The sequence below is a fragment of the Ornithorhynchus anatinus genome, chromosome 3 (genome assembly GCF_004115215.2).
Source record: "Ornithorhynchus anatinus isolate Pmale09 chromosome 3, mOrnAna1.pri.v4, whole genome shotgun sequence".
Lineage (NCBI taxonomy): Eukaryota > Metazoa > Chordata > Mammalia > Monotremata > Ornithorhynchidae > Ornithorhynchus > Ornithorhynchus anatinus.
Window position 1 is genome coordinate 74,295,085 of NC_041730.1, and position 72,089 is coordinate 74,367,173.

The window sequence follows — 72,089 nt, forward strand, 5'->3', positions numbered from 1 at the left end:
GGAGCCTCGTCAAGGGTCACCACTGAGCCCGGGGGACTTGGTCACTGCTCTGGGTTGTGGACTATAAGGATGCAGTCGATTGTGTGTGTATATATATATACACATATACATAGGTGTAGTGGGGGAGTATGCTCTCTCAAGTGCTTCGCCTAGTGCTCAATAAAGACCATGGATTCCTTCCACTTGCCTGAAACAGAACCCAGAGAGCCCTAAACTTAAAGCATAAAACTCACCATCCACCCTGTCCAGTCCTGTCAGCACCAACATGTCCTTGGGGAAGCAGGGTTGGAGCGGGGGCCAGGTTTTCCATGATGCACCTGGGGCTCAGGCTCCTTCCTTGGCCTTAAGGATAAGCCTAGTCAGGTCTCAGGGTAATCTCGCTCTGTGCCCCTGCTCTCGTGAGGGGGTGCTGCAGCCAGGGACCAGCCCCATCAGGGTCCCCATCTTGCAGCTAGACTGTCCCCTGCAGGCTCACTCACACCCAAGAAAGAGGAAGCAAGCAAGAAAGCAAGAGAAAGAGAGCAAAAGAGCAAGAGCGACAGAGCAAGAAAATGAAAGAGCAAGTGAGAGTGCGCGCGAGAGAGAGGGAGAGCAAGAGAGAGAGGGAGAGAACCAGAGATGAGGGAGAGAACCAGAGATGAGGGAGAGAACCAGAGATGAGGGGCGACCCCTCTGAGACATGAGAAAGGCTGCCATTCACACACCCTGCAGAGGAGGCCCTGACTGGCTTTGTCACCCCAGAAAGTCTGGGTTTCCCCAACCGACTCAGCCCCTGCAGATACCCTCCCCGCCACACCCACCCACCCCCCATTCCCCAGAGTCTTACCTGTGAGCAGGATTGTCTGGGAGACTTCTCTAGGGTGCAGAAAGAAGCTGGGCTGATGCCCTCTCTCAAGTAGCTAAGTACCTGAACACTTACCCAGTGCCAAGCTGGTCCTTCACCCCTGGTCCTCTTCCTGTCCACCAACAGTAGACCCGAAAGGGGCAACTGAAACCAAGTTGGGCCTGGAGCGAGACCACACCCTCTTGGACACACTCTTTGATTAACTTGTTGTAGGAGAAACAGTCCCTGCCCACTGGGAGCTTACAATCTAAGTCAGTCCGCCAGTCCATTGCACTGGAGCTCTTTCCATGGGCAGAACACTGTATTAACCCTTTGGCACAGTAAAATAGAACTATGTAACTAACATACCAAAAACAAGCTCACAGCCTATAGAGAGAAGCATTGATTTTGGAACAACATGGTGAGAATGCTTCAAGGAGTTTAGCGTTACATAGCACACATGGTCCCTGTTCTCAAGAAGCTTCCGGTCTACATGATAGACATTAAAATTGAGTTAAACACAGAAGGAATAGCACATACAAGCTCCGTAGATGACGTTGTACACCCTGAACCCACGATAAGCTTGAATCGGCATAAAAAAGCAAGTGCATCAATACATAGAGTGAAGGGTGGCAGTGTTGCATTAAGACAGCAATAATGTTTTTTGAACGCCATTTGACAGAGCACCCTACTAAGAGCACAACGTGGAGGGAAGAGGTCTCAATCGTATTTATCCAGCACTTACTGCAGAGCACAATATAACCATCAACAGATTCCCTGCCCACTATGAGCTTACCATCTAAAGCGAGAGACAGACATTGATATGAATAAATTACATCCGAGTAGAGGCCATGACCAGTGGTTGGAGGAGTCATCTGGAAATATTCTTGTATACTAGATTCTAACTCAACGGGAGATTTGCACTTGGTAACTCCATCTCCCAGGCGCGCATCAACGAATACTTAACGAACACATGCAAACCATGCATGTGTTGGTGGTGCTCTGGGTCAGGCTGGCTTATTTATTAACATTGGTATTTGTTCAGCACTTACTATGTTCCAAGCACTGTTCTAAACGCTGGGGTAGATACAAGCTAATGAGGTTGTCCCACATGGGGCTCACAGTCTTCATACCCATTTTACAGTTGAGGTGACTGAGGCACAGAGAAGTTAAGTGACTTGCTCAAGGTCACACAGCTGACAAGCAGCGGAACCAGGATTAGAACCCATGACCTCTGACTCCCAAGCCTGGGCTCTTGCCACAGAGCACACAGAGTACTGTATTAAGCACAATTTAACAGACATTCCCTGCCCAAAACGAGTTTACAGTTTACTCCACACCGGTGGAACTACTGAACCCCAACTCACTGCTGGGCTTTTATGGGGCTGTTATGGAGTCCCACGGCGGTGGAACGGAAGATTGTATCTCGGGGTACAGGAATTAGGAAGCCCATAAAAAGAGTCCCCTGACATCCAGCTGAGTTCGGCGCAATCCTACCCTCGAGGGGCACGTGACAGTACCGCCACCCCACTCCTTCCCCCTCGCCAGGTCTCACTTCCTGCCCCGGGGGGCTCACGTTCTGATACTTCCATAATGACGGTGCCAGGACCGACCCATGGCGCTCACTTCAATGAGTGGAGAGTGGGGTGGGGGGAAGATTTCCAATGGATGGGGACTGAAGGTGCACCCCCTTTTGGATAATGGGGTGGAGAGGAAGTGTACGAACCTTACAGAAACAACCCGTCACCTTCCAGAACATCCCAGGCATAAAGTATCAGGTTAAGGTTGTGGAAGGTTACAGCTTGGATGATTTTACATTTGAGTGGGCAATACTAGCTAACTTGGCCTTGGCCCAAGCCCAGGAAGAGAGCTCAATGACAGAGACACACAAGACACACAGAGACACACACTGAGACAGTGAGCATGCACGCCCATGCACCCCATAGTTTCTGCCCCATAAAAACCCTCACCTCTAGACCCAGAGCAGCACTCATTCCCTCCCCCCCCACCCAAAACAAGACTTCATCACATCACAACCCCTCAACTTCCTCTGCTCCTGAGAACCAAATCAGAGGCTTGGCTACAAACATTGTTAGCCACACACGTGTCCAATCTGATTATCTACCTACCCCAGCACTTGGAACACATATTAACTGCTTATCACATACCATCATCTCATCAACAGGATCAACAAGTAAATAGTAGCAAACCTTCTCCTACCACCCTCAGGCCTCTTCATTGCATACACATTATTAATCCAATGACACCAACTATCCAGCCCTAGTCTCCTGCCTGCCCCACCTCACACACAACTCCAGCTTCTGTACAGGAAATCTCACTTATCCTAACCCTAGATTATCAACTCCAATCATTGCTATCACTAGGGCTTAACAAATACCAACATTATTATTATTATCCACTCCAGCAGTCAGTGCAGTGCTTGACATATTATAAGCATTTAACAAATACCATTTTTTTTTTACAAATAATACAAAGTCAATCATATTTATGGAGTACTTTCTGAGAGCAGAGCACTGTCATAAGCACTAGAGTAAATACAATCTAACTTCTAACTACGGCCTCTAAAGGGCCACTGTCAATTATCCCAGACTTGGCTTTCCCTTCCCTAGCCCTTTAATTCCAACTCTGAGTCCAGCCCATTCTTCAGTCCCCTCCATCACCATAATCAATAAAATCACTATCCCAAACCTAAAACGTCCAAGTCATTGCTGAGTCATCCATATAAAACCAACTCCCTTCATAAGCCACTCCATCACTATTAGAAACAACATCAATTGGCCTAGCCTTAAGTTGCCCCTTAAAAGTAACAACCAGACTCACTCCTGAACCATCAAAAACCAAACCATTTGCCCTAACCACCTCATCACCACTGGTATAAGAAATAGGTAGAGAAAGCCAACTTTGGGAGGCTTTTAATCCAATATATCAACTACCACAGCTAAACAAAAGATATGCTAACCAAGAGAGCATCACAGACTCAACTCACCAAAACCCCAGAAAAAACACACTCTGCCTTCTCTCCACAACCTACAGCAAGTAAAGCCCATAGCCCTTACCTAAGGTAGAGAAAGGCTCACCAACCTCTGGGGCTTTAAAGGAGAAATGCCACTTGACCCATTGTAGGGCACCTAATGGAGAGACTGGGTTGCTGGGTGGAGTAGGGGAGGAGCTGTAGGAGCAAGGAAGAAAAAGAGGCAGAAGGCTATTAAAGAGAAGGGGATTTGCAGCTGCTCATTGTTAAAAGGATCTGGAAAAACATCCTTAATTATAGACACCTGCAACCCATTCACCTACTCCTCGAGGATGGGGTCTAATTCTCATCCAAGGTTATCCCAGCGCCTAGTACAGTGCTTTGCACCCAGGAGGATCCTCAATAAATAAGAATGAATGAGCAAATGAATGAATCAATCAATCAGTTAATAAACTCAAACTCTTCCCTGAGGTCTCCCCAGTCCCCAGGCCCCACGGTTCCCTCCACTCTCTCCTTTTTGTTTCTTTTTAATAGTATTTGTTAAGCACTTTCTGTGTGCCATGCACTGTGCTGGGCACCACGGTGGATACAAGATAGGTTGGACAGGGTATCTGTCCCACGTGGGGCTTGCCCTCTTGATCCCCCATTTTACAGATGAGGTGACCGAGGCCCAGAGAAGTGAAAGACTTGTCCGGGGTCACACAGCAGATGGATTGTGGAGGCGGGGCTGGAAGCCCAGATCCTCTGACTCCCAGGCCCAGGTCCTTTCCGCTAGGCCGCACTGCTTCTCTCCTCCCTGTTTCTGTTCCTTTTAGCTTCTGGGGAAGGATTTTTGGTGAAAGAAGTAATTAGAGGAAGCCAGGTTTGGGGGGCTCTTAATACAAGAGCCTGGAGAGAGTGGAGGGAAAAGGCAGGGAAGGTGAAGAAGACAGAAAGGAAGGACGGGTCAGCTTTCAGGCTGGACACTTGGGTGGCCCCGATGGCCCTTGCAGATCTTGGACCGTCAGATAATAATAATGGTATTTGTTAATAGCTTACTTTGTAGCAAGCATGGCATTAAACCCTGTTGCCCCAGGTGTCCGGTGTCTCCCAGAACACTTTTTTAATGTTCTTTTTTAAGTGCTTACTATGTGTTCAACACTATTCTAAGCGCTGGGATAGAAACAAGTGAATTAGTTTGGACACAATCCCTGTCCCTTACGGGGCTCACAGTCTAAGTAGGAGGGAGAACGGGAGAACCGAGGCCCAGAGAAGGGGAGTGACGGCCAAGGTCACACAGCAGACAAGCGGCAGATTAGAACCCTTGACCTTCTGATTCCCAGGCCTGTCCATGATTGACTTTTTTGAACCTCACAGTGTTGATCCTTTCCTTTCCACTCATTCTTCAGCATGCCACTTTTTGACTCAAATTCACCCTTCATCTGCGCTCCTCATTTTAGGGAGGTGGAATTTAGGGCAAATGGGGGAATTTTATAGTTAAGCCACGTCTCCTCCGAGAGGTCTTTCCTGATTAAACTCTCATCAAACCTGAGGAAATGGGGGCGTTTTAGGGCTCATTTAAGGCACATCTCCTCCAAGAGGCCTTCCCTGACTGAGGCCTCATTCCCTTTTCTCCCATTCCCTTCTGTGTCCCCCTGACTTGCTCCCTTTATTCACCCCCTCTCTCAGCCCCACAGCACTTTTGTCCATATCCATATTTTCTTTATGCATATTAATGTTGGTCTCCCCCTCTAGACTGCTAGCTCTATTTGGGAAGGAAATGTGTCAGCCATTTCTGTTGTACTGTAGTCTCCCAAGCAGTTAGTATAGTGCTCTGCACACAGAAGACTCTAAATAAATACCATTGATGGATGGATTGGGTCTTAGATTGAAAGCCTGGAGCCTGGACAATGTCCCATGATGCTTTCTTGTGCTGCCAACAAACCCCTCAATGGTGGGGGACAGTTTCTGGGTCCCAAGTGGGTCAGAAACTTTGTCTGAGGTGATTGTCTTCTGATATAAAAACTTCATATATTATAGGCCACTCCAATTATCTCGCCCCTCATCGTGTGCACGAATGTCTGCAATTTGGGGTTAGGTTGCTATCTCTTTGAAGTGGCTTACCTAATTCCATTGGAAGTAATTTTTTCAGCTGGGAGAATTTGGTCATCCAGCTACTCTGAAAAATTGCTAGGGGCTCTTGGCATTAAGCTGAAACCAATCCAGGTATTGTGAAACTGATAATTGACCTTTGGGATATCAGTCCCAGCTCAAATCCATGTATATGCCCTGCTTGTCGCTAATCAGTCAATCAGTCAATGGCATTTACTGAGCCCTTACTATATGCAGAGCACTGCTCTAAACATTTGGGAGAGAACTATAGGATAGAGTTGTAGATACACTCAATCGATCAATCAATGGTATTTATTGAATGCTTCCTGTGGGCAGAGAACTGTACTAATCCCTTGGGAGAGGACAATAGAACAGAGTTGCTAGACACATTCCCTGGCCACAAGGAGTTTATGGTGTAGTGGGGGAGACAGACATTGATCTAAATCGATAAATTCCGGATACGTGCATAAGTGCTGTGGGACTGAGGGAGGGTGAATCAAGGATGCAAATCCAAATTCAAGTGCAGAGCAAAAGGAATTCTTCTATCTTGTCTATCCTAGGTGCAGTTTTTAGGTGCAAAGAAAGTGCTCAATAAATACCGTCAATATCATATACACCTTGCTTCTGCTGCAGACACATGGGACAGTTGTGGGGAGTGGGAATACACACACACAATCACACACACCCTCCCTCCCCTGCTTCTCCCCCATTTCTCTGTAGCTCATCTTTAAACTCCATTTCTTCCCTCTGCTTATGAGGTATTGTAGTGTCCATCTCTCCAACTAGATTTTAAGCTCAGAAGGTGCTGTGTCTTCATGTTTCAGCATCCCTTGCTCCCCACTTGTGCTCTTAGATTGTGAGCCCCCAAGTCTAATTCCCACCTTTGTCTTCTCTCCCCATGCTTAGTACAGTGTTCTGCACCCAGTAAGAACGCAATACCTTTACTACAAGTGTTATTGCTACTATGGCCCAGATCCAAGCTCATCTCCTCCAGGAAGCCTGCCCTGATTGACTCCATACATTTTCCTCCCACCCCAAAACTCTGTGTGACTTGTTCCCTGAGTGTCCCGCTCTCTGAGTCAGTCAGGAGCCGCAGTACGCCGGTGACCATACATGGCCGTGGACGAGTGTGAAGTCCGGATACCCTGAGCCCGGGGGGAGTGATGGCCCAGCTACTATATGAGGCTCTGGGTCCGAGGCCGTGAGTGAGAATGGGCCGCCCATTCTGCCTCAGGCCCTGTGCCCTGAGGAAATGCCCTCGGCCTCGTCCCTCTCTCGGACCCAGACGGCTGCTGGCCTGCAAGCCTGGGCCTGTGCAGACAGATACCCGTGTCTCTGGCAAAATTCTGCCTGTAATCCTCATCTAGAGCTGTGGAACCCCATTTTGAGAGATGAATGGATTACTGATATGAGGATCCAGAGTCTCCCATCCTACCTTCTGTAAAAACCTGAGAACCGTGTTTGTTACCAGACATTTCAGTCTCGGAGCTGGGGCAAAGAAACCAGCAGTATCAGAGTTGGAAAGAGCTGGGTAGCAGATTGTAGACAACTTAGTTTGGGGTAGACACTAATCTCCCCATATACTAAGCAGCGTGGCTCAATGGAAAGAGCCCAGGCTTGGGAGTCAGAGGTCATGGTTTTGAATACCCACTCTGCCATTTGTCAGCTGTGTGACTGTGGGCAAGTCACTTAACTTCTCTGTGCCTCAGTTACCTCATCTGTAAAATGGGGATTAAGACTGTGAGCCTCACGTGGTACAACCTGATTACTCTGTATCTACCCCAGCGCTTAGAACAGTGCTCTGCCCATAGTAAGCGCTTAAATAACAACATTATTAATTCCAAGAAAGGATGTGTACAGAGAGATGTACCTGACTGCTGCTATGTCCTACTGAGACTTGCCCCCTCCCCCTTGCCCCCAGGCCCCCTTTGGGGCACTAATAGGTATTTGGGGAGGCTGTGCCTCTCCGTCCCCCGCCTTGTGACAGCAGCCTTGTACAGGGAGACTGCACCTTTTATCGCTCACTAGTGGTACTAGGCATCGCTGTAGTTATAGTATATATAATATGATGGTAATTATTATATAATATAATATATAGCATAGTATATATAATAAAGTATTATTATATAATAATTATATAATTATTATTAGTGGAACTGCACCTCGCTAACGCCCCCTGGTGCCATCAATCGTTATACTGGGAGACTGCGCCTCTCTATCGCCGCCTGGTGTCACTATGGTATATTATAGTATAATATAGTATTGTATAGTATTGTATAGTGTAGTACAGTTTAGTATAGAATAATAGTAGAAACGCAGCGTGGCTTAGTGGAACGAGCCCGGGCATGAAAGTCAGAGGACGTGGTGTTAATCCCACCTCCTCCATTTGTTTGCTGTGTGACTTTGGGCAAACCAGCGTGGCTCAGTGGAAAGAGCCTGGACTTGGGAGTCAGAGATCATGGGTTCGAATCCGTACTCTAGCACTTGTCAGCTGTGTGACTGTGGGCAAATCACTTAGCTTCTCTGTGCCTCAGTTCCCTCATCTGGAAAATGGGGATGAAGACTGTGAGCCCTAAGTGGGACAACCTCATTACCCTGTATCTACCCCAGCTCTTAGAACAGTGCTCTGCACATAGTAAGCGCTTAACAAATACCAATATTATTTTTAGAGAAGCAGCGTGGCTCAGTGGAAAGAGCCCACGCTTGGGAGTCAGAGGTCATGGGTTCGAATTCCGGCTCTAACACTTGTCAGCTGTGTGACTGTGGGCAAGTCACTTAACTTCTCTGTGCCTTAGTTACTTCATCTGTAAAATAGGGATTAAGACTGTGAGCCTCATGTGGGACAACCTGATTACCTTGTATCTACCCCGGCGCTTAGAACAGTGCTCTGCACATAGTAAACGCTTAACAAATACCAACGTCAATATTATTACTAACTTCTCTGTGCCTCAGTTACCTCATCTGTAAAAGGAGGATTAAGACTGTGAGTCCCATGTGGGACAACCTGGTTACCTTATATCTCCCCCAGAGCTTAGAACGTAGTAAGCTTGGCACATAGTAAGCGCTTAACAAATGCCATCCTTATTAGTAGTAGTTCATTCAATAATATTTATTGAGTGCGTACTATGTGCAGAACAGTGAACTAAGCGCTTAGAATTGTAATAGTATGGTATGGCACTAGGTTTGTTTTGGGAGGCTGATTTTCTCTACCGTGCCATGGTGGTACTAGGCGTTGCTCTGTAATGCTGTGCCTCTCTATCTCTCTACCCGCCCCAGGTGGCACTGATGCTTCTGGTTTTTTTTCAAGGTGTTTCTGAAACATGTACTAGGTGCCAGGCACTGAACTAAGCACTGGAATAATAGAGAAGCTCATCAGGTCAGACACAGTCTACGTTCCACATGGGGTGTCACAAGTCTTGGCCCCCATTTTAGAGATGAGGTAAATGAGGCTCAGAGAAGTGAAGTGACTTATCCAAAGTCACCCAACAGAGAAGCGGAGGGGTCTGGATTAGGAGCCAGGTTCTTCTGACGCGCAGGCCCGGCCTGTAGCCACCAGGCGGCGCTGCTTCTCCGCCACAGGGTGATTCTAGGCGGCCTCGCCTCTCTATCGCCGTCTGGTGGCACTTTGCTCCTACTGCGCCGACTTCTTCCCTGGGCCTTCGGCTCCTCTAGGTCGCTTTCGACTCCTTTCCCACGGCCTCCCCCGACCTGTAACTCCCTCCCTCTCCACATAAGCCAGACCACCACTCGACCCTTCTTCAAAGCGTTATTAAGGTCGCAACTCCGCTAAGAGGCCTTCTCCAATTAAGCCCTCTTCCCCCTGCCGCCCCCGCCCCTGCTCCTTCTTATAATAATAATAATGTTGGTATTTGTTAAACGCTTACTATGTGCCAAGCACTATTCTAAGTGCTGAGATAGATACAAAGTAATCAGGTGGTCCCATGTAGGGCTCACAGTCTTCATCCCCATTTTACAGATGAAGTAACTGAGTCACAGAGAAGTTAAGTGACTTGCCCAAGGTCACACAGCTGACAAGCAGTAGAGCTGGGATTAGAACCCATGACCTCTGACTCCCAAGGCCGGGCTCTTTCCACTGAGCCACCTTCTGCATCGCCTACACCCTTTGGACATTCGCTATTTTCCCTACAGTATTTATATGCCTATCTATAAACAACGTATAGAAATGTTCATTCATTCATTCAATAGTATTTATTGAGCACTTACTATGTGCAGAGCACTGTACTAAGCGCTTAGAATGAACAAGTCGGCAACAAATGTGGTGGGTGGGTGTGAGCACAGATGGGGTAGTTAATAATAGTAATAAAGATAATAATTATAATAATTGTGGTATTTGTTAAGCACCTAATATGTGCCAGGCACTGTACTAAGCACTGAGGTAGATATAAACAAACAGGGTTGGATAGGGCTGACAGTCAATATTTCCAGCCATTCAAGAAACCAACAATTTAAGCAAAAAGGCTTCAGGTAGCAGAATGGATGGTTAGCATAGACCAGGCTTCCAATTGTGGCCGAGAGTTGAGAACCTCAGTTTGTGGAGCAGGGGATCGACTGACGGTGGGAGACACCGCCAGGATGAGGGGGGAGGCTGAGGCAGGGGACCGACATATCCCTTATTGAAAGCCCATCTCCTCCAAGAAGCCTTCCTTGATTAAGCCCCCCTTTTCTCTTCTCCTACTTCCTTCTGCCTCACCCTGATTTGCTTCTTTTATTCATCCTGCCCCCCAGTCCCATGGCACTTATATCTGTAATTTTATTTACATTAATGTCTGTTTTGCTAGGCTATAAGCCTGTTGTGGGTAGGGAATGTGTTTAGTTACACTGTACTCTCCCAAGCGCTTGGTATAGTACTCAATGAGCACTCAGTGAGCACTCAATAAATATGATTGAATGAACTGAATGAAGCATGGCACCATGTGAACCACCAGACAACTGCTCCTCCTCCTCATTACCCGCCATCCCCAGCACTCATGCCTCTGCTGAGACAACAGAAGCACAAATCTGGTGAGCAGTTAGACATGTTTCCTGCTCATAATGAGCAAGAGTCTAGAGGCCTGAGAACAGGAAGGGCTGGAATCTCTGCCAGGGGAAGACCCCAGGTGAAACCAACTGTAGAAATCCACTCCTCACTCTAGGCTTCAAGGCTCTCCATCACCTTGCCCCTTCCTACCTCTCTTCCCTTCTCTCTTTCTACTGCCCACCCCACATGCTCCTCTCCTCTGCCGCCCACCTCCTCACCGTCCCTCAGTCTCACCTATCCCGCCGTTGACCCCTGGCCACGTCCTCCCGCGGTCCTGGAACGCCCTCCCTCCTCACCTCCGCCAAACTGATTCTCTTTCCCTCTTCAAATCCCTACTTAAAACTCACCTCCTCCAAGAAGCCTTTCCAGACTGAGCTCCCCCCTTTTTCCCTCTGCTCCCTCTACCCCCCCCCCCGACCTCTCCGCAGCTAAACCCTCTTCTCCCCCCTTCCCTCTCCTCCTCCCCCTCTCCCATCCCACCCCCTCAGCACTGTACTCGTCCTCTCGACTGTATATATCTTTACCACCCTATTTATTTTGTTTAATGAGATGTACATCACCCTGATTCTATTTATTTGCCATTGTTTTCATGAGATGTTCTTCCCCTTGACTCTATTTATTGCCATTGTTCTTGTCTGCCTGTCTCCCCCGATGAGACTGTAAACCCGTCAAACGGCAGGGACTGTCTCTATCTGTTGCCGACTTGTTCATTCCAAGCGCTTAGTACAGTGCTCTGCACATAGTAAGCACTCAATAAATATTACTGAATGAATGAATGAATGAATGAATGAATGAATGAATGAATGAATGAATGAATGAACAAAACCTGTCAGGGAGGGCAATGACTGCTGCCAAGTCAGATCCGGAAGACTTTTTAAATGGCCTTCCTCGGCACTTTTGGGTAGCCCAGTGGGTCCCAGGGAACGAGAGGGAGATAGAACCAACTGGAGGTTGGCAGGAGAACTCCAGGGATCAGAAGTCATTGACTAGGGAAGCACCATGGCCTAATAGAAAGAGCCCGGGCCTGGGAATTAGAGGACCTGCGTTCGAATCCCAGCACTGATACTTGCTTGCTATGTGACCCTAGGCAAGTCACTTCATTTGTCTGGGCCTTGGTTTCCTCATGTGTAAAATGGGAATTCAATCCCATTTCTCCCTTTTTTATGGTATTTGAAGCATTATGTGCCATGCACTGTACCTGGAGTAGATTCAAGCTAATCAGGTTCACACAATCCATGTCCCCCACGGGGCTTACAATCCATCCCCATTTTACAGATGAGGAACTGAAGCACAGAGAAGTAGAGTGACTTACCCAAGGTCACACAACGGACATGTGGCACAGCCGGAACTAGAACCCAGGTCCTTCTGACTTCAAGGCCCGTGATCTAGCCACTTGGCAATGCCGCTTCCCCCTCCCTGACTGCGATCCCCACGCCCAACAGAAACTATATCCAACTTGATTATCCGGCCTCACTCCCTCTTCCCTCTTGAGGTGATTCATCTCTCCCGCCCCCGCCCCGGGCGACGACGTCCTTGTTCTCACCATGTTACCTTACCTTGGCCGCCGCCCACAGCCGCCACCCACCCCGGACAACCTCAGGGCCCCCCCGCCGCCACAGGGTTATTTGGTCATGAGCTCTGGGATTCTCTCGGCCGCTGGCCGCTTGACTTTGAGTCTGATCGGGTAGGGTCGGCTCGTCCCCCGACCCTGGTCATCGCCTGCTTATTAACACTATTGTAGTGTGCCTTACTGTAGCATGTTGCTATATTAGTGATCTCGCTTGTCATTGTTTATTGTCGTCAGACTTTGAATTTGATCAGGTCGCCCCTTAATCGAGTCTACCCCCGACCCTGATCATCACCCCTTTTATTAACACGACTATATTGTATCATACTGTATCATGTTGCTATATTAGCACTACTGTATTGTATCATACTGTATCATGTTGCTATATTATCGATTTCGTTTATTACTGTTTATTGTTAGTGCTGCCACCCACCTCTCTGGCCTCGCCATGTCCCTCATCCCCCCCTCCCCCCTCCCGCCCCTTCCTATCCTCCCCTTCCCCTTCCCCTCTCTCGCTCAGCTCTTTCCCGCTCTCTCCACTATCTCCTCCCCCCGTCCTCTCTCCCGCCCTAGAACCCCACTTTACCAGCGCTACCCCTCTTCCCCCTCCCCCTACTCTTCCCCCCACCAAACCCCCTCTTCACCCCCTCCCCCCTTCTCTCTTCCCCACCCATGCCCCATCCCAGTCCTCTTGTCCCACCGCCACCCCTCATCCCCCTCTCCTCGTCCAGGGCCCCGCCACCTCCTTCCCATCCAAACCCTCCCCTCCCCCCGCCCTTCCCCCCCTCCTCCCCTTGCACCCACAGCTACTTTCAAGTGTGGCCTCTGGAACCCCCGCTCTATTACAGGTAAGCTACCTTTCGTCCATGACCTTTTCCTCTCCCGCTCTCTCCTCCTCCCCCATCTCTCACCCCCAATGATCTGGCCACCTATTTCCTCACGAAAATCAACACGATCAGGTCTGAGCTCCCCAAAGTCACCCCTCCGCCTCTCCCCTCCCCCCCACCGACCCCCTCCCCTACTTTCCCATCCTTCCCTGCAGTATCCTCAGAGGAGATCTCCTCCCTCCTCGCAAGTGCCACCCCCTCCACCTGCGCCTCGGACCCCATTCCCTCTCACCTTCTTAAAACCATCGCCCCTGCCCTCCTCCCTTCCTTAACTTCTATTTTTAACCACTCAATCTCCAAGGGCTCCTTCCCCTCTGCCTTCAAACATGCCCACGTCTCCCCCATCCTAAAAAAACCCGCTCTTGACCCCACTTCCCCCTCCAGTTATCGTCCTATCTCCCTACTACCCTTCCTTTCCAAAATCCTAGAACAAGTCATCTACAATCGACGCCTAGAATTCCTTAACTCCCATTCTCTCCTAGACTCCCTCCAATCTGGCTTCCGTCCCCTCCACTCTACCGAGACTGCTCTCTCTAAAGTCACCCATGACCTCCTTCTTGCCAAATCCAATGGCTCCTACTCCATTCTGATCCTCCTTGACCTCTCTGCTGCCTTTGACACTGTCGACCATTCCCTCCTCCTCCATACCTTATCTCACCTTGGCTTCACGGACTCTGTCCTCTCCTGGTTCTCCTCTTACCTCTCTGGCCGATCATTCTCGGTCTCCTTCGCTGGAGCCTCCTCCCCCTCCCATCCTTTAACTGTTGGAGTTCCTCAAGGGTCAGTTCTTGGCCCTCTTCTGTTCTCCATTTACACTCACTCCCTCGGTGAACTCATCCGCTCTCACGGCTTTGACTACCATCTCTACGCAGATGACACGCAGATCTACATCTCCGCCCCTGTCCTCTCCCCCTCCCTTCAGGCTCGCATCTCCTCCTGCCTCCGGGACGTCTCCACCTGGATGTCGGCCCGCCACCTAAAACTCAACATGAGCAAGACTGAGCTCCTCATCTTCCCTCCCAAACCCGGTCCTCTCCCAGACTTCTCTATCACCGTGGATGGCACGACCATCTTTCCCGTCTCTCGGGCCCGCAATCTCGGTGTCATCCTTGACTCGTCCCTCTCGTTCACCCCACACATCCTATCCGTTACCAAGACCTGCCGGTTTCACCTCTACAATATCGCCAAGATCCGCCCTTTCCTCTCCACCCAAACGGCTACCTTACTATTACGGGCTCTCGTTATATCCCGGCTAGACTACTGTGTCAGCCTTCTCTCTGACCTCCCTTCCTCCTCTCTCGCCCCGCTCCGGTCTATTCTTCACTCCGCTGCCCGGCTCATCTTCCCGCAGAAACGATCTGGGCATGTCACTCCCCTTCTTAAACAACTCCAGTGGTTGCCTATCGACCTCCGCTCCAAACAAAAACTCCTCACTCTAGGCTTCGAGGCTCTCCATCACCTTGCCCCTTCCTACCTCTCCTCCCTTCTCTCTTTCTACCGCCCACCCTGCACGCTCCGCTCCTCTGCCGCCCACCTCCTCACCGTCCCTCGGTCTCGCCTATCCCGCCGTCGACCCCTGGGTCACATCCTCCCGCGGTCCTGGAACGCCCTCCCTCCTCACCTCCGCCAAACTGATTCTCTTTCCCTCTTCAAAACCTTACTTAAAAATCACCTCCTCCAAGAGGCGTTCCCAGACTGAGCTCTTCTTCCCCCCTACTCCCTCTGCCATCCCCCCCTTTACCTCTCCGCAGCTAAAGCCTCATTTTCCCCTTTTCCCTCTGCTCTTCCACCTCTCCCTTCCCATCCCCACAGCACTGTACTCGTCCGCTCAACTGTATATATTTTTGTTACCCTATTTATTTTGTTAATGAATTGTACATCGCCTTGATTCTATTTAGTTGCCATTGTTTTTACGAGATGTTCTTCCCCTTGACGCTGTTTATTGCCATTGTTCTTGTCTATCCGTCTCCCCCAATTAGACTGTAAGCCCCTCAAACGGCAGGGACTGTCTCTATCTGTTGCCGACTTGTTCATCCCAAGCGCTTAGTACAGTGCTCTGCACATAGTAAGCGCTCAATAAATACTATTGAATGAATGTATCTACCTCAGTGCTTATTACAGTGTTTGGCACACAGTAAGCTCTTAGTAAATACCACCTTTCTTCTTATTACCTGGAATTCCCAACCAGAGCATTGTAGTCCGATAGAAGACCCTGAAGCGGAGGGTCTTCCGTGCCTTCTCAGGGTCAGAAGTCCCTCCGGTTGGGCCAAGCCTGGATTAGTTAGGGCTAGTAGACTGTAAGCCCATTGTGGGCAGGGATTGTGTCTGTTCTATTTGACTCTCCCAAGTGCATAAAACAGTGCTCTGCACACAGTAAATGCTGAATACATATGATGGATTGGCAGTACAGGGTGGCTGGGGTCTCTGGAACCCTGATGTGGTATCTGTGATATGGGATGAAGGGAGGGGCTGCTCACTGTCACCCCCTAACACCAGGCAGGACTTGGGGAGCTCTGAATGCAGGACAGCTGTAGAAATGGTTTATTGCTGGTTTTTGCAGGCTCTGTTCTTTCCTTAGACAATCAAGGAATTTGGGGTTTCTCAGCAGTGACTCTTTTATCAAAAGAAAATATGCATCAACCATCTCCCTGAAACATCTCTGGCCTCAAGGCCCTCGTGGGGGAGTAGGGGGTGGGAGGACATGCTGGGGGAAAGTGGGGGTGGAGGAGAGCGGAGACTCCTCAGGCCCCTTCCCCAGCCCTGCTTGGGAGAAGGAGGTGAGCAGGGCCTCTGTGCAGTGAGCCTGGCCATAGGGCATAAGGATCTGGGGGCAGTGCTGGGGGATGTCCAGATGGGGTGTGGGTCCAGAAGGGATGGGAATATTGGGGTACCCCACCACTGCAATGACAGGAGCTCCCCCATCCCCCAGAGCCTCAGGACCTGCTCTCTCCCTCTATGACTTCCGACCCCAGAGACAGAGGTAATGCCCAACTTCTAATGCCCAACTTCCACCATCCAGTGGGGAGGGAGTCCAGATGCCACTGGTCCTTCCCTCTGAGCAAGCAGCCCTTCTCCTGGACCTTGTGACCTGGTGGCCCCAGGGTCCATGCTGGGAGGCCATGGGACAGTGCCTGGCTGGTGGGGAAGCATTTGAACCCAAGTCCTCTGGTCCGCCCTGGGCTGACCACTGAGAGACCCCTGCCCCCCCACCCACAACCCAATCCTGGCTTCAGTGACTCCCTTCCCTCTAGCTCCTACGCCACCCTCATTAATTCCAATCCTGGGCTTTGTTGGACCCTTGCGCCTGTCTGCCTGTCTTCTTTTCCCCACTGGGATGATCCGCAGATTTCAATGCACCAGCTGGGGAAGGGCTGCAGCCCTTGGAGACTTCCACCTCCCCTCCCCCCGCCACCCCCACCACTGTAGCCTCCGAGAGGAGAAGTCCATGACAAAGCCAAACTCAACCCATCGGGCTTCTCCTTCCACTCTCCAAAATACCTGGGTGAGGGGGTGGGGAGCACAGTCAGCAACTCCCAGTCCACCCTCTCCCTAAGGGACAGACGGTACTCAGACTAAGTCTTCCCAAAACTGGAGGATTGTGGAATCTGATCCTGTCAGAGGAGAGGAAATACCCCCCTGTAGTGGGCACTGGCACTTGCCACCCCAAGCCCATTCCTGGCTAAGGCAGAGGGTGCTTGGTCTAGTGGTACGGGAAGTGCCGCCTCCATGGTTAGTGACCGGGCATAGAGGACACCAAGGAGGGGACCAGCTGGGCAGGTAGGAGAGCCCAGAGCTGGTGATTGAAGGCAGAACGAGGGGTGAGAGGAGAACCCCAGATCTGCAGCAGGGTGCAGATCTCTGGGTGCAAAAATGCTTGTCTCTGGCGGACAGAGGTCCAGGACTCTCTCCAGCAGGCTGGCCACGCTCTAGTAGGCCGGCCCATGCTGGCACACACCCAGATCTGTCTACTCATCTGTGCCCAGGGTACCAAGTATGTGCCAGCCTTGGCATGGTTGAAGCCTGACCAGTGTGGCTGTGACTGCCCGAACTAGGGAAGGCTAACTCCTGGCCAGAGCCGGGGGGCAGGTTGTCCTGCTGGGCCTGGATGCTTCTGGCCATGGGACTTTAACAATTCGGGGTGACCTTCAGGTCACACCTGCCCTAGGGGACGAGTGGGACCCCGACTTCAGTACTGGGGAAGGGGGATAGCAAGGGAAGGGAAGAATCCCGGTGTCCGGCCCCCAAGCAGCCCAGGCCGCTCCAGGTTGACAAGGGGTATAGCCGGAGGCACGGTGGCCTGATGGCCAGATCCCTGGGGGACCGGAAGCCTCGGCCTTTGAGGGTCTGGAGGTCCAGTTGAAACCCAGGGGCCTGCCATGTCCAGCCAAGGCCAGGCTTCCCCATCTGGCAGTGCCCACAACTCTCCGAGGGGCCATGCCCGGGCTGGAGGCAGGAAGAGCCTGGGGGGCAGGGAGGCCAGGGTACTGCTAAGCTGGGCTGACACATGTTCATGCCTAGTGTTCTGCATCCATGGCAACTAGGTACTTGGCTTTGATGATTCTGGGCAGCAGATTGTACCTAGGGGAAACACAGACAGTTGTGGGGGGAGTTGCAGGTGGGGTGGCAGAGCTGAGGGGGAAGACCGACAGTTAAGGGAGACTTGACTAGGAAGGGGAGTCCCTTTTGAACCCTGCTGTTCCCCCCGATAATAATAATAATGGTATTTGTTAAGCACTTACTATATGCCAGGCACTGTACTAAGAGCTGGAGTGGGTACAAGCAAATTGGGTTGGATTCAGTCTCTGTCCCACAAGGGGCTCACAGTCTCAATCCCCACTTTACAGATGAGGCAACTGAGGCCCAGAGAAGTGAAGTGACTTGCTCAAGGTCACACAGCAGACACGTGGTGGAGCTGGGATTAGAACCCACAACCTTCTGACTCGGAGGCCCAAGCTCTAACCACTATGCCACGCTGCTTCTGATAAGGCTGGGGGGCTGGGGGAGGACCTGGAGGTTTTCAAACATCATCAGCAAGGCTCCATCTTCCTCTAGACTGTAGGCTCATTGCAGGGGGGGAAAGTGTCTGCTATATTGTAGTACTGTACTCTCCCAGGCACTTAGAACAGTGCTCTGCACTCAGTAAGTGCTCAATAAATATGATTGACCGACTGGGGGTTCGAGTTCCCAATTCCAGTCTGACATTCATTCATTCATTCATTCATATTATTGAACACTTACTGTGTGCAGAGCAGCCTATGCTTCCCATGCAGTCTTTAGACTGTAAGCTTGTTGTGGGTGGGGAATGTGTCTGTTTATTGTTGTACTCTCCCAAGCTCTTAGTACAGTGCTCTGCACACAATAAGTGCTCAATAAATAAGACTGAATAAATGACTGAAAGAAATAGGCCCAAAGGCCATCCCACCCTGGGGAGAGATTGGAGGGTGCCTGGGGAGGTGGAAGAGGTCGGGGGGGGCACCCGATGGGGATCATGGTGATCATGATGAGGGGGAAGATCATCTTCATGTAAGGCAGCGGAGACATGCCAAATGCACAGAGGAGCAGCAGCTGGAGCAGCTGGAGCCCAAGTGAAGTAGTGGATGGTTCGCTGGGGCACCCGCCAGATGTAATCCGTCGGAGGGTAGGCCGTCTGCAGAGAGAGAGAGCAGGGGGCCCCCAGGTAGGCGTGAGTCGGGTTTACCAGACCTCAGCCCAGCCCTGGGGCCGAGGGCTCAGGGATTGGGGTCAGCATCCCCCTCCACCCCTCTACAAGGCCAGGGCAGGGGGAGACCTGGTCACGGGGGTGGGAGGGGGCCAGGCACCTGTTCCTTCAGCAGAAGGTTGCCCCACTTGAACAGCTGGTTGCCGTCAATGGAGGTGAGGGCGATGTAGAGGAACAGACCATAGAGCACAGGCTTTGGGATCCACTGCAGCAGGAATGTCAGCAGCAGGAGCGACAACCTCACCAGGACGTTGGCCACCAGGCTGGTCAGTCAAGTCTCCTTCACACTCACGATCCTGGGGAAGTGGGCAGGGAGATCCAGCCCGGCCAATCCATCTTCATCTTCACATCGTTCTTCAAATCTGACAATGACACTCCCCTACTTCAAAACCTTACTGAAGGCCCATCTCCTCCAAGAGGCCTTCCCTGACTAAGCCCCCCTTTCCTCTTCTCCCACTCCCTTCTGCATTGCTCCAACTTGCTCCCTTGATTCATCCCCCCTCTCAGCCCCACACCACTTATGTCCAGAAATTTATCGATTTCTACTAATGTCCGTTTCCCCCTTAGATTGTAACTTCTTTGTGGGTAGGGAATGTGCCTACTATATTGTTCTATTGTGTTCTCCCAAGTGCTTAGTACAGTGTTCTACACCCAATAAGCTCTCAATAACTATGAATGAATGAATGAATGAATGAATGAGGGGGCTGCTCCCCCTAACTATACCCTGCCAATCCACCTGCCCAGGCCTCATCAGGGGGACTGGTGCTGGGGTAGAGAGGGTCTGGGGACGGGGACAAGGGTTGGGGGAGGGACAGAGGTGTTCACGTCTCATAAATGTGCCCATCCTGCACGTGCTCCTCCATGAAGGCCAGGGCTCAGACGTGAATGGGGCAGTGCAGTAGGCGGAGTGGATTCAGGGTAGACTGAACAGGGACAGCCCCATGTTGATTAGAGCCACCAGCAGCAGGTGCCAGTGGTAGGCTGTGCCCTTCACCAACCTGTGATCTGGACCACAGACATCCAGGGTCAGGCACCCCCAAAACACTCTCACAAAGACACAAAGATACAAACACGCCCACTCAACAAGCCATGAGGGAAGTAGTGGGGCCTAGTAATGTTGGTATTTGTTAAGCGCTTACTATGTGCAGAGCACTGTTCTAAGCGCTGAGGTAGACACAGGGGAATCAGGTTGTCCCACGTGGGGCTCACAGTCTTAATCCCCATTTTACAAATGAGGGAACTGAGGCAAAGAGAAGTGAAATGACCTGCCCACATTCACACAGCTGACAAGTGGTAGAGCCTGGATTCGAACCAATAACCTCTGATTCCAAAGCCCGTGCTCTTTCCACTGTACCATGCTAGTAGCAAGAGTCCGGGCCTTGGAGTCAGAGGACCTGGGCTCTGATCCCGGCTCCCCCTCCCCGTGTCTACTGGGTGGCCTTGGCAAAGTCCCTTCACCTCTTTGGGCCTCAGTTAACTCATCTGTAAAATGGGGATTAAATCCTACTCCCTCCTACTTAGCCTGTGAGTCTCTTGTAGGGCGGGGCCTCTGTCCAACCTTGATTAACTTCTCAGTGCCCCAGCGCTTAGAACAGTGCTTGGAAGTATAGGTTTCTATCTGAAACCTACACTTAACACCTTAACACCTATTCTAATACTAATATTACCAATAATTATCATAATACAAGGAGGAACTGAGTTGAGCCCCTCTCTCCCTTACTAAATGAGGAGGCAGATCAGAGAGAGAGAGCTGTCCCAGGGTCCCACAGCGGCCTTCCAGGCTCACTCCCCGACTTTTATTTTTATTTTTATGGTATTTGTTATATACTTACTATGTGCCAGGCACCATTCTAAGTGCTGGAGTACAGACAACATTGTCAGGTTGGACAAAGTCCCTATCCAGCATGGGGAGAACAGTCTTAATCCCCATTTTATAGATGAGGTAACTGAGGCACAAATAAATGACAGGACTCACCTAAGGTCACACAGCAGACAAGTGGAGGAGCCAGGATTAGAACCCAGGTCTTTTTGACTCCCAGGCCCTCTCCACTAGGCCTTACTGCTTCTCTAGGCCTGGGGTCCCCACTCCCTGGAACTGCCTCTAACCCAATCCAAAAGATGAGGTGGAGGGATGTTGGGGCCGGCCTGGTAGGGGCTGGGGGGCGGGCAAGTAGCGGGAGGCCGTACATGTTCTCCGGGGCATTGGCCAGCGATGCCATGATGTTCTGCTTGATGAAGAAGAGCATTGAGAGCAAGAAGCCCAGACCTATAGCACTTATGGCCACACCGGTGGACAGCAGGTTCACCGGTGCAAGCTCAAACAGGCTCTCGATGGGGTTGTAGCTGAACTTGGACACTACCCGGGGGTGGGTAGGGGCCGTGAGGAGCCCACCCCCTTCCCATCCTGGTTCTTTCCCCATCCTGGCTCTGGTCTCCCCCACTCCCTCATGCCGCCAGGCCCTCTTGCTCTAGCACCAGGGGAAAGGGCAAGTGACACAGCCTAGTTGGTGCATTGAGCAGAACGAATGGCACCCTCACCCCCACCTCACAGGGATGCTGTGTCGCCTTCCCCTCTTCCCACCTAGACTGGGCCAGAGGGTCCCCCCCGCCAACCATGCCCACCCCCATGCTTCCTCCCGAGGCCACTCCCATCGGCCGGCAATGTGGTTCCTGCCCCCATAGTCAGGGGGATGGAAATATTGATCTGCACGCCCAGGCCCCGTCCAGAAACCCCCACTCCTCTCCCCCTGGCCCCTCTGCACCTTCCATCTGCCAGACATCTGCAGCATGGCTGGGATGACCCATCCGGCCCAGCTCAGACTCAGACCAGGGCCCGGCAGGTGGGCTCCAAACCTGGGTGGCCGGGAAGAAGCTTCAGCTTGGCCGAGGTGCCCCAGGGCAGAGAGGGGTGGGTGGGTGATAACATAGGGCACCCCCCGGGCACACTCACTCTCTATTTCCCAGAAGAAATAGGAGCCCACAAGGGAGAAGGTGAGCACCAAGATGGGCAGTGTGCTGTCAGACAGGATGTCCCGAACGGGGCCTTGCAGGTAAGGGCTGCAGAGGTCAAGCATACCGGGAATTGTGTTTCCTTCCGAAGCTGAGCACTACTTCCATCGAGGAGCCGGCCTGGATTCACCTTCGGCCTGACTCCAGTCATTCCGATTGTGTGTGTGTGTAACCCTGCGTAACTCCAGCTCTCTGAAGAGGGTGTGTGGGGTTGGGGGGGTGAGGGGGGTGTCTCCTTACTAACCCATCAGACCTTGACGGCAGGGACTGTATCTTCTCCCTCTGCCTCTCCAACATCCGAACTGGTAGAGGGTGTGGCCCAGCCAGAGGGTCCCCAGCATAAGCATGAGGCTCAGCATGGCTGTCTCCCACCCGTAGTGCACCAGCTCAGGCCCGCCGGTCTGGTTCTGAGGGCACAGCGAGCAGCTGACCGACGAGTTCACCAGGAGTGTCTTGTAGAAGCCGAGGTTGGAGGGCCGGGGGATGCTTCTGTCGGGCATGGGTGGCTGCCCAAGGGCTTGCCATAGTAGTATTTCCTGAAAACTGATAGGAGGTGTCGAGCAAGCAACCACACATCCTATCACGGCCCAGCCCACCAGGACTCTGTCTCCAAACCAGTACTGGTCGTCCTCCCGGACCCCTGCCCTTGCAGTCGGGGGGTGGACCGTCCGACCCCTGCCCTCCATCCCCGATTTTCCAGCGACCGGTGGGCTCAGCTTTGAGTCTGGCCCACTTGGTGCTTGGCTTCCTGATGAAACGCGTTCCATCTGCTTGCTCTCCACTCTGATGAGAGTATTTCCTGCTGCTTGTTGGTTCTAGACCTACCACTGTCCAGCTACAACTGGGGGTCCCCATCTTTCTGGGGTTGGTTGGGGTAAAAGTAATGCTGGGTCTCCCCTGTTCGCACCCTTCCTGGATCTTTAAACTCTACTTCTGTGCCCTCTCAACCTGCAGAATCCTGGCCCCTTCAGGCCATCTCTCCATCCATCTCCCCGGCCACCCTGGCCACCCTTCTCTGTCTCATCTTCTAGTTGCCTTAGACATAGTGACATTGTATGTGGGGGGCCCCGGAGTGGTTACTCAACAGTTTTATAGAACGGCTTCCAGAGCTACACAGACACGTACAGACATGCACACCCACATATCTGTGCCCACACGCACAGACACTAATACACCCTCATGATCATAGAGGACAATCTATCAATCACTCAGTGATATTTATTGAGCCCTCACTATGTGTAAGGCATTATACTAAGTGATTGGGAGAGTATACTAAAGTACCTAGAGAAGAAGTGTGGCTCAGTGGAAAGAGCACAGGCTTGGGAGTCAGAGGTCATGGGTTCTAACCCCTGCTCCACCACTTGTCAGCTTTGTGACTTTGGGCAAGTCTACTTTACTTCTCTGTGCCTCAGTTGCCTCATCAGTTCTATGGGGATTAAAACTGTGACCCCACGAGGGACAACCTGATTACTTTGTATCTTCCCCCTCACTTAGAACAGTGATTGGCATATAGTAAGTGCTTAACAAATACCATCATTACTTATTAAGAAGACATTATCCCGGCCATCAGGGATCTCCAAGTCTGGTGAGGGAGACAGACATTGCAATGAACTATGGGTCGGGGAAGCAATTGAGTACAAATCAGACTCTCAACACACACACACACACACACACACACACACGCCCATGTATATACACACAAAAAAACACACACTTTCTCTCTCTCTGTCTCTCACTCACTCACATACCCCAACCTCCACAGTGAACATAGGTTCATTGCTAAGGACTCCTGAGCCAGGAAGGTCCTCAAATCTCCCATGTCTCTGAGAGGCCTGAACCCCTAATTCATGATGTCAAACCCAACAGGCCCTTCTGGGTACCCACCTCATCCTGGCCCCGGCAGGAGCCCAGTTCTGCCTGGGACTCCGTACATGGAATAAGGGAGGGAAGGGAACCCAGGTAGGAGGGGGAGACCTTCGGCACCTTTCCCTAGCCCAGCTGGATCAGGGTTGTGGAGGAGCCCGGGGTGGGGCTGTAGCAGATTTGGGTGTCAAGGATGGGGCAGAGTTGAACACCTTCAGTTCGAGTCAGATGACTTCCCTGGCCTTGACCACGTTCCCCTCGATAATAATAATAATGTTGATAATAACTGTGGTATTTGTTAAGTGCTTACCATATGCCAGACCCTGCATAAGCGCTGGGGTGGAAACAAGCAAATCAGGTTGGACCCAGTTGCTGTCCCACGTGGGGCTCAGTCTCAATCCCCATTTTACAGATGACATAACTGAGGTCCACAGAAGTGACTTGAGCCTGGGTTCCCAGCATACAGGTGGCAGAGGCGGAATTAGAACACATGATCTTCTGACTCCCAGGTCCGTGCACTAGACACTATACAATACTGTTTTGATGTCAGCCAGAGCCAGAGCTGGGAGGGGGCAGCAGGGTAAGGGACTTCTGGGACACTAGAGGAGCTCATTCTGGGAGGGAAGAGTTGTCAGGTGCCTCTGAAGGAGCATTGTGGATTTGGGGGATAGGGGGTGAGGGAGGGTCACCATGCCTGGGGGTCCACTGGCAGGAAGACCACTACACTCCTCAACCCTGCCCGGGGCACTTTTGATGCCTGACCTGTCACCAGCCACTTCTGGGGAGGGCAAAGGTCAAGATCAAATGATGGGAGAGCAGCTCCAAGCTCTGGGAACAAGGGTCTGGAGGCTGGGGAGGAGCAGCCTCCAGTGTGAGCACTTCCTGTGCACTTCTCAAGCCCCAGATCTGCCCAGCTTGGATGTGGGAGGCTCCCTTTCAGAACTCTGCCTTGGCACCGCCTGTCCGGGCCAGCCATTCCAGTTGCCTGCTTGGCCACGCTACCTCCTGGGTCTCCGGGAGAGGCCTAGGGAGTGGGGGAGACAGCCGAGGGGAAGGGGGCCGGGACTCACTTTTGATGATCCCCTTGATGGCGTCAAGCACAAAGGTGATGGAGATGAACAGGGTGATGATCTCCTCCCTGGATCTCATTCATTCAATAGTATGGCCGGCAGGCAAGACACCGGGGAGGAAGGAGGACCAGAGGGTGGGGGCACAGGTGGATGGACAGATGAACAGCAGTCAGTCACAGTCCACAGCACGTGGACAAGATACAAGGCCTCGCATCTCATGTCTCACCACCTCGGGCCCAACCAATGGACCCCTTTTACTCCTATTGTTTGCGGTTGTAGTGTACTCTCTCAAGAGCTTAGTACAGTGCTCCGCACACAGTAAGTGCTCAATAAATACCACTGACTCGAGACTGCCAACATTGTGGGCAGGGAATGTGTCTGTTTGTGGTTATAGTCTACCCTCCTAAGCGCTTAGTACAGTGTTCTGCACACTGTAAGCGCTCAATAAATATGAGTGACTAACAAGATGACACTGGGGCCTTGTGAATGAATCGGGGAAGCTCACCCTTTTTCTGGTCTACAGCCCAGGGATACAGCCACCGGGGGCTACGCCCCCACCCCAGGGAACCATCTTACTGGGACCAGGCCCTCTCCTTTCCTTGTGAGGAGTCTGCCCAGCCCAAAACCCGGACCCTCCACTCCCGGGAACCCACCTCTTGAAGAGCTTCATGACCAGGCTGAAGTTGAAAAGGGTGTAGAGGGCACAGAAGAAGCTGTTCCACAGCCCCATCAAGGGTAGAAGGCATGAAAGTCCAGGCTGTGTCATCACAGATGCCCCGAATCACTGAAAGGCACCAGCTGCTCACTGGTGGGAAGGACGCACGGACGATTCTCTAGCCAGTCCCCAAACCCGGACCTCAGCCCGCATAGACTGGCAGTCCCTCCCCACCAGCCACAGGAGCTCCCCTGAGGACCTGTGGGTCTGGGACAGGATCCCTCTTTCTCCTCCTCTTCGTCACTACAGGAGTCCACAGCCTTCCTGGAATCTCAGAGACTCCCCTTCAAAGCCTTATTGAAGGCATATCTCCTCCAAGGGGCCTTCCCTGACTAAGCCCTCCTTTCCTCTTTTCCTTCTCCCTTCTGTGTCACCCTGACTTGTTCCCTTTATCCATCCCTTCTCCCAGCCACACACCACTTACTTCCATATCTGTCTCATATTGATTTGTATTAATGTCTGTCTCACCCTCTAGACTGTAAACTTGTGGGTACTCTCCCAAGCTCTGAGGACAGTGATTGGCATATAGTTAGAGCTCAATAAATATGATTGAATGAATGAAGGAAAGCCCCAAACCTGGCAGGGGGACCGGAGAAGGCAGTGTCAGCAGCAAGGTCAGGCTGATGCCACAAATGGAAACTTGGGGGTCTTCGCCTGATTGGCCCCCAGTCTCAATAGCATCAGCCTCCAGCAGCCCGGGGCTAGGGAGGGGGCTGGAAGGGTCTGGGGGGGGATCTGAGAGAGGCAGCCCACCCAGGCCCAAGAAAAGGGCAGAGACTGGCTCATGAGACAGAGGCATGGCACAGGATCAGCTCTGCCTTGGCTGGGGTCATCCTGGCCCCTGATTTGGCCCCTCTCCAAAAGGGTCAGTCAGTCAATGGTAATGGAGCACGTACTGTGTGCAGAGCATTGTACTAAGTGCTTGGGAGGATCCAATAGAAGAGCATAACAGATACATTTGCTGACCACAGTGAACTTAGAGTCTAGAGATCAGGCCCTACTGGGTGGCATCACGCCTCTGGCATCCGCAGGGCTTCAGTGGTATGAGGGGCAGACATGGGCCCAGTGGGGGCCGGTTGTGTTGGGCACCGGGTTCCCCCCACTAGACCCTCATCCCCCCGCCCAGCCCGGCGTGTCCTTTCCTCACAGTTGATGTAGAGCACCAGAGGGGTGGTGGTCAGGAGCACGACTAGGCTGCCCGGAGAACAGAGTATACAGCAACCCACCGATGCACTGGCCCACAATAGTCTTCTGCACGTCTGCAAAATGGACCAATGGGTGGGTGGCGGCCCCGCTACTCCTTGGGGGAACTTGGGGGTATGACAAGGGGGCTGCACTAGCTTCCTGGGGGCGGGGTCTGTCCAGAGCAGGCCAGACCCTAAGGGTTGGCATCGGACAGCTGGCCAGGGGGACGGGTTGGTCCAGCTGGGCGTCCCCAGCCCCTCCCTGGAGGTCCCACACAGACCCACTGGACCTCACGAGAGGAGACAATGATAATGATGGTATTTGTTAAGCACTTACTGTGTGTCAAGCATTGTGCTAAGCACTGAGGTAGATACAAGCTAATCAGGTTAAACTCAATCCCTGTCCACATGGGGCTCACAGTCTTCATCCCCATTTTACAGATGAGGGAACTGAGGCCAAGGGAAGTGAAGCAACAGATGAGGTCTCTGAGGGACAGAAAGGTGAAGTGCCATGCCCAAGGTCACACAACAGACAAGAGGTGAGAACAGGATTAAAACCCAGGTCCTTCGACTTCCAGGCCCATGCCACTTGCCTGCTGTGAGACCTTGGGCAAGTCACTTGACTTCTCTGGGCTTCAGTCACCTCATTTGTAAAATAGGGATTGAGATTGTGAGCCCCATGTGAGACAGGGATTTGCTTCAACCTGACAACTGTGTCTCTACCCCAGTGCTTCATAAAGTGTCTGGCTCACGGTAAGCACTTAACTACCTCGATTATTTATCATCATCATTACCCAGGAGGCCACGCTATTTCCCAAGGCATGAACCAGAATGGTCCGAACCCCAGGGTTGTGATCCCCAGACCATCCCAACCTGGACCGGCAACCAGATTGGGTCCGGCCTGGCTCTGTGCCTGGACCACCACTTCCAGCCGACTATGATGAGGGGGGACCTGAGGGAGGGAGGGGGATTGGGACAGGCTGGCCCCTGCTCCCTCCCACCCACTGGCATCGCGGGCCCCAAGGTGAGGGCAGAGCTTTACCGATGGCACCTTACGTGTTCTCATCATTGAGGGAGCCAAAGACGATGGTAGGCAACAGGCAGGCAAAGTACAGGAAAATCAAGGTGGTGATATACTTCCCCACTGCCTTATTGCTTCCGATGATGCCTAGTAGAATCATGACAACAAAAGTGATCATTGCTGTGGAATAAATTCAGCATTTTCTATGTGCCAAGTGCTGTACTTAGCGCTGGGATAGATAGGAACAGATGACACACAGTCCCTGTCTCCATACCACATGGGGTTCAGTCTAAAGCAGGGGGGAGAAAAGGTGTTTGGTTAATAATAAAAACAATAATTATGGTACTTGTTAAGTGATTACTATGTCTCAAGCACTCTTCTAAGCCCTTGAGTAGATGCGAGGTAATCATGTTGGACACAGTCCTTTTGTCATATTGGGCTCACTTTAATACCCATTTTATAGATGAGGTAACTGAGGTCCAGAGAAGTGCCCAAGGTCTCATACAGACATGTGTCAGAACCAAGATTAGAATCCAGGTCCTTCTGACTCCCAGGTTCAAGTTCCATTCACTAAGCCATGGTTGGGTGGCCCAAAACAGGGGGCCAAGATCTGCCCCAGGATGGGGAAGATTCACAGTGACCAAGGGCTGTGAACTCTGCTTTCTGAGGGGTTGGGGTGGGGGCTTGGGACCCCAGAGACACAGCAACCCACCTGAGCCAAAACCACAGGCTCTTCACAAGGTCATTAGGTTTAGACCCTGGCTTCTGGGCAGGTGGCGGCTCCAACCCAGTGGGACTTGAGGAATCTTGGGAAGCAGTATGGCCTAGTGGATAGAGCAGGGTGCAGGGAGTCAGAAGGATCTGGGTTCTAATTCCAGCTCTGCCACTTGTCTGTTGTTTGACATGGGGCAAGTCACTTCACTTCTCTGGGCCTCAGTTCCTTCACCTATAAAATGAGGTGGCATCATAGGCTCTGCTCACCCAACCCACAGAGGAGCTTAGCCTGCCTCTTCTCCCTAGCTGACAGAAAATAACCCCCAGGGACCCTAAAGGGCGAAGGAGAGTGCCAGCAGCCTTTGAAGCTTTAAAGGCAGTGCCATTTACTTCATTCAAGGGCACCTAGTGAAGAGACTCGGTTTCTGGGGGTGGGGGTTTAGAATCAGGGACTGAAGCAGAAGGCTATAAAGGAGAAAGGGATTTGCAGCTGCCTGTCATTAAAAGGATCTGGAAAAACATCCTTTATCATAGGCACCTGCAGGCCATTCACCTCAACCTTGAGGATCAGGTCTCATTCTCTTCCAGTGCTTTCTCAGTGCTTAGTCCAGTGCTTTGGACCTAGGAGGATATATAATGCAGAAGAATGAATGAGTTAATGAGTAAATCAAGGAGGCCCCACTCTCCCCTCCACTCTGCCTCTATTTTTTGTTTTTGGTTTCCTTTTTCATGCTATCTGTGAAGAGCTATGTGCCAGGCACCTCTGTGGATACCAGATAGTCGGGTTAGACACGGTCCCTGTCCCTCATGGGGCTCACACTCTTGATCCCCCCCACATTTTACAGTTGAGGTGACTGAGGCCCAGAAAAGTGAAGCTACTTGCCCAGCATTCCCCAGCACACAGGGAGCAGACACTTGGTCGGAACCCAGGTCCTCCAACTCCCAGGCCCCAGTCCTATCCACTAGGCCAAGCTGCCTCTCTCCTCCCTGCTTCTGTCCCTTTCTGCTTCTGGGCAAGGGCCCTGTTGCATGTAAAACTATGTCTATTCGTTGCTCTGCATGGTCACTGAGATGCACACATGATTTGGAGGGTCTCCAAATTTTATTTTGCAGGTCAAACACCACACCTGGGGAGGTGATTAGTGTATGATCCCAAAGGCACTTTTTCATTTTTATTTATATCCAAATAATTGACCACCCCACATGTGCATTACAAACACGTGTATAGGCAACTCGATTCCCAGATAACGTTATCCTAGGTGCCAGAGCTTGTCGATACAGTCTCCATCCTGCAGTAAAATTCATCCATTACAAAAGATTTTCTTCACAAGAAGGTACTTTTCAATATCGCCAAGATCCACCCTTTCCTCTCCACCCAAATGGCTACCTTACTGCTACGGGCTTTCGTTATACCCCGGCTAGACTACTGTGTCAGCCTTCTCTCTGACCTCCCTTCCTCCTCTCTTGCCCCGCTCCAGTCTATTCTTCACTCCGCTGCCCAGCTCATCTTCCTGCAGAAACGATCTGGGCATGTCACTCCCCTTCTTAAACAACTCCAGTGGTTGCCTATCGATCTCCGCTCCAAACAAAAACTCCTCACTCTAGGCTTCAAGGCTCTCCATCACCTTGCCCCTTCCTACCTCTCCTCCCTTCTCTCTTTCTACCGCCCACCCCGCACGCTCCGCTCCTCTGCCGCCCACCTCCTCACCGTCCCTCGGTCTCGCCTATCCCGCCGTCGACCCCTGGGTCACATCCTCCCGCGGTCCTGGAACGCCCTCCCTCCTCACCTCCGCCAAACTGATTCTCTTCCCCTCTTCAAAACCCTACTTAAAACTCACCTCCTCCAAGTGGCCTTCCCAGACTGAGCTCCTCTTCTCCCTCTACTCCCTCTACCACTCCCCCTTCACCTCTCCGCAGCTTAACCCTCTTTTCCCCCCATTTCCCTCTGCTCCTCTCCCTCTCCCTTCCCATCCCCTCAGCACTGTACTCGTCCACTCAACTGTATATATTTTCATTACCCTATTTATTTTGTTAATGAAATGTACATCGCCTTGATTCTATTTAGTTGCCATTGTTTTTACGAGATGTTCTTCCCCTTGACTCTATTTATTGCCATTGTTCTCGTCTGTCTGCCTCCCCCGATTAGACTGTAAGCCCGTCAAACAGCAGGGACTGTCTCTGTTGCCGACTTGTTCATTCCAAGCGCTTAGTACAGTGCTCTGCACATAGTAAGTGCTCAATAAATACTATTGAATGAATGAATACTTTTCACACCGGTATCTTGAACGCTCTCCTCTATGTTCCTCAAAATGGCGTCACTTCTGCCAACGTTAGGTTTCCACCCAATAGCAGTGCCTCAGCTCAATGATTGCAATTTCAGTCCATTATTTTCCACAACCATTGGTGTGCATAGGTTGTGGAGGCCCGATTTGGGGGACTTTTCACCCAGGAACCTAAATAGAGTGGAGAAAATGGGTGGGGAAGTGGGGAGGAAGAGAGTAAGAAAAGGCAGGTCAGCTTGAAGTCTGGCCATTCGGGTGGCCACAGAGGTCCCTTGCACATCTTGGACCAACAGATAAAAAGAATGGATTCGTTAGCCACTCACTAGGTGTCAAGCACTGAACTCAGCACTGACACCCAGGGTGTCACTTGTCTCACAGAACACTTTTTTGGATGCTCTCTGCTGAATGCTTATTCTGTGTTCAACACCCTGAGTCCTAGGGTCGATACAAGTGAATTAGGTCTGACCCAGTCCCTGACCCGTCTGGAGCTCACAGTCTAAGTAGAAGGGAGAACAGGAGACTCTAGGCCCAGAGAAGTGGAGCTACTTGCCCAAGGCCACACAGCGGGCATTTGGTGGAGCTGGGATTGGAACTCAAGCCCTTTGACTCTCAGGCCCGGGCTCTTGAGACAAGACCATGCTGCTTCTCTGAAGTCCACCCGAATCTCGGGCGTTCCTCCAGCGGCATTCCCCTCTCTGGTCACACGGACACCGCTTCCGAGCTGTGAAATTCGGCGGTCGGAGTAAAGGGAGGCTGGGTGTGGAAAAGAAAAATGGGAGACAGGAAGGCCCTTAGAACCGACCTGTACCGTATTGACTGGGTCAACTGAGCATCCAATTCGATCGGGGGTCAGACAGGACAATGGCCATTCTACCGGCCGCCTCGTCTGAGGGCCTGGGACTCCCCCGAGGCCCCAAGGGAGGTCTGCCATGGGGTGCTCCCATCTCCCCTCCCAGAATGCCTTCAACTAGGGACACACCACACAAGGGCCCGAGTCTTACCATAGTACAGGTTTCCGATTTCAGGGTGCCAAGGATGGACCAAAATGCCACATGTCTGCTGTGTGACCTTGGGCAAGTCACTTCCCTTCCTCTGTGCCTGCATTACCCCATCTGTAAAATGGGGATTAAGACTGTGTGCTGGATGTGGGACACACCCTCTGTCCAACCTCATTATCTTTTATCTACCCCAGAGCTCAGAACCGTGCTCGGCACTTAGTAAGCCCTTAACAAATAACACTCATTACAAACTTCTCACTCTAGGCTACAAGGTTCTCCATCACCTTGAACCCTCCTACCTCTCCTCCTTCTTCTCTTTCTACTGCCCAGCCCATAGCCTCCGCTCCTCTGCCACACACCTCCTCACCGTCCCCCGTTCTCGCCTATCCCGCCGTCAACCCCTGGGCCACATCCTCCCACTGTCCTGGAATGCCCTCCCTCCTCAGCTCCGCCAAACTCTCTTCCCCTCTTCAAAGCCCTACTGAGAGCTCATCTCCTCCAAGAGGCCTCCCCAGGCTGAGCTTCCCCTTTTCCTTCTGCTGACTCTCTACTGCCCCCCCACCTCCCATCAGCTAAGTCCCCTTTCCCCCTCTTTCCCTCTGCTCCTCCCCCTCCCCACAGCACTGTGCTTGTCCGCTCATTTGTATATATTTTTATTACCCTATTTGTTAATGAGATGTACATCCCCTTGATTCTATTTTTTGCTATTGTTTTTGTCTGTCTCACCCGATTAGACTGTAAGCCCATCAGTGGGCAGGGACTGTCTCTATCTGTTGCTGATTTGTACATTCCAAGAGCTTAGTACAGTGCTCTGCACATAGTAAGCACTCAATAAATACTATTGAATGAATGAAAATGACACAATTATGATTATTATCATTAGCAGACTAAATAGCAGTGTTTGGTCTTTATTCACTGAACTTGCCCAAACCCATCTCATGCTCATTATGTCATCTTCCACATCCCTGAAGATAAAAGCATCTAAGATGCCCTTAAGAGCCAAGTAGGGACATCTCACTACTTAAGGTCAGAGTGGTTGAAGATTTAGCTCTGAATAAACCAGGCCAATATAGGATGAAAGTATCTTCTAGGAGGGTCCAGAGACCATGGAAATCTGAAGAAAGTAAAGGCAAAAATAGAGTATTCAAAAATGGCATGAACCTGCCCTTGGAAAATCAAGAGGTTAGCCTGGGTTGTCAATCAATGCCACAAACCTGGAAGGCAAAAGCTGGGGGCTCCAGCTGAAAGGAAAAGGGTTCGGGGCCAAACCTGCAAGACATAGACTGGGAGGGCTAAACTGGATCAAGAAGAGTTTGGGCCCAAACCTGCAAGGTATAGGCTGCAGGAGGGCAAAACTGGAACTAGTAAAGGTTCAGGGCCAGGGCTGCAAGGCAGAGCTTGGGGGGCAAAACTGGAAGGCAAAGGCGGTGGGGCCGAAACTGGAAAGCAAAAACTGGGGGGCTCCAAACTGAAAGGAGAAGAGTTCGGCCCCAAACTGGCAAGGCAAACACTGAGGGGCCCAAAGTGGAACGAAAAGGGTTTGGGGCCAGGCCTGGAAGGCAAAAGTGGGGAACCCCAACTGGAATGAAAAAGGTTCGGGGCCAAACGTGCAATGCAAGGGCTAGGGGGCACTCAACTGGAACAAGATTGGAGGCCAAACCTGCAAGGCAAAGGGTGGGGAGAATGGGGGGGCAAAATTGGAACTTGTGTTCGGGGCCAGGCCTGAAAGATAAAGGCTGGGGGAGCAAAACTGGAACAAAAAGCATTTGGGGCCAAACCGGCAAGGCAAAGCCTGGGGAGCCAAACGTGCAAGACAAAGGCTGGGGACCCAAAACTGGAACGAGAAAGGTTCGGGACCAAACCTGCAAACAAAGGCTGGGGGGCCAAAACTGGAATGAGAAGAGTTCGGCGGCCAAACCAGCAAGGCAAAACTGGGGGGCCCAAACTTGAACAAGAAGGGTTCAGTGTCAGGCCTGTAAGAAAAACTGAGGGACCCAAACTGGAACATGCAGAGTTAGGGCCAAAACCTTCAAGGCAAACACTGGGGGCCTGACCTAGAACAAAAAGGGTTTGGGGCCAGGTCTGCAAGGCAGAGAAAGAGGGACCCAAACTGGAATGCTCATTTGTTCATTTGATCATTTGTATATATTTTTATTACCCTATTTATTTTGTTAATGATTCTATTCATTGTGATTATGTCTTGTTTTTGTCTGTCTCCCCAGATTAGACTGTGAGCCCATCATTGGGCAGGGATTGTCTCTATCTGTTGTCAAATTGTACATTCCAAGCGCTTAGTACAGTGCTTTGCACATAGTAAGCACTTAATACTATTGAATGAATGAATGAATAAGAAGGGTTCGGGCCTAAACCTGCAAGGCAAAAACTGGGGGTCCCAAACCGGAATGAAAAGCATTCAGAGCCAGGCCTGCAAGACAAAGCCTGGGCATGCTAAACTGGAACGAGAGGAGTTTGGGCCTAAACCTGCAAGATAAAGGCTGCGGGGCAAAACTGGAATGTGAAGGGTTCGGGGCCAGGCCTGCAAGACAAAAACTGAGGGACCCAAACTGGAACAAGAAGGGTTCAGGGCCAGGCCTGGAAGGCAAAAGCGGAGAGCCGCAATTGGAATGAAAAAGGTTCGGGGACAAACCTGCAATGCAAAGGTTGGGTGGTGCCAAACTGGAAGGAGACAAGTATGGGCCCAAACCTGCAAGGCAAAGGATGAGGTGGGGGCAAAACTGGAATGAAACGGTTCAGGGCCAATCCTGCAAGACAAAGCCTGGGGGGGACAAACCTGTAAAACAAAGGCTAGGGGCCCAAAACTGGAATGAAAAGTGTTCAGGACCAAACCTGCTAAGCAAAGACTGGGGGGCCAAAACTGGAATGAGAAGAGGCTGTGGGGTCCAAAATGGAAAGAAAAGGGTTCGGGGCCAAATCTGCAAGGCAAAGGCTACGGGGCCCAAATTGAAACGAAAGGTGTTCGGGGCCAAACCTACAAGGCAAAGGCTGTGGGGCCTAAACTGGAATAAAAAGGGTTTGGGGCCAAACCTACAAGGCAAAGGCTGTGGGACCTAAACTGGTATGAAAAGGGTTCGGGGCCAAACCAACAAGGCAAAGCCTGGGGGGGGCAAACCTGCAAAGCAAAGGCTGGAGGGCTACGCCTGGAAGGCAAAAGCAGAAGCCCTCAGATTAGAACGAGAAGGGTTCGGGGCCAGGCCTACAAGGCAAAGGCTCAGGGGGCCAAAGTGGAACTAGAATAGTTCGGAGACAAACTTGCAAGACCAAGGCTGGGTGGGCAACACTGGAAGGCAAACACTAGAGGGCTCAAACTGGAACAAAAAGGGTTTGGGGCCAAATCTGAAAGAAAAAGCCTGGGTGGCCCAAACTGGAACCAAATGTGTTCGGGGTCAGGCCTGAAAGGCAAAGGCTGCGGGGGAGCCAAACTGGAAGGAGAAGAGTTCGGGGCCAGACCTACTAGACAAAAACTGGGGAGCCCAAACTGGAACGAAAAGTGTTCAGGGCCAAACCAAGGCAAAGCCTGCCATGCCCAAATTGGAACGCAAAGAGTTTGGGGCCAAACCGCAAGACAAATGCTATGGGGCCCAAACTGGAATAAAAAGGGTTTGGGCCCAAACCTGCAAGGCAAAGGCTGGGGGTGCAATACTGGATCACAAAGGGTTCAGAGCCAGTCCTGGAACTCAAAGCCTGTGAGGCAAAACTGGAATGAAAAGAGATCAGGGCCAAATTGGAAAGGCAAAGGCTGCGGGGCCCAAACTGGAACGAAAAGTGATCGGGGACTCACCTGCAAGGCAAAAGCTGTGGGGGGCAAAACAGTAAGAAAAAGGTTTCAGGGCCAAATCTGCAAGGCAAAGACTGCGATGACCAAACTGGAACATGAAGCGTTCAGGGCCAAACCCACAAGGCAAAGGCTGTGGGGTCCAAAATGGAAAGAAAAGGGTTCGGGGACAAATCTGCAAGGCAAAGGCTACGGGGCCCAAATTGAAACGAAAGGTGTTCGGGGCCAAACCTACAAGGCAAAGGCAGTGGGGCCTAAACTGGAATGAAAAGGGTTCAGGGCCAAACCTGCAAGTCAGAGGCTGGGGGTAAACTACTGTTCTTCCCCTTGACTCTATTTATTGCCATTGTTCTTGTCTGTCTGTCTCCCCCGATTAGACTGTAAGCCCGTCAAACGGCAGGGACTGTATCTGTTGCCAACTTGTTCATTCCAAGCGCTTAGTACAGTGCTCTGCACATAGTAAGCGCTCAATAAATACTATTGAATGAAAGAATGAATGAATGAAAAGGGTTTGGAGCCAATCCTGGAACGCAAAGGCTGCGGAACCCAAACTGGAACGAAAAGCGTTCAGGGCCAAACCTACAAGGCAAAGACTGCAGGGCCCAAACTAGAATGAAAATGGATCGGCGCTAATCCCGGAATGCAAAGGCTGCGGGGCCCAAACTGGAATGAAAAGTGTTCAGGGCCAAACCGGCATGGCAAAAGCTGTGGGGGGCAAACCTGGAACAAAAATGGTTCAGTGCCAAACCTGCAAAGTAAAAGTGTGGGCAAAGGGAGGGGGGCAAACCTGTAAGGCAAAGGTTGCAGGGCCCAAACTAGAACAAAAATGGTTCGAGGCCAAACCTGCAAGGTAAAGTCTGGGGGGGCAAAACTGGAATGAAACGGATTCAGGGCCAAGGCAAGGGATGCAGGACCCAAACTGGAACAAAAAGGGCTTAGAGCCAACCCTGGAATGCAAAGGCGGCAGGGCCCAGACTACAACAAAAGGGTTCAGGACCAAACCAGCAAGTTAAAGGGTGGGGGGCAAAAGTGGACAAAAAAGGGTTCGGAGCCAAACCTGCAAGGCAAAGGCTGGGAGTCAAACCTGCAAGGCAGAGCTGCTGGGACAAAATACAATGAAATGGGTTCAGGGCCAAACCTGCAAGGCAAAAGCTGAGAGGCCCAAACTGGAAAAGAGGGGTTCAGGGCCAAACCTGCAAAGGCAAAAGCTGCAGGGCCCAAACTGGAACAAAAAGGATTCAGGGTCAATCCTGCAAGGCAAAGGCTATGGGGCCCAAACTGGAACAAAAAGTTTTTGGGGCCAAACCTGCAAGGCAAAGGCTGCAGGGCCTAAACTGGAACAAAAAGCATTTGGGGACAAACCTGCAAGACAAAGGCCAGGGGGGCAAAACTCAAAGGCAAAACTGTAGGACCCAAACTGGAACAAGAAGGGTTTAGGGCACGGCCTGCAGGGCAAAGGCTGGGTGGGCAAATACTGAAGGCAAAGGCTGGGGGGCCCAAACTGGAATGAGAAGTGTTTGGTGCCTGGCTGGGAAGGCAAAAGTGGGGAGCCCCAAACTCAAACGAAAAGGGTTCGGAGCCAAACCTGCAAGGCAACGGCTGGGGGGCCAAAACTGGAATGAAAAGGTTTGGGGCCAAATCTGCAAGTGAAAGCCTTGGGGGACAAACTTGCAAGGCAAAGGCTGTGGCGCCCAAACTAAAATGAAAAGGGTTTGGGGCCCATACTGCAAGGCAAAGGCTGTGGGAACCTAATGTGAACTAAAAGGGTTCGCGGCCAAACCTGCAAGGCAAAGGCTGCAGGGTCCAAACTGGAATGAAAATGGTTCAGGGCCAAACCTGCAAGGCAAAGCCTGGAGGTGCAAAACTGGAACATGAAGAGTTCGGAGCCAGGTCTGCAAGGCAAAAACTGGGGGACTCCAACTGGAACGAAAGGGTTCGGGCCCAAACCTGCAAGGCAAAAACTGGGTGCACAAACTGGAACAAAATGCGTTCAGGGCCAGGACTGCAAGGCAAAGCTGGGGGGGGCAAAATTGGAATGTGAAGGGTTCAAGGCCAGGCCTTCAAGACAAAAACTGAAGGACCCAAACTGGAACCAAAAGAGTTTGGGGCCAAACCTGCAAAGGCAAAGGCTGCGTGACCCAAAGTGGAACCAAAAGGAATTAGGGCCAAGCCTGCAAGGAAAAGGCTGCGGGGCCCAAATCTGACCGAAAAGTGTTTGGGGCCAATCCTGCAAGGCAATCTCTAGGGTGCCAAAACTGGAATCAAAAGAGTTCAGGGCCAAACCTGCAAGGCAAAGGCTGAGGGGCCTAAACTGGAACCGAAAGGGTTCCGGGCCGAACCTGCAAGACCAAGGCTGCAGGTCCCAAACTGGAACGAAAAGGGTTTAGAGCCAAGGCAAATTCTTCCTGGCCCACACAGGAACGAGAAGGTCTTGGCGCAGAACCTGCAAGGCAAAACCTGCAGGGCCCAAACCTTATTGAAAAGGGTTTGGGGACAAACCTGAAAGGCAAACTCTGGGATGGACAAACTGGAACAAAAAGGGTTGGGAGCCAAACCAGCAAGGCAAAGGTTGCGGGGCCCAAACCTGAACGAAAAGTGTTCAGGGCCAACCCTGCAAGACAAACTCTAGTGGTCTCAAACTGGAAACAAAAGGGTTTGGTGCCAAACCTGCATAACAAATGCTGCAGGACCTAAATTGGAACCAAGAAGATTTGGAGCCAAACCTGCAACTAAAACTCTAGGATGCCCAAACTGGAACCAAAAGGGTTCGGGGCCAAACCTGCAAGACAAAGGCTGCAGGGCCCAAACTGGTACCTAAAGGGCTTGGGGCCAATCCTGCAAGTCAAACTCTAGGGTGCCCAAACTGGAACCAAAAGTGTTCAAGGCCAAAAATGCAAGGCAAAGGCATTTGGGGGGTGGGGGCGGTGGAGGCAGCGGCAAATCTGCAAGGCAAAGGCTGCATGGCCCAAACTGGAACCAAAAGGGTTCGGGGCCAAACTTGCAAGACAAAGGCTGAGGGACCCAAACTGGAACCAAAAAGATTCAGGGCCAAACCTGCAAAGCAAAGGCTAGGGGTTCAAATCTGCAAGGGAAAGCCTGCGGGGCTCAAACTGGAACAAAAAGAGTTCGGGGCTAAACCTGCAAGGCAAAGGCTGCCTGGCTGAAACTGGAACGAGAAGGGTTCGGGGCCCAACCTGCAAGGCAAAGACTGAGGGGCCAAAAATGGAATGAAATGGGCTCGGGGACAAACCTGCAAGGCAAAGGTTGTGGGACCCAAACTGAAATGAAACGGGTTCGAGGCAAATCCTGCAAGGCAAACTCTAGGGGGGGAGGAGGGAGCCCACTGGAACAAAAAGGTTGGGGGCCATACTTGGAAGGCAAGCTATGGGAGGGCCAAACTGGAACAAAACTGGTTGGGGGCCAAACCTGCAAGGGAAAGATGCAGGGCCCAAACCTGAATGAAAAGAGTTTGAGGCCAAACCAGGAAGGCAAACTCTGGGGGAGCTAAACTGGAACAAAAAGGGCTGAGAGCCAAACCTACAAGGCAAAGGCTGCGGGGCCCAAACCTGAACGAAAAAGGTTCAGGGCCAAACCTGCAAGGCAAACTCTAGGAGGCCCAAACTGGTAACAAAAGGGTTCAGGGGCAAACCTGAGAGAGAAACTCTGGGGGCGCCAAACTAATACCAAAAGGGATTGGGGCCAAATCTGTAAGGCAAAGGCTGGGATGCAAACAAATGAAATGGGTTCGGGGCCAATCCTGCAAGGCAAACTCTGTGGGGGCAAAACTGGAACAAAAAGGGTTGGGGGCCATATCAAAGGCAAAGGCTGCAGGGCCCAAACCTGAAAAAAAGGGTTCGGGGCCAAACCTGAAACGCAAAGCCTGTGGGGCCCAAACCTGAACGAAAAAGGGTTGGGGCCAAACCTGCAAGGCAAACTCTAGGGGGCCCAAACTGGAACCAAAAGGTTTGGAGCCAAACCTGCTAGGGGAGGGCTGTGGGGCCCAAACTGGAATTAACAGTGTTCAGGGCCAAACCTGCAAGGTAAAGGCTACGGGGCCCAAACCTGAACGAGAAGTGTTCGGGGCCAATCCTGCAAGGCAATCTCTAGGGTACCCAAACTGGAACGAGAAGGGTTTGGGGTCAGGCCTGGAAAGAAAGGGAGGGGGAGTGCATCCTAGTAGGTAAAGGCAGGCAGGCCGGGAGGGGGAGTACATCCTGATAGGCAAAGGCAGGCGGGCCCAACCTGGTAGGAGAAGCGTTCGGGGCCAAACCTGGAATGCAAAGACGGGGACGTCCAACCTGGAATGGGAAGGTTCGGGCAAAGGCCTGGAAAGCCAAGGCCGGGGAGCCCAACCTGGAAAGCAAAGGCAGGGTGGCCCAACCTGGAAAGCAAAGGCAGGGTGGTCCAACCTGGAAAGCAAAGGCAGGGTGGTCCAACCTGCAAGGCAAAGGCTGGGGAGGACCACCCTTGAACAAGAATTGTTCGGGTCCAGGCCGGGAAAGCAAAGGCAGGGGGGCCCAACCTCGAATGAGAAGGGTTCGGGGCCAGGCCTGGAAGGCAAAGGAGGGGGAGTCCAACCTGGAAAGCAAAGGCAGAGGGCCAAACCTAGAATGAGAAGGCTTTGGGGCCAGGCCTGGAAGGCAAAAGCAGGGGTGCCAAACCTGGAACAAGAAGGCTTCGGGTCCAGACTGGGAAGGCAAAGGCAGTGGGTGGGGTGGGGGGAGACACACCTGCAATGCAAAGGCTTCAGGGCCAGGCCAGGAAGGCAATCGGGGGCGCGGGGGAGGCAGCCTGGAACGAGAAGTGTTCGGGACCAGGCCAGCAAGGCAAAGGGTTCCAACCTGAAAAGAGAAGTGTTCTGGGCCAGGCCTGGAAGGTCAAGTAGGGGGGCCCAACCTGGAAAGCAAAGGCGTGGTGGCCCAACCTGCAAGGCCAAGGCCGGGGGCCAGGCTGCGAAGGCAAATTCAGCGTGGCTCAGTGAAAAGAGCCCGGGCTTGGGAGTTCAAACCTGGTCATGGGTTCAAATCCCAGCTCTGACACTTGTCAGCTGTGTGACCGTGGGCAAGTCACTTTACTGTAGAGCTACCTTCTTGAGTCCTTAAATCCTGAGCATCTGGGTCTGGGTCCCTTCAAAGCAGAAGCAGCGTGGCTCAGTGGAAAGAGCACGGGCTTTGGAGTCAGAGGTCATGAGTTCGAATCCCAGCTCTGCCACTTGTCTGCTGTGACCTTGGGCAAGTCACTTCACTTCTCTGTGCCTCAGTTACCTCATCTGTAAAATGGGGATGAAGACTGTGAGCCCCACGTGGGACAACCTGATTCCCGTGTCTACCCCAGCGCTTAGAACAGTGCTCGGCACATAGTAAGTGCTTAACAAATACCAACATTATTATTATTATTACTTTTCTGGTCCTCAGTTCTCTCATCTGTAAAATGGGGATCAAGACTGTGAGCCTCACATGGGACAACCTGATTACCCTGTATCTACCCCAGCGCTTAGAACAGTGCTCTGCACATAGTAAGCACTTAACAAATACCAACATTATTATTAAATGCAGGGGGACAGGCCGAGAAGGCAAATGCCGGGGGGTACAACCTGGTATGAGAAGGGTTTGGGGCCAGGCCTGGAAGGCAAAGGATGGGGGGCCCAACCTGGAGTGAGAAGTGTTCTGTGCCAGGCCTGAAAGGCATAGGTGGGGGGACCAAACCTGGAACGAGAAGGGTTCAGGGCCAGGCCTGGAAATCAAAGGTCGGGGGGCCCAACCTGGATCGAGAAGTGTCAGGGGCCAGGTCGGGAAGGCAAAGGTGGGGGGGGCCCAACCTGGAATGAGAAGGCTCGGGGACAGGCCTGGAAGGAAAATGAAGGGGGCTCCAACCTGGAAGGCAAAGGCTGGGGGGCAAATATGGAACATGAAGGCTTCGGGGCCAGGCCAGGAAGGCAAAGTCTGAGGCAGGGCAAACCTGGAATGAGAAGGCTTCGGGGCCAGGCCGGGAAGTCAAAGGTTGGGGGGCCAAACCTGGAAGAAGGGGTCTGGGCTTGGAAGGCAAAGGTGGCGGGGGGTACGACCTGCAAGGCAAAGGCAGGTGGGCCAAAACTGGAAGGCAAAGGCCTCGGGGCCAGGCCAGGAGGGCATAGGTTAGGCAAGATGTAAAGTTTAGGTTAGGGAATATGTTAGGCTAGGGAAAGGGATAGCCCAGGGGAAAAGGTTAGGCCATGGGAAAAGTTTAAGTCAGGGAATCGGCTATGTTAGGGGAAAAGGTTAGGCCAGGGAAAAGCAAGTTAGGCTAGGTGTAAAGGTTAGGTTCAGAGAAAAGCTTAGGCTAGGGGATGGGGTTAGGCTAGGGGAAAAGGTTAGGCCGGAGAAAAGACTAGACCAGCAGAAAAGGTTAGGGGAGGGGAAAGGTTCAGCGAGGGAAAAGATTAGGCTATGGGAAAAGGTTAGGCTAGGGCAAAAGGTTAAGCAAGGGGAAAGGTTAGCCTACGGGACAAGATTAGGCAAGGTGTGAAGTTAATGTCTGGGGAAAGGTTTGGCTAGGGAAAAGGATAGGCCAGGAAAAACGGTTAGGCCATGGGAAAGGTTTAAGTTGAGGAATAGGTTATGCTAGGGGAAAAGGTTAGGCCAGGGGAAAGTTAAGGCTATGGGAAAAGCTTAGGCTAGGTATAAAGGTTTGGTTAGGGGAACAGTTAAGACTAAGGAAAAAGGTTAGGGTAGGTGAAAAGGCTAGGTTAGGGGAAAAGGTTAAGCTAGGGGAAAAGATTAGGCCATGGGATAAATTTAAGCTGGGGAGAAGGTTATGTTAGGGAAAAAGGACAGGCTGGGGAAAAGGTTAGGCTAGGGAAAAAGGTTATTTCAGGGAAAAGGACAGGCCAAGGGAAAAGGTTAGTTTAGGAAAAAACATTAGGCTAGGGGAAAGATTAGCTAGGGGTCAGGTCAGGCTATGGGAAAAGGTTAGGTCAGAGAAAAGGATAGGCCAAGGAAAAAGGTTAGGCTAGGTAAAAACATTAGGCTAAGGTAAAAGTAATTCTAGGGGAAAAGGTTAGGCTGGGGGAAAGGTTAGTCTAGGGGAAAAGGTTAATCTAGGGGAAAAGGTTAAGCCAAGGGAAAAGGTTAGGTTAGGCAAAAACGTTAGCTTTACACACACGCTTTATTTACCCTTTCAACTCAGCCATGCACTTAGGCATACCCACCAAGCAGTGAACTCTACACCCCACAACAATTAGGTATGTATCCTTCTACTTAGATCCTTACCTTACCTGTACTATATTAATTGGGTCCTACCCATTCAACTGATGCTGGACCCATAAGATTGAAAGGGAACTCTAGTAGTATGTGGGAGACAAGCATATCTTGAAGGTATAAGAGAAGGGAGCAGAAAAGTTGGGGACAGGTCTGTTAAGGTGATGAGTCAGGGCTGCAGTGAACATGTCTGTTACTTCTGTTGTACAGTACTCTCTTAACCACGCAGTACGCAGCATGGCTCAGTGGAAGGAGCCCGGGCTTGGGAGTCAGAGGTCATGGGTTCGATTCCCGGATCTGCCACTTGTCAGCTGTGTGACTGTGGGCAAGTCACTTAACTTCTCTGTGCCTCAGTTACCTCATCTGTAAAATGGGGATTAACTGTGAGCCTCACATGGGACAACCTGATTACCCTGTATCTACCCCAGCGCTTAGAACAGTGCTCGGACATAGAAGGGCTTAAATACCAACATTATTATTATTACTCCTATCAAGCACTCAGTACACACCAATGATTAATTGCAAGAAGGAAGTGTCTCTTGGAATTTCCACAGCCACAGAGAAAGGCTGGAGAACAAAGAGGCAGTTTGAGTGGCCAAGAAGCCTTCTGAAATGGAGTGTTAGGCCCTTCAGCCCACTACCCACTTCCCTCACAGGCACGAATAAGGTTGGGAAAGGAGAAAAATTATGCCTCCACATCACAGCTTGCCAAGGATTCCTTTAAGCAAATTGCCTGGCCCAGAAGAGTCCCCAGTAAACAAGCCAGAAAGCAGATTCAAAGTTACCCCAAACTCTACACCTCCTTCACCCCCAAAATGTTCCTCTTCTCCTCCTAAACTCCACAGCCCCTCACACTCAAGCCAACACATTCAACTCCAAACAGCCTCAGGCTCTGGAGGATTATATGGTGGGGGTGGGGGGGAGCAGGGTGTGGGGCCGGCCTGAAATCAGTCATACACCTGATTGGAAGCAGCTGGGTTAGAGAGCAGGTATCCCAGGAGAAAGCCTTAGCAGCTTCATGGAAAGAGGGGATGGCTTTGGCAAAGATAGGGTAGGATGGAATAGGGGATAAGGGATAGGATTGGATTGAATCTCTAGCATGAAAAGATTTGTCCAGGGAAACACACATTCCAAGCAGCTCTCCAGGGGGTCTCATCTCTGGCCTGACCTCCAACCCACCTTTCTTTCCTGTCTGAGTTTCCTCCTCCCAGCCCCCACATCTGACCTCCCAACACTGGACCCCAGGAGTAGTCAGAGCAGTCTGGCCCTGTAAAGCAGAAAAAACATCACTCTACCCACCTTCAGAGCCCTCCTAAAATCACATTTCATTCTATAGTATTTATTGAGCACTTACTATGTGCAGAGCACTGTACTAAGCGCTTGGAATGTAAAATTCAGCAACAGATAGAGACAATCCCTGCCCAATGACGGGCTTACAGTCTAATCAGGGGAGACAGACAGACAAAAACAAGACAACATAATCACGATAAATAGAAGCAAGGTGATGTACGCCTCATTAACAAAATAAATAGGATAATAAAAATATATACAAATGAGCATAGTGCTGAGGGGAGGGATGGGAGAGGGAGAGGAGAAGAGAGAAAAGGGGCTTAGCTGAGGGGAGGTGAAGGGGGGAAGGAGGAGGGAGCAGAGGGCGGAGGAGGAGCAGAGAGGGAGCAGAGGGAAAAGGGGAAGCTCAGTCTGGGAAGGCCTCTTGGAGGAGGTGAGCTCTCAGTAGGGCTTTGAAGAGGGGAAGAGAGTTAGTTTGTCAGAGGTCAGGAGGGAAGGCATTCCAGGACAGTGGTAGGACATGGGCCAGAGGTTGACGGCAGGATAGGCATGAACGGGAACAGTGAGGAGGTGAGCGTCAGAGGAGGGGAGCATGCAGGGTGGGCAGTAGAAAGAGAGAAGGGAGGAGAGGCAGGAGGGGGCAAGGTGATGGAGAGCCTTGAAGCCCAGAGTGAGGAGTTTTTGTTTCATGCCGAGGTTGATAGGCAACCACTGGAGGTTTTTAAGGAGGGGAGTGACATGCCCAAAGCATTTCTCCAGGAAGATGATCCGGGCAGCGGAATGAAGAATAGAGTGGAGTGGGGTGAGACAGGAGGAAGGGAGATCAGAGAGAAGGCTGACAATAATCCAGCTGGGATATGAGAGCTCCTCATATCTCCACATCTCCTCCAAGATGTCTTCCCCAACTAAGCCCTCTTTTCTGCTGTTTGACACAGAATGGAGTGAGAGAAGAGGAAAAGAGCTGATTTTGGTTTTATTTTGGACATATGTGTTGTGTTTTAATGTTTCATTGCTCCTAACGTGTCTGTCTCTAGTCTTTCTCAGAGCCAGAGGAGGTAGCACAGAAGATTGCAGACAAATAGCTTTTTCGAGGGGACTGTGGGGCAGCCACTGTTTCTATGTCTGAGCCAAAAGGACAGACTCATGCTCCCCTTCTCCCCCACATCCACCTCCTGCTGCCTCCAGAACACAGGACTCACTGCAGAGCTCTCTGCTGGGTAGGAGCCCGAAGAGTTTAGGTCTAATGGAAGCCAAATGTCACTGCACCTTCACCAGTCCTGACAAACACATCTGGAGTTGTGGAACCTGACCTTAAGAGACCCATGTGGATTAGTGTGGGGCCAGTTTCCGTCACTCTGTCCTTTGTCCTGCCCTCTGTTTCTGTGGCCAAACCCTTCAGTCTTCTGCAGATTCTGCTGTCTCATAGCTAGAGAAGGAGGGGTAGGATGCAGAAAACATAGGTTTCTTTGGCAGACACCATTTTTCCTCTTCTCCACCAAACATTAAACCTATCATCTGGAGAGGTGAGGCGTATAGGCAGAGCACCTCACTAAGATGACTGCAACAACCTGCCCTTATTTATTTACGTATTTAAATTAATGTCTGCCTCCCCCTCTAGACTGTAAGTGTTATGGGCAGGGAATGTGTCTGTCCTATGGGTACTCTCTCAAGCACTTAGTACAGTGCTCTGCACACAGGAGGCACTCCATCAATCCAACTGATTGACTGAAGGTGCAGAACTGCATGCACACTGGATTCAGTTTCTGGTACAATACCTGCCTTCTATCCTCCCAGCCCACACCGCTGAGAACTTGATTTTAGGCAGAAATTTGAACAACTCTGCTTCTCAGAGAGAAATAGGGGAGACACCCTGAGCTCCTTCTGATATTAGAAACCACAAACTTCCACAATAAGTCCAAAAGGGTCCCTTCTCCGGAGTGTGACACTATGCAGTGATCCTGCAGTCAGGACTACAGTCCCAGAGAGGCTTGACCCATCTATAGAATTAAGGCCCTGGGTCTTCTCAGTCCCAGGCAAACCAGACAGAACTAGTTTCCTGCACAGAGCCCAGGCCCCTGTTCTTCCATGAGTGGCATCTGCCTCATCACTCTTCTTCCCCGCATCATTCTTCTTCTTTTTGGGGTAGCAAAGCAGTCTATTCAGTAAGAGGGAAAATCTGGGAATTGCGTTTGCCCACAGTATAAGAGAGATGATCCTCAAGGACGAGGAGAAGCAATGAGCAACAGTTTCATTCCTAAACTGGACGAAAAGGGTTCAGTGCCAAATCGGCAAGGCAAAGGCTAGGGGACTCAATTTGGAAGGAAAAGTGCTTGGGGACAAACCTGCAAGACCAGGCTGGGGGGTCCATTCTGGAACGAAATGTGTTTGGTCCCAGAAGTGCAAAGCAAAAGCGGAGGGCCTCAAACTGGAACGAAAAAGGTTCAGGGCCAAACCTGCAAGACAAAGGCTGGGGAGCCCAAACTGGAATGAAAAGGGTTTGGGGCCACACCTGCAAAACAAAGGCTGTGGTTTGGGGAGGGGGGCAAAACTGGAATGAAAAGGGTTTGGGAACAAACCTGCAAGACAAAGGCTGAGGTGGCAAAACTGGAAGGCAAAAACTGGGGGACCCAAACTGGAACAAAAACGGTTCAGGGCCAGGCCTGCAAGGCAAAAGCTAGGGGTCCCATAATGGAACTATAAGGGTTTGGGGTCAAACCTGCAAGGCAAAAGCTGGGGGGCCCAAATTGGAAGGAAAAGGATTTGGGGCAAACCTGCAAGGCATAGGATGGTGGGTGCAAAATGGAATGAAAATGGTTCGGGGCCAAACCTGCTAGGCATAGGCTAGGTAGGGGTATATGTGGAAGGCAAAGGCTGGGGGTCCCAAAATGGAATGAAAAGAGTTTGGCGTTATACCTGCGAGGCAAAGGCTGGGAGGCCCAACCTGGAACAAAAAGGGTTTGGGGTCAAACCTGCAAGGCAAAGGCTTGGGGGGCAAAACTGGATGGCATAAACTGGGGGAACCACACTGGAACAAAAAGGTTTCAGGGCCAGGCCTGCAAGGCAAAAGCTCAGAAAGCAAATATGGAAGGTAAAGGCTGGGGGTCCCCTTTTGGAACAAGAAGTGTTGGGGCCAGGCCTGGTAGGGAAAAGTGGGAGTGTCCCAAAATGGAACAAGAAGGGTTTGGGGGCAATTGTGCAAGGCAAAGGCTGGGGGGGCCCCCAAAGTGGAATGAAAAGGGTTCAGGGCCAAATCTGCAAGACAAGACAAAGGCTGGGGACCCAAACTGGAACAAAATGTGGTTGGAGCCAAACATGCAAGGCAAAGGCTATGGGGGCAAATCTGGAAGGCAAAGGTTGCGGGGGGTCCCAAAATGGAACGAGAAGGGTTTGGGGCTAGGCCTGGAAGGAAAAAGCACTGAGCCCCAAACTGCAACAAAAAGGGTTCAGGCCCAAACCTGCAAGGCAATAGCTGGGGCTTAACAAGTAAGTGCTCAAATACCATAAAACAAAAAAGCCAACACTCAACTAAAAAAAAAAAAAGGAAGAGGTTGCTTTTTTTCCAATAGCTTTTGTCATTTGTAGTCACCTTGGTCATCAAGAAGCATGTGGCTATTCCTCATAAGTCAGTTACAGGCCTGTACAAGGATTGGATCCTTACTACAAGGCCCACTTGAAGTGGAATGTCAGTTTTGAGTGGTGCTTGCTCATTGTGTGAGCACCACAGTTGGAAAGCCAAGATGGAGCCTGTTTTCTTGAGAATTCATATTCTATGGGAAGTACATTGGGGAAGTCAACTTTTTAAAAATATCACTCGTTGAAACACACTTTTTCTTTTACCATTGCCAAGGGAATACTTGTAAGTAGCTATAAAGCAGCAAAGAGCCACAGAGTCTTGGTGTGTGTGAAAAGGCAAATCACTTTCTGAAGTTTCTGGTTTATTGTTTGAAACAGACAATAGGCGATCCAGCCTCACTACCTTCCAGTAACAACATAAGGCTGAGGTCAAACGTTTTGGATCTCGACTGTGTTGGCATTTGTTCCTAAAAGGGGGAAGGAGGGAGGGGGGAGTTTGGTGAGGTTCTCACAGATCTTAAAAAGCAGAAACATCTGTTGCAGCTATGAACAGCTTGTGTGCTGAGTTCAGCAGTGACAAAGCCAGGTTTGCTCTTAGTACTCTCTCCGCTTCATGGAAGATTACCATAGGCAGTTTCAGGGGACATATCTATAGCATGGCCAGCCAAACCAAGCACAAACAAGGAAAAGGGATTTCTTCCCTTTCAAGAAGGTTGGCCTAACCTGTAGGAGTTTTATGAAACAATTGGGTTCCATATCCATCTTCTAACACAACTGCTTGGGAGTTCCTTCCTTAACTGTTTATACAGATTCGCCCTCTCCCATTCATCCTCTCTTAGAAACTGGTGGGTAGCAATTAGTCTCATGACCATTTTACAATTAGGGAAACTGAGGCCAAAAATTGCTTCTTCCCCCAGGCATCAGCTGAGAAAATAAAAGGAATTGAGGCTTAAGGCTCCTAATTTAGTACAATCACTAGGGCTTTGATTCTCCTTCCCTCAGTCTTGAATCCTAATTATTAATGAATAATAATAATTAAAAGTATTTAAGTGCTTACTATGAGCCAAGCACAGTAGTAAAGCACAAAGGTAGAGAGAAGATAATCAGATCAGACATAGTCCCTGTCCCACATGGGACTCAAAGTCCAAGGGAAGCTAATAAAGCAATATAAGAGGTATTCTGATGATAAACTCAGGATAATCCCTTAGGAATTGTCCCACCAATCTTTGATGGGATTTCTGTTTTGCTTGAATAGCTCCCTCTGTATAGCAGTGCTTTTCTTTCCTCTGCTTGTCATGCTTACCCTTTTTCTGAAAACGTTTTGGGAACCTGTATTCCTGCCACTTTTCAGCAGTTTCGTATCAGTTAGTCAATGGTATTGAGTGCTGTGTGCAGCACACTGCACCAAGTCCTAGGGAGAGTACAATATAACAGTGTGGGTGGACAGGTTCCCTGGCCACAACGAGCTTAGAGCCTAGAAGAAGTTGTGGGGTTAATCTAATTAAGCTGCAGAGGGACATTCACATAAACAACTTGCATAAAGAATCCTTCTTGGGATTTTCACACATGGTACATATACACACTAGTAAGTTGATGCATGTGTTTTATGTAGAATGGTTTTGTAATTTTGAGCTTTATCCTAGCTAGATATAGAGATGCATTGGATAGACTCTTTCAGTTCTCTCATCAGCTTAATTAAGGACTCGAACACCTCCTCACTCCACCAGCACCAAGAAAAAAAGAAAGATTTTTGTCACTGCCAATCCCCTTCAAGAGAACTCTGAGGGCTCAACTCCAGTTAGGACTACTTCTAACTGTGGTGCAAAAAGGGAACGAGCCAGCCCTTTTACTTCCTGGAAAATGTCTCATTTCCTTCTCTGCAATTCCCTTACCAATTTTCACCAGGATCTTTGGGTGTCTGAACACACATAGCTCTCATCAAAAACTGACTGAAGTATAGCACAGTCTAACCTTCTCTCCATTTTTATCCTATCTGCAAATCTTTTTGTGTCAAGATTATAAATTCCTCCAGAGGAGGGACTGTGTCTTCTGACTCCATTGTATTCTCCTAAACGTTTAGTACAGTTCTCTACACACAGTAAGACCTCAATCAATGCAATTATTGAGTGGTTGATACTGAGATTGCTGTCCTAGATTATACTCAATGGTTTTGAAGTGTACACAACCAGCCATAGGTTTATGTGAAATCAAGCAATCAAAAGAATTGAGTACTTATGTTCATAACATTGTGTTAGGGGCTTGGGAGAGTACAAAACAAATAAAAGACATGGTCATTGTCTCATGGAGATTATATTATGAGGGAAGCAAAGACTATTTATTACTAATGGGAGCAGGAGGAAGAATCTACATACAATGGTAATAGCAAGAGTTTTGAATGACTTAAGATGTTTGAGAAGCAGTGTTGATTAGTGGACAGAGAAGGGGCCTGGGAATCAGAAGGACCTGGGTTCTAATCCCAGCTCTGTCACGTCTGCTGTGTGACCTAGGACAAGTCACTTCACTTCTCTGAGCCTTGGTTACCTCATCTGTAAAATGGGGATTAAGAGTGTGAGCCCATGTAGGACAGGGATTGGGTATAACCAGATTACCTTGTACCTACCCCACAGCTTAGAACAGTATCTGGCACATAATAAACACAAGTACCATAATTATAAAAATTATTATTATTGAAGATGAATAGATGAATAAGTAGAGAACATGGGATTATATAAGTGCTACAAATGCTAAAGATGGTGCATATATGTATAACACTAACAATAATAATAATAATGTTGGTATCTGTTAAGTGCTTACTATGTGCCAAGCACTGTTTTAAGCACTGGGGTAGATACAGGGTAACCAGGTTGTCCCAAGTGAGGTTCACAGTCTTAATCCCCATTTTACAGATGGGCTAACTGAGGCACTGAGAAGTCAAGTGACTTGCCCAAAGTCACACAGATGATAGATGGCAGATCTGGAATTCGAACACATGACCTCTGACTCCTAAGCCCGTGCTCTTTCCACTGAGCCACTGCTGCTTCTCACTAGACTGGAAACTCCTAGAGGGTAGAGATCACGTCTACCAACTCTATGATAATGCAGTTTCCCAAGTGCGATATATACAGAAAGTCCTCACTAAATACCAATGATTGATTGAAGGGCTAAGCAATGGTAGTTTTAGCATTTATTGAGCAACCATGGGCAGTTACATTCTTTACTAAGTGTTACGGGAGAAAGGACTTGTCAGATTCCTGGTGCAGCACTGAAACACTACATGAATTCCAACAAAATGAAATATATCAGAGCAATGAAAAACTGGACACAAACTCTAGGAAGTTCCCAAAATTTCCAGCTATGGGAACGCCCTAGGAGGCAAAACTAAGCCCAGTTTTAGGCTTCCCTGGTCCTTTCCCCAACTCCCTTTGCTCCCCCTCACCCTGGCTTTCTGAAAGTACCTGGCAGAGTTCATTCTTCAAATCCCTGCCCTGAGATTTTCTGATTCTCCCTTTTCTTCATTTCAAGTCACAATTGCTCATTTCTCAAAAATCTTTTCCTTCTTTAGATGTTTGAACCCTTTACACAGTCATCTACCCACACACATTTGTCCAGGATTATAGGAGTGCTATACACTCTTTACCATCATCAGTTTCTGGACCAACTTGTTCATTTACTTTCTAGGAGGGCATTGGGGTGATACAACATTTCTGGGGTGATAGTGACAACCTGGGGTTAGCCCCTAGTCCCCCATCCACCACTGCTCTCCCCTTACTCCTACCTCTACTAATCCTCCCAGCCCCCAACATCTTCCAACTCCACCTGCCCTCCTCCTCAATTTATTCCCATTGCCCTGCAAGCCAGTTCACAATCTCAATGCACTATCTCAAATCAATCAATGATATGTCTTGAGCACTTACTATGTGCAGAGGACTGTACTAAGTGCTTTGGGGAATACGTGTTAGAAGACACATCCCCTGCCCACTACGAGCTAACAAAACAGCAGGCTGTTTTCATAAACCCAGTTCCTGTGTTGAATATTGCCAGAAATAGGTTTTAGGAAACTCAGTAGGGATGAGTTTAATATTTGCCCTCTATAGTAGATGATTTATCTTCTGCATGAAGAGAGAAAACAGCTATGTGAAAGCTCACAGAAGGTGCAGTCTGAAGTTTCATCTGATGTGAGAGAACATTCCCTGAGCCCTAAGCAGTGAGGCACACTCCCTCCCTCCCTGGAAACCCTCAAACCTAGTCTAGGCTGGGGCCAGGGCACAGATCCTGTCTCCTGCACAGCAGAATCTGGGATGAATCCCAGTTTAGCCCCCAGGGCCTGCCTTTAAGGGCTCTGAGAAGATGGCACAGACTGTAGAATCTCCTAGTTTCCGGTTTCCCTGGACACTCCAGGCCGATTTAACTCTCAGGATATATTAGGGAGGAGGGGGTATGTCAGGATGGGAGGATACATCCTGAATTGGGTTATCTTTTGACTTTGCAAATCTCTAAATCTTTCTAGGTCTCTCTAGGAGGTCTCTGAATAGAGACCTATTCTGAGACAAGCCAAATTTCCTCTAGGATCTCTGATCCCTAGGGCAAGCAGCCCCTAGCCCCCTAGGATAATCAAGCAACCAAGCAATTCAAGAACTCCACCTGGGGCACCTCAAACCCCCACTCCCTGAGTAAAAATGCACCCAAGCCAGACATCGTTTCTAGCAGGCACAGTGTTGTGTGGGGTGATCCCATCTGGGTGAGCAACTCTGGCCAAATGTTGCCGACCCAGGCCCATTTCATTCAGAAAATTGGAAAGTGGGTGTGGCAGGGAGGAGGTCCCCCGACATGCATTTTCCCAGAGAGAGAGAGAATAGCAGCACTCCCTAGAGAACCACTAGGGGATCTGAGAATCAATATCTTGACTTGCATAATTGTCCCATTTCTTGGCATAATTTTTGAACCACCAAAACAGGAGTTGTGCCATTTTGTGGGGTCATATAGGAATTAAGTCCAGCAATAAGAGGAGCCACTGAAAAAACAGAATAAAAAAGAGGAGGGAAGGAAGGGAGAAGGAAGACAGAGTTAAGAGGACACTTGAGGCTGGGTCTCTTACTTCTTTTGTGCTTTCCCAAATGCTGCACACAATGGGCCCTCAATGAATCAACTTACCTTCCCTTCTTTCCTTCCTCTCCCAAAATGTGCCGATTGCAATGAAGATACTCCCCCATCCCCTAACATCAAGTTGCCTCTGGTGCAGTCGCAGTCTTACCCTTCTCTTCTTCCTCCTAGGACGCATGCCACTATTACTGCTAATTATGTGGTACAAAACATTATCTTTTATTTCTTCCTCAAAAATCAGTGTAGAGCAATTATGCGGTTGAGGCAATTATGTGAGTCGACATGGTATTTTTCTTTGGTAAATGGAATTCCAATTCCCACATGAACAGGAAATGCTACACTGATAATAGCTTCCTCAAGGTTTTGCTCTCTCTGTCAAGGTTTTCACCATGGTTCAGGTTAAAGAAAATATAATTTATGCTTCGAGGCTTTAAATTCTCAAGTGTTTTTCAGCCTGGTATTCCTTTAGCCTGGTTGGAATATTTTTAAAATCATAAAAAGCTCTTTATTGTCTAGAATCAATGTCCAAATCAATTTATAAGCCAGGTAAATTTCATAAACACTGTCATGTTTTAAATTAGCATTAAAAAATACTGAGCAGTTATAAGCACTGCACATATTGTTTCCCATTTCTGGCTCTTGAATGGAACAGTGGCTTTATTCCTATTCTTCAGTCTTCTTTTCTGTATCATTCTCTTTTAGTGGAGATTGCTTCAATCTGTCCCATGTCTAAACAACATTTTCAGATCATCTTTGATATTCTGAATTCCACTGTAGTTCCCAAGAATCCTTGTTGGGGTGCTGTCACAAAGACTTCTTAAAGCAAAATTGGACATGCCAGAATTGCTATTAAGGTTTTTTGGAACTAACAATATTTACAGAGATGTGTTCTCAACCCCTCGTTGAGGCATTGCTTATATTATCATCATTAGTACAAGGCTTAGTGCTCTCTGTCCTACACAGAGCTCCCAGTCTTAATCTCCATTTTACAGACCAGGTAACTGAGGCACAGAGAAATCAAGTTATTTACTCAAAGTCACACAGCAGACAAGTGAGAAGCAGCATGGCCTAGTAGATATAGCATAGCAAGGGCCTGGAAGTCAGAAGGACCTGAGTTCTAATCCCAGCTCTACCACCTGCCTGCTGAGCATCCTTAACTTCTCTGTGCTTCAGTTACCTCCTCTGTAAAATGGGGATTAAGACTGTGAGCCCCATGTGGGCCAGGGACTATGCACAACTGTTTTCAACCTGATTAGCTTCTATCTACCCCAGAGCTTTGAATAGTTCTCGATACATAGTAAGTGCTTAATAAATACCATCATTATTATTGTTATCATTAAGTGGCAGACCTGTAATTAGAACCCAGGTCCTTCTGACTTCCAGGCCTGTGCTCTATCTACTAGGCCTCACTGCTTCTCAATTTTTCACTTAATGACATGTATGGGACAGTTAAAACATGTTTTCTCCATACAGGTTTTTCCTGGATCCTATAGCAACTTCAGGCAGTCAAGTTTCTCGTGTAATGTCAGGGGTTTGAAAGCCCCATTTGCTTTTGAACCAAATGCTTGTTGGCTCTCAGGAGATTTGAAACATTCAGTCTCTCCTTAGTTGCTTCCTGAGGCCAGTATCTTGCTCCTTGAATGAGAATATGACACCATTCCTGCAGTGGTCACATGACCTAGCAATTCTTCTTTATGATCCCCCTCAAAATCCAAATAAAGAAATCTGAAAGTCCAAATAATGATACATCTTTTACTAACTCCATACCCCTGCTGGTCCTGCATTTTGTATTTGGTAAAATTTAATTTTACTCCATCCAGGAACTTAGAAAATGTAAATTCATCAATCTGTCCTTTCCCAAATCACCCCAACCACTGAACATCCTCCCTACATGTTGAGAAAAGAATGATCTAAGCACATCTACAATTACATGCAGTGCCAATTTCCCATGGCTCAATTTTTAGTTTACTACCAAAATAGCATCTGAAACATGTCCTTATCTGACAACAGTCATGTCATAGTCTTGGGTAGTATTGATTCATTCAGTAGTATTTATTGAGTGCTTACTATGTGCAGAGCACTGTACTAAGCACTTGGAAGCCTTATTTAGGAAGCAGCATGGCTCAGTGGAAAGAGCACGGGCTTTGGAGTCAGAGGTCATGGGTTCGAATCCCGGCTCGGCCACTTGTCAGCAGCTGTGTGACTTTGGGCGAATCACTTAACTTCTCGGTGCCTCAGTGACCTCATCTGTAAAATGGGGATTAAGACTGTGAGCCCCACGTGGGACAACCTGATTCCCCTTTGTCTACCCCAACACTTAGAACAGTGCTCGGCATATAGTAAGCGCTTAACAAATACCAACATTATTATTATTATTATTATTATTAATGAACAAGTCGGCAACAGATAGAGACAGTCCCTGCCATTTGACGGGCTTACAGTCTAATTGGGGGAGACAGACAAGAACAATGGCAATAGAGTCAAGGGGAATAACATCTCATAAAAATAATGGCAACTAAATAGAATCAAGGCGATGTACATTTCATTAACAAAATAAATAGGGTAATGAAAATATATACAGTTGAGCAGACGAGTACAATGCTGAGGGGATGGGAAGGGAGAGGGGGAGGAGCAGAGGGAAATGGGGGGAAAAGAGGGTTAAGCTGCAGAGAGGTGAAGGGGGGGTGGTAGAGGGAGTAGAGGGAGAAGGGGAGCTCAGTCTGGGAAGGCCTCTTGGAGGAGGTGAGTTTTAAGTAGGGTTTTGAAGAGGGGAAGAGAATTAGCTTGGCGAAGGTGAGGAGGGAGGGCGTTCTAGGACCGCGGGAGGACGTGGCTCAGGTGTCAACGGCGGGATAGGCGAGACCGAGGGACAGTGAGGAGGTGGGTGGCAGAGGAGGAGCGGAGCATGCGGGGTGGGCAGTAGAAAGAGAGAAGGGAGGAGAGGTAGGAAGGGGCAAGGTGATGGAGAGCCTTGAAGCCTAGAGTGAGGAGTTTTTGTTTGGAGCAGAGGTTGATAGTTCTTAAACACTGGAGGTGTTTAAGAAGGGGAGTGATATGCCCAGATCGTTTCTGCAGGAAGATGAGCCGGGCAGCGGAGTGAAGAATAGACCGGAGTGGGGCGAGAGAGGCGGAAGGATGATCGGAGAGAAGGCTGACACAGTAGTCTAGCTGGGATATAACAAGAGCCAGTAGCAGTAAGGTAGCCATTTGGGTGGAGAGGAAAGGGTGGATCTTGGCGATATTGTAAAGGTGAAACCGGCAGGTCTTGGTAACGGATAGGATGTGTGGGGTGAACGAGAGAGACGAGTCAAGGATGACACCGAGATTGCCGGCCTGAGAGACGGGAAGGATGGTCGTGCCATCCACAGTGATAGGGAAGTCTGGGAGAGGACCGGGTTTGGGAGGGAAGATGAGGAGCTCAGTCTTGTTCATGTTAACATGATCATGTTGATCAGAACATGTTGATCTGAACTGAATATGTGCCCTCTTTCTTACATAACAATAATTGTAATAATTCTGGTATTTTTTAGGTGCTTACTGTGTGCCAGGCACTGTATCTAGCCCTGGAGTAGATACAACCTAACCAGGTTGGTCACAGTCCCTGTCCCATATGGGTCTCAGTCTTAATACCCATTTTTCAGATGAGGAAACTGAGGCACAGAGAAGCAAAGTGACTTGCTTAAGGTTGCACAGCAGACAAGTGGCAAAGCTGGGATTAGGACCCAGGTCCTCTTACTCCCAGACCTGTGGCTCTATCCACTAGGTCAGGGAATTTCTTAATTAATCAGCTTATATTGAGCCAGGCTGTTCCAGTGCCTACATTTACTTCCTGGAAATAAGGTAAGGACTTTGAGAAGAGACTGCTCCCTTTAGACCCACTAGCGGCATTGAGTGCTCTACCTTTCTCCTCTGTCTCCAGAGCGGTTCTCTCCCCACTGCCTGATGGGAGTACAGGCCCTGGGCTGCACCTAAGGTTTGGGATGAAAAGTCTGCTTCCCAAGTGGTATTTGTTACTTGCTTTCTATGAGCCAGGCACTCTACTAAGCATTGAGATAAATACAAGCTAATCAGATTGGACACAGTCCTTATCCCATGTGAGGCTCACAGTCTTAATCCCCCTTTTTCAGATAAGGTAACTGAGGCACAGAGAAGTCAAGTCACTTGCCCAAGGTCACACAGCAGACAAGTGGCGGAGTCAGGATTAGAACCCATGACCTTCTGACTCCCAGGTTTGTAATCTATCCACTATGCCAGGGGCAGTGCCAATGTGCTAAAGCTGGGCCAGCTGGTCTCCCTAGGGTGGTACCATGGTACTGCAGCTGGGTTGGCCCCTCCTTCTCAACCCGGAGTCTGCTCCTCCAAATGCAGGCTAGACACAGTCTACTCACAAGTCCCCTGAAAAGTGCAGACCACCCCCACCTCTGTTGTTTTCCCAAGCACTTAGTGCAGTGCTTGGCACCTAAAAGGCACTCAATACCAGTGATCAAAATCAACTAAAAGTTACCCTAGTCAGCTAGGTCCTTAGTACAGAAAGAATTTGGCTGACTTGTTAAAAAAAAAAAGTCATAATGTTTTATAAATGAAAGCTTCATGAGTATTTCTGACCTCACTTTTGTTTTTGATTTGTTGCAGCTATTACAGATTCAAGATGCTCTTTAAGTAAGGCTTCATACTTTCACAAAGTAACCAAGATTGTGAGTCAAAGCCATGTGGTGTATTGTTCCCATCTTATTGACTTTTCCCCTTGATAAGTAATAATGTTGGTATTTGTTAAGCGCTTACTATGTGCAGAGCACTGTTCTAAGCGCTGGGGTAGACACAGGGGAGTCAGCTGTGGGGCTCACAGTCTTCAACCCCATTTTACAGATGAGGGAACTGAGGCACAGAGAAGTGAAGTGACTTGCCCACAGTCACACAGCTGACAAGTGGCAGAGCTGGGATTTGAACTCATGACCTCTGACTCCCAAGCCCGGGCTCTTTCCACTGAGCCACGCTGCTTCTCACACTTCTTTCTCCATGACTTTGATTATAGCCAGGGTTGGACTCTACCAGTGAACATTTGGTTATTTGGCCCAAGGCCTATGAGATAAACCACACTTGTCCATTTTTCTCCAGAGTTTAGGAAGGAAAGAAGAGGAGGGAGGATGGAGAAGCAGTTTGCTCCTAACTTTTCTCACCCTGATTAAATCACACGGGAAATCACTAATCCCCAGAAACCTCTCATTCTACCCAACGACTAGGACAGGTAATCCAGTCCTGATTACATTGATTACTTATTCTAAAATTTATATTTCTCTCGACTTAACTATCCCCAGGGGCTCTTGTTTATGAAACAGAAGTGTAATGATGTCAGTTTCATGAGCTTTCATTAAATGTAAACAGAAGTTACATCTTTCACACTCCTCTATCAGTGAGCTAGATTCCTCCGGTCCCTTAAAATTGAAATAAATTACTACAATCTGTCTATTTACGATGGACTGTGCATACAACAGAAAATAACTTGATTCTCTTGAGAGGAGCTAGGCCAAGGAATTGTGTTCCATCTTTACTATGAATTGCAGATTTCTTTTCAAAAGCAAATCCATTTCAAATGGTTAAATGGGTGGGTTCTTTTAAAAAGGAATTACCAGCAAGTTAAACGTAGGGCCCTGAAAACATTGAAAATTTTTCCTGGATCTGTCCCCACAACATTTTTGATTGTGAATTGGATAAATTTTCATTAAAGATCTTATTGTTTGATTGTGTTCTGAGATCCACAGTGTTACTGACAGTGATCTTGCCTCTTAACTGATATACTTGGTTGTTGGCTGCAAAAAAACGGTTTCAGATTTGCTGACATGTCCAGGGAATAACTGTGCAAGAAATGTTGTTCTTCCCCTTCACTATTTTCTCTTTCCTAAGTAACCCCTATCCTTTCTCTGTTTTGAAGTCATTTTCAAAAGACCAAGAAAATGCTAGAATGCCCAGAATGCCATGCATTCTTGCTTGAAATTTTTGGAAATCCAGGGGGTCCAGTCACTCACTCACTGGTTGGGCCAGGCCATCCTGAAATGCTCCATAACCTAGATTGAGTTTGCATGGGGCAGAATATTTTGGGGGAAAAAGTACTGAAAAAATTCTGAACTTTACACAGATCTCACAGAACTGTGTATTTGACAGGCTTGAAGTGAGCCAGGGGAAAAGTGGATGTCACCCACACCATTCCAGAGGACCTTATGAAATCCACCCTGATGTCCTTTGACGGGCTCACTGTGGGCAGGGAATGTGTCTACCAACTCTGTTATATTCAATCAGTCATATCATTGAGCACTTACAGTGTGCAGAATACTGTAGCAAGTGCTTAGGAGAGTACAATGTAACAGAAACATTCCCTACCCACAGTGAGCTTACAGTCTAGAAGGAGCAACAGATACTAATCTAAATTTGGATATGTACCTAAGTGCTATGTGGCTGAGTGTTGGGGGTGGTAGGGATAAAGGGAGCAAATCAGGGTGATGCAGAAGGGAGTGGAAAAAAAATGAAATGAGGGCTTCTCAGGGAAGACATCTTGGAGGAGATGTGCCTTCAATAATGCTTTGAAGGTTGGGAAAAGGGAAGGCATTCCAGGCTAGAGGCAGGATGTAGGCGGGAGGTTGGCAGCGAGATAGACGAGATTGAGGTACAGTGAATAGGCTGGCATTAGAGGAGCAAAGTGTGTGGGCTGGGTTGTAGTAGAGTAGTGAGATGAAGTAGGATGGGGCAAGGTGATTGAGTGCTTAAAAGCCAATGGTAAGGAGCTCCTCTTTGATGCAGAGATGCATGGGCAACTACTGAAAGTTTTTGAGGAGTAGGGAGTCATGGACTGAATGTTTTTGAAGAAAAATGATCCAGGCAGCAGAGTGAAGCTTGGACTGGAGTAGGGAGAGACAGGAGGCAGGGAGGGCAGCCAGGAGGTGGATATAGTAATCACAGCAAGATAGGATAATAATAATAATTAATAATTATGGTACATGTTAAAGTTCTATGTGCCACCCTGGGATGGATACAAGTAAATCAAGTTGGACATACTCCCCGTTCCATGTGGGGCTCAGAGTCTCAATCCCCATTTTATAGATGAGGTAATGGAGGCACAGTGAAGTGACTTTCCCAAAGTCGAACAGCAGGCAAGTGGCAGAGCCGGAATTAGAACCCATGACCTTTTGACTTCCAGTGCTCTATCCACTATGCCATGCTGGGATATATGGCAATAACAATAATAATAATAGCATTTGTTAAGCATTTACCATGTGCCAAGCACTGTTCTAAGTGCTGGATAACAATAATTATGGTATTTGTTAAGCACTTAACTATGTGCCAAGCACTGTCCTTAGCTCTGGGGTGGATACAAGCAGATCGGGTTGGACACAGTTCCTGTCCCATGTGGGGCTCACAGTCTCAATCCCCATTTTCCAGATGAGGGAAATGAGACCCAGAGAAGTGAAGTGACTTGCCCAAATTCACACAGCTAACAAGTGGCAGAGTTGGGATTAGAACCCAAAACCTCTGACTCCCAAGCCCGACTCTTTCCAATGAGCCATGCTGCTTCTCATATACTCACCCAAGTGCAGAGTACAGTGCTCTGGACACAGTAAGCACTAAATAAATACCACTGATTGACTTACTTGCTGTAATACTTTTGCAGTTGCCTAGGCCTTACCAGCTTTTCAGAAGCCTAAAGAAAGCCAAGGAAGGAAGTTTAAAATTCCAGCCTGTGGACAAGCCATCCCATGTCTTTTTACTTCTCCCCATGAATTCTTACCAAAATTACCTCCTCCTTTTCTCTCTAATCAAACATCAATGCTAGCTCAGAGAATGATCACTGACACCTAGAAAGGAAAAGGCTGACCTCTAAGGCATGTTTTTCACATTTCCAAGGAAATCAAAATTGCCAAACAGTTGGTTTTTTGGGAACTGCAAATGGAAACGTTAAGCTCACCTCTCATTTACTGTAAAAAGCAAGGCTGGTAATGAAGCAATAGCTTCTGGGTCGAAATCCAATCAGTCCTGTTATTATCTAGAACCCTAGCAGGGATCTCAAACTCTGTGCTCCCATCACTGGTAAATAATGGAGCAGGGTGTTCTAATCAGTGTACTTTACCTGGCATGTAATTTGGCTTCCATTTCAGAAGAGTGTGTTTTGTTGTTTTTTTTTTAAACACAGCTTATTAGGTTTCTTTTTAATTTTGTTTCATCTCTTTTCAGTAATTTCACCTCCTCGTTTTGATTAGTCAAGAAAAAGAGCATGATGAATAGCAGCAGGCCGATCGCACCAAAACATGTGAAACCCAGGCCAAGGAATGGCCAGAATTTGAGAAAAGAAGTTAAAAAACAGGAAATGAAAAAGAAAATGAAAAGTCTCACAACCCTGTAAAGAGCCTCAATGGTCAGTAACCTTCCAGAGATTATTTACTTTTAAATTATTTACTTCCTTCCTGGCACATTCAATAGTGATTTTGATAGAGATACACTGACCAAATTCTGGGCAACATGTAAACTGGATCAAGTTCAAATTAGTCTACAATGTTTGCATATTCATTGTTGTTTTCTGGTACTCTCAGGAGGGGTCCTTTTTCCAGCAGGGGAGGGAGAAAAAAGGGGAAAAGGGGTGAGGATTAGGGTATTGATCACCAGCTTCAGCATGGGCCCCAGGCTGGGAGGAGGTAGCACAGCTAACGTCCCATCTCCCCCCTTTTCTTCCCTCATGCCCAGATCACTGAGGGACAGGAGTGAAGTAGGGGTGAGTTGGGAGAAGATACTGGAGGAGAAGGATGTCTGAAGTATCCTTGGCTCATCCCATGCCAGACTTTCTTCTGGTGTCCAATGGTACTGCCTCAGTCCAATGTCCCACTAGAACAAAATGCCCCCTGTCCTCACGAACAGTTCATTTTGTCTTCCAGTCCTCAGGGGAATTGGTGGGGCAGCTCCATTGGCTTCGTCTCCTCAGGAAGCCCCACCCCAAAAATCCCTCCATCCAACTGAGGGGGCAGGGGGTACAGGTAGCTGGAGTGTCCCAGTGCCATAGGGATTGGCTACCACTTCATTCCCCTGACTCTCTCTCTGGGATGGGGATCTAAAGAATGCATGTGTGAACCCCCAGAGTTGCCAACTGTTAGGAATGATATTTATAAACAGTTTTTGAGTCTAGACAACCACTCCCATCTGAACAGCTCCCACCCCACCACCCTGGAAACACCTGTTCTCTGCCACTTTTAATCTGTCAGTACAAAAGTTTGAAAGGATAGTTTTTAGTCATATATGTAAAAATTCTCAGAAATTAGCATGCCTGATTTCCACTCACTCCACCCTCCACACTTTTTAAAATCCAGCAACAGCCCCAATCCAGTGGCGGCTTGAAGAGATCCCACTCATGTCACTGACCCTCTTCACATCCCTGGCTCCAAATCCATCAATCAGTGGTACGTACTGAGCCCTTACTCTGTGCAGAGCACTGTACTAAGTGCTTGGGAGAGTACAATACAATTGAGTTAGTAGACACATTCCCTACCCACAAGCTTATCTTCCTCATCTGACCCTTATCCCTCCTAATTCTGAACCTGCCCAGCTCATCATTTTTAAAAACTCATTTCTCTTGCCACTCTCCAGCCAGGGCCCTACCACTCTGGTCGGTCATTCATCCATTCAATTGTATTTATTGAGCACTTATTGTGTACAGAGCAATGTATTAAGTGCTTTGGAGAATACAATATAAGAGTATAACAATATAATGTAGCCATGCTAGTCCAGAGCTACCATCCCTCTACCTGCCATTTTGGTCCAACCCTACCACTCCCTGCCCCATCCTTATCACTGCTATGCCAGTCCAGCCCCACCATCCTTTGCTCCATCTCTTTCCTTGCAATGATGGTCCACCCCAACCATTCTCCCCCGATTAGACTGTAAGCCAATCAGTGGGCAGGGATTGTCTCTATCTGTTGCCAAATTGTACATTCCAAGCGCATAGTACAGTGCTCTGCACATAGTAAGCACTCAATACTATTGAATTCTACAGCTACTGTATCCCCCATTAGACTGTAAATTTCTTGAAGGCAGAGACAAAGAGTTTTACATGTCTTGTATTCTCCCACGGACTTGGTACAGTGCTCGGCACACAGTAAACTGTGATAGATTGATCAGGCCTAGCCTCACCCTGACCCATCCTGGCACCATGGATTCTTCATGCTAGCCTCACCCACACCTAACCAGAAGCAGTACTACTCTTGGGAAGGGGTTAGACAGTTGTTCATTAGTTCCCTTGACTTTGGCTGACTATTGCTGAGAACTTAATCATGGTATTTGTTAAGCGCTTACGATATGCCAAGAACTGTTCTGAGTGCTATGGTAGATAGAAGTTAATCAAGTTGGACACAGTCCATGTCCTACATGGGGCTCACAGTCAATCTCCATTTTACAGATAACAGGCACAGAGAAGTTGTGACTTGCCCAAGGTTACACAGCAGGCAAGTGGGGGAGCTGGGTTTAGAAACCACACCTTCCGACTCCCACACTCTTGCCACTAGGGCATGCTGCTTTCTTGTTAACCTGCCATTGCCAAGCACAGAACTGGCCATTGTCCATATTGTAGACAAACTCAAAGTCCTGAAATCGCATGCCCTTACTTCTGCTTCAGAATACCCACCTGTCTCAGCTGGAGGAAGCCACCTATTTCCAAACAAGATCAAATACTCTTGCCTTGTTGGAGAGGTGGGGGGAAAAAAAAGGCCACAGAGAACATGACTTAAAGGTAAGAAGTGTCATGAGCCCCCCCTCACCCCCCACCCTACCACCTCATACCAATCAGGACCCTCCTGGACTAGGGGAACCTTGGTGACATATAGTAGTTCCAACCACATCTCTGATCACCAAGGTGACTGTGAAAAGTTTTTTCCTTAGTTTTAACAACGTACAAGGAAGTGACACATATGCTCCCTCACTCACTCACTCCACCAAGGGTCCAATACCAGTCTGTGGTCAAAGGAGCCCATTCTGCCAAAGCTTCTTCTTTCCGCTTCCAGGTTCTGCTCTCCTTATGCTTGCTTGTCTCAGTGTACCTCTGTGTTGCCTCAACACAGCTGCCTTTTATTTGCCTTAGGCATGGCAGCTGTGGCTCTGTGTGGCAGGGTTTGATTGGTCCAGGCCCATTTCTGGGTAAAACAGGGAGAGAAATCCCCACCTCCCTCCATGCTCCACCCCTCATAGGCCAGCATTCACCTGCCTCAGGTAGAGCACATCAATTCCTTTGCAAAGTCTCTTCCTTGTTGTTTAATTGCTGTTTGCGGAATCACAAACAGTCATTAAAAAAGTAGCTTGTTGTGGGCTCACCACAAAAGCCAGGTGAGTTATCAAAATACTATATTGCACATAGAGTTGTCCTTCTTGCACAAAGAAGTCAAGGATGGTGAAATTTACCTATGAGTGAACATGTGACTGAGGCAGCCAGGGTAGAAGCCATGGTCTTGACTACACTCAACACAGTCAGAGACTATCCTTTGTAGCACTGTCATCCTTGTTGTTTGCAGTGCCTGACACTTTCTGCAGCATGATCCTCTTGAAGCTTCTGCTTGAAAAGATTCACTCCTTTCTCAACTGCAGTTAGCCCTTCACCTTCAAATCATTACTAAGATCACATCTCCAAAAGGCCTTCCCCAATTAAGCCCTCTTTTCCCCAGCTCACTCTCCCTTCTACCAGCTATGCACCTCAATCTGTGACCTTTGGATACCTGATATTCTCCCCATCCCCAACCCTACAGCAGCTATATACACATCTTTAAATTATACATTGTAAATTATTTGTTTATTCATATTAATGCCTGTCTCCCCCTCTAGACTGTCTTCCTGGTCTACCTGGGGCTCTTGACACCCAGATTTCAACTGAGATGCTGCACCATTTGAGGCTTTGCTTTACATATCCTTAAAACACATGTCTCCTGCCCTTCTTGCTTTTAATTCCTCAATTTCAGTTCACCATAGAGCAGCTATTCAGCATCAAGACACTGCCCACTCTCTTCATTTGTTCCAACCAGTGCAGCTGTGTGGAGGTGAAGATAGCTTCTGTGTTAGGACAGTGACTTGGTTCTAAGTTTTCATTGTCTATACCCTGACCTGACATTTGATGTTGAATGTAGCCTACAAGTGATGACCCTTCTCTGTTGTGGGCAGAGGATGTGCCTGTTTATTGTTCTCTCTCAAGTACTTGGTACAGTACACACACAGTAAGTGCTCAATAAGTATGACGAATGAATGAGGGAACTGCACAAGGAGTTGGATATGGAGTCTGCCTGCAGGGGTCCAGGACTTCCAGCTGAAGGGAAGATTGGACAACACAACAACTCCCAAAACTTAGTTTAGTCTGAAGCCTAATACCAAGCTGCCTAATACCACATCATCATCTTTGGTATTTATTGAGTTCTTACTATGTTCAGAGCACTGTACTAAGCACTTGGGAGAGTACAATACAACAAAGTTGACAGGCATGTCCCCTGACCACAATGAGCTTACAGACACATTCTATTTAGTGGGTTTTCAAAGATATTCTTGATTCATTTTCTACTCCCTTGTCTTGGTTCCATCTTTGTCACTGTGTTGCTTTGGTGACCTGAAGGAAAAGGCAGGGGCCTGGGAGTCAAGAGACCTGAGTTCTAATTCCAGCTATGCAACTTAGGGTTAAGTCATTTTCAGTTCTCTGGACCTCTGTTCCTTCATCTGCAAATTGGGGATAAGATTCCTGTTCTTCCTAAATCTTAGATTGTAATACCTGTGTGGAACAGGAACTGTGTCTAGTGATCTTGTATCTACCACAATGCGTAGAACATATTGAGATGAATACATACCATTATTAACAAAAATTAGGGACAGAGGACCTGGGTTCCAATACCTGCTCTGCCATTTACCTGCTGCATCACCCTCAGCAAGTCATTTAACTTCTGTCTGCCTCAGTTCCCTCATCTGTAAAATAGGCATTCAATATCTATTCTCCCTCCTACTTAAGACTGTGATCCCCATGTGGGACTTGATTGTCTTGTGTCTGGCCCAGCGCTAAGTACAATGCTTGGCAAATAGTAAGTGCTTTCCACAACTATCATTATCATCATTAATCCCAGTGAAGTCTGATATATTGGTTTTCTTTAAAATTTACCAGTCTCTAATGCCTAGCTAGTTCAGCAAGGCAGTTTGCAATTATTTGCAGATTTGGGGGGAACTGTTGGCCTCTAGAACGTAGTCATCTGTATAGAGCAAATTGTTAATGACTGCCTCCAAGACTTTGGAACATGCCCAAAATACAGAGCTGAAAGTTTCTCAGAAAAGCAGAAGTGTATTTTCACACTTAGGCCCAGGTCTCTTGTTACAACAACATCCATGGCATAAATTCAACAGGACTGGACCCACCATGAAACCTTTCTTTAACCCACTGGAAGTGGGGAATGGATTGAACAGGGCACTTCCAACTCTGCCATCATGAACTAGTTTCAGAATCCTAGTGAACAGAATGGTCTAGTGGATAGAAGAGCTTAGTACAGTGCTCTGCACACCATAAGCATTGAATAAATACAAGTGGAGTTGGAAGAACCAGGGTTCTAATCCTTCTGCCACTTGTCTGCTATGTGACCTTGGGTGACAACTTCACTTCTCAGCCTCAGTTCCCTCATCTGTAAAATGGGTATTAAGACTGTTAGCCCCATGTGGGACAGGGTCTGTGTCCCACCTGATTGGCTTAGAACAGTGCCTGATACATAGTAAGCACTTAAATACCATTATTATTATTATTAACTTCAGCAGGAAAGCCAAATTTACAGGAAAATTTCAGTAGCCCAGATCTACTGATGCTTTTATTGAGAGTGTAAGATCACTTTGGGCAGGAATTGTGACTGCTTATTGTTATATTATATTCTCCCAAGCTCTTAGTACAGTGCTCTGCACACGATAAGTGCTCAATAAATAAAATTGAGTTTATGAAGACTGCATAAAGCTCTTGGTGCTACTCTATTCACTTTAGACCATGTCCACTATACCATGGTGAAATCTGAAAGTACACTGGGATTCTGGGAATGGTTGTTTGACAATATTCTGGTTAGGATCTTGCCAGCAATGGAGAGGATGAAATGTCTCATTAAGTGCTGAAATCTGAATTTTTACTTTCTTCTAGAAGGAATATTAGATTGTTTCAAACTGAATCACCACACTGATCTGTGACCTGAAGTGTAGTGGGTAAAATTTAGAGATTTTCATGAGCCATTAAATGAAAAAAATGAAAGAGAATTAGTGTGCCTAATGGATGGAGCACAGGCCTGGGAGACAGAAGGATGTGGGTTCTAGTCCTGGTTCCACCACCTGGCTGCTGTGACCTTGGACAAGTCACTTCACTTCTCTGTACCTGTTACCTCATCTGTAAAATGGGGATTAAGACTGTGAGCCCCATGTGGGACAAGAGACTGTGTCCAACCTGATTATCTTTTATCTACTTCAAAGCTTACATCAGAGTCTGGCACATAGTGCTTATCAAATGCCATAAAAAAAAACTTGGTCATCTTTATTGGAAGCATGTGACACATAGCATCTCCTCAGCAATCTTACAACATGATTTTAGAATACTAAATCATCCACCTATTCCTGCCACTTGGTCTTGTGTCAGGCTGCCCTGAGTCTAGAACATCTTTCCAAACCAAAAGTCCTCCCTTAACCAGCAGTTCCCGGACACATCCACCACACAGTCTCTCTGCCCACTTTGGCCTCCCTCTGCCCTCCTAATGCACCTCGGCCTGCTGTCACCTTTCAAGCGGTCCTGGAGATGCAGTTTTAAGGAGGATAGGGTTTCTTGTGCTTTGTCAAAAACCTAATTTATCACTGGGGTTGGGAATACAACCAGTGCAGAGGAACTACCAATCAACAGATGTCCCCCCAAAAATTCGGGGCTTTGATTTTTCTCTGATTCATGGTTACTGGCAACACTGATTTGCAGGCAGTCTAGAAGGACTATTTCCTGTTTGGTTTGATTTTCGACAGAAGGGCGCCCTCTCTTGGCTTCGCAGAAATTATGATGCTTTTGGCTGCTATTAATTCAGGGAGCTATAATCCAACACATGAGAACAAGTCTTTAATTATGCTAACTTCCCTCATTTTCCTTGGATTCGCCTTATACCAAGGAAATGAAAATCTCTCACAAGCCCCTTGGGACAAGGATTCACTCAGCGATTCAACAGATAATAATAATAATAATGTTGGTATTTGTTAAGTGCTTACTATGTGCAGAGCACTGTTCCAAGCGCCGGGGGAGATACAGAGTCATCAGGTTGTCCCACGTGAGGTTCACAGTTAATCCCCATTTTACAGATGAGGTAACTGAGGCACAGAGAAGTAAAGTGACTTGCCCACAGTCACACAGCTGACAAGTGGCAGAGCTGGGACTCAAACTAATGACCTCTGACTACCAAGCCCAGCCTCTTTCCACTAAGCCACGCTGCTTCTCAGATCCAACCCCTGTGTGATTCTATATCTGACTCTATGGTGATGGAGATAGAATCTGTTGGTCATTGTATTATATTTTCCCATTATCACACATTGTAGGTCCACTTAAAGATTTAAAGATGGTTCAGTGATCAACCATTTTAAGCTCCCTAAAATGTAGACACCTCACGGGTTCCTCTTTGATGAACCCACAAATGTTATATCAATAGGACTTTAATTTGGGAAGACAATCACAACTTCAAGGAAACTGAAATGGTGGAAATGTCCCTTCTACCTTGAGCTTGTTCGCTTTCCAAAGAGAGAGGAAAGTGGATGATGTGAGCTCCATGAAGGGGAAAGAGGAATGAAGATGATCTGGCCAGGAAAGAAGGAGGGTCCCAGAAGAAATGGTCCAAGTTTCTATCAGGGAGGTCTTTTTTTTGCCCCCCCCCCAAAAAAGATTCCTTCAGCAGAAACTAAGAACCTCACAACCAAAAAATAATACAATGTACTCCATCTATCTCATCTTGACATACCTGAGAAAGTCTCATATATTCTTGTTCTCCTTCATGTTCCCACAATTTCTAGAGTTTGTCTGCTTGCCTACCTTCCCCATTAGATGGTTAGCCCGCTAGAGGGAAGGAACTATGAAACAGTATATAGTTCTCTGGTATATAAACTCGTTGTGAGCAAGGAACATATCTCCTAACACTGGTGTACTGCACTTTCCCAAGCACTTAATACAGTGCTCTGCACCTAGTAAATGCTCAACAAATATCATTAATGAGGACAGTGTATTCTCCCAAGTTCTTAAAACAATGATCTTTACATAGTAGGTACACAAATACAGTAGCACACTGAAGTAGTTATCAAGTCTGCTTTTTACAAAACTCAGTGATGCTGGGGGGGAAAGCCACCTGGACAGTCCTATTTACTGAGGGCTTACTGTGTGCAGAGCACTGTAGCAAGCACTTAGGAGAGTACAATACAACAATATAGCAGACAAGTGATTTTTTATGTTTCCAGATCTGTTCCTTTAGCCCTGCTATCCCTATATTACAGTTGAAATATCTCAGGCACAATAATCAGTCAGTGGTACTTACTGAGCACTTACCATTCATTCAATCATATTTATTGAGTGCTTACTGTATGCAAAGCACTGTACTAAGCGCTCAGAAGAGTACTTTATAACATCACATTCCCTGCCCACAACAAGCTCTGTGTTAAGCACTTGGGAAAGTAGAGAGTTGGTAATTCCTATTTATGATCATCATCAAATATTTTATGAGCTCTCAGACACAAAACTTTTCAGACCAGATTTCTTTTCTCTCTTTTCCTTTGCTTGCCACAGCACCTCCTAAGATGGCGAAGGCCTGGTGGCTGTTCAGGAACAGGAAATGACCATCAGAGGATCTCTCTAGGCCAGAGATGGGGAGCTGCATGGAAGCAAGCTACATTCTGGAGCCAGTCATCCTTGCTCATTGTGAGCAGGGAATGTGTCGGTTATATAGCTATATTATACTCTCCCAGGCACTTAGTACAGTGTTTTGCACACAGCAAGTGCTCAATAAATATGACTGACCAGGGTCAGAGGCAGGAAATGGTCATTAGAGGATTTCTTTTGGCCGGGGGTGGGAGCTGTGTGGTAACAAGCTACATACTGGAGCAAACCATCCCTTATTGCCATTCAAGGTCAGAGGGATTTTGCTAGGCTTAATGGAGCAGAGGAAAGTGAAAGTCAGTTTCCAAGGATAGTCAAAAGTAGCATGGGGAAAAAAACAGAAAGAGCTGTTTGAACCCCAACAAAAGAAGAAGAAGATTTAGAGCTAGTTGTGGGAGGAAAAGGCCCACGGGACCCAAAGGATATTCATTTTTACTGAGTGCAGGGATGAAAGACAGTCATTAATTTGAGCTGGACTGAAAGGCAGCTTTGAAGTCAAGAGTGAGGAGCATTTCTTTGATGCTGAGGGAGAAGAGGAGTCACTGAAAGGTTTTCCGGAGGAAGTGGGTTGATCAACATGGTGAGAGCTTGAGGGAGAAAGTTAAAACCATTTGGTTTCCTTATCTGTTCCATAACAGAGTTGCTGTTCTTGAAGTTGAACAAAACAGGATCTTTTCACTCAAAAGGTGGTCCCTGCAGGGTGCTTTGGGATAAAAAGAATCCAAGACATATAGGTTGCCTGGAGCTTTGAAATGCTGAAATAAAATTCATTAGTGTTCCCGAGGTTTGTAATGGTAGCAAAGGACCTTCCTTAGAAACTGGCAGTCTGTGTCACAAGCTCAATGGAAATGAGCTATCCAGTGGCAACAAAATCCTACTAGACTCTTCTGGACCACTTCTACCCACACCTACCCCACCAAAACATGCACCTGAAGATTCCAATCAACTGATGGACATGAGATAATATGTATAATAATGATAATAACGGTTTTTTTAAGCAGTTACTATGTGCCAAGCATTGCTCACAGCACTGAAGTAGATATCAGTTTGGACACAGTCCCTATTTCACATGGGGTTCACAGTCTAGATAGGAGGGAGTGGGATCTAACCTCTATTTTAAAGATGAGGAAACTGAGGCATAGAGCTACGTGGTAACTTGCCCAATGTCATAAAGCAGCCAAGTGGTGGAGTCAGAAATAGAACCCAGATCCTTTTGCTCCCAGATCTGTGGTCTTTCTACTAGGCCACACTACCTAGGGTTGTCACCTTGGTCTATCCCAAAATCCAACACCAAATGCCACATCAGAGAAGGGCTCTTAGGGACAGGTAGGCATCTGTGGCAAAAGACATTTCAGCAATTCCCACAATCCTCACAGCCTCTGTCACCATCTAGTTTGCCTTAATTGCCTCCAAAATTGGATCATTCCAATTGGTCCAGTACCTGAAGTAAAAAAATAATAATAATGATCCCTCACCATCCTCCCCAAGACTTTCCAATAACACCACCATCCTCCTTGTCTCACAAGCCCATAACCTTGACATTATCTCACTTTCTCTCTCTCATCCCCAACTTGCAAATCAATCTAACCCCAAATTTTCCCCACTTGCCCTCATTTCCCACTCCCTTCTGCATCACCCTGACTTGCTCCCTTTGCTCTTCCCCCAGCCCAGTGCCACAGCACTTATGTACATATCTGCATTTTTATTTATTTGTACTAATGTCTGTCTCCCCACCTCTAGACTGTAAGCTCATTGTGGACAGGGAATGTCACTGTTTACTGTTGTATTGTACTTTCCCTAATGCTTAATATAGTGCTCTGCACAGAGTAAGTGCTCAATAAATATGATTGAATGAATTAATTCTCTCATTTCTATCTTGAGAGTATCTCTAGAATCCGGCCTTCCCTCTCCACCCAAACTGTTACCACATGAACCAAGCACTTTTAACAATAATAATAATAATAATGGTATTTAAGCACTTACTGGTGCCAAGCACTCTTCTAAGCACTGGGGGCAGGATACAAAGTAATAAGGTTGTCCCATGTGGGGCTCACAGTCTTGATCCCTATTTTACAGGCAGAGAGAAGTTAAGTGACTTGCCCAAAGTCACACAGCTGACAAGTGGCAGAGCCAAGATTAGAACCCATGACCTCTGACTCACAAGCCTGTGCTCTTTCCACTGAGCCATGCTGCTTCTTAACCTTGACAAGGCAGTGTGGCTCAGTGGA

At 48.8% G+C, this 72,089-nt stretch overlaps 1 pseudogene; it reads right to left on the bottom strand.

Annotated features, from left to right (window-relative positions):
- Positions 1–17,912: 17,912 nt before the first annotated feature.
- On the bottom strand, positions 17,913–49,794 carry LOC100086262 (annotated as a pseudogene).
- Between the last annotated feature and the right edge of the window lie 22,295 nt (positions 49,795–72,089).